The sequence below is a fragment of the Cryptomeria japonica genome, chromosome 2 (assembly GCF_030272615.1).
Source record: "Cryptomeria japonica chromosome 2, Sugi_1.0, whole genome shotgun sequence".
NCBI lineage: Eukaryota > Viridiplantae > Streptophyta > Pinopsida > Cupressales > Cupressaceae > Cryptomeria > Cryptomeria japonica.
The window spans coordinates 143,906,192-143,978,280 of NC_081406.1; the positions used below are offsets into that span (position 1 = coordinate 143,906,192).

A 72,089-nucleotide genomic window follows, 5' to 3' on the forward strand; every position below is an offset into this window, starting at 1 on the left:
GATAGCTCATAAAATTGAGGTACTTCCTTTGTAAATTGGCCTTGCCAAGTGCAAACTATATCGCTCCATACAGAAAATATTAAAATAACATAACATATGAGCTTATATGGCCATAAAATTAAAAATGGGGGCATTTGAGACCAGAATATTAGGTGGGTTGTCTTTAGATTAAAAGAAATTTACAACTTTTTCTAGATGCATTTTTAGGCTTGTGAATCAGTGATGTCAAAAAATCGAAAATTTTTGAAAGTTAGACATTTTCATTTGTTTAGAACCATTGTCAGCAAGTTGGTCATTTTCATAACTTTAGAACCATTGTCGGCAAGTCGGTCAGTTTCATAACTTTAGAACCATTGTCAGCAAGTCGGGAATTTTTGGAAGTTTAGAACTTAAAAACTTGAAAAAGGTCAACTATGAACTAGGACTTAAAAGTTTAAATTTGGCCAAGTTCAAAAATGGACTAACAACAGACTTTGATTGAGGACAAGGACTGTGAAGGATGAAACAAGGGACTTAGAATCTCAAGAAAGACCAGTGCATTATCCATTGGGTGACACGGCAGAGGATAGGGAGTTGCCTGGCAAATGGGTGGAGGGGAACTGGGCACATTGAAAACCAGGAAGCCAAAATTGAAAACGGAACTCAAACCAAAAACCGCCTAAATATGTACACGGTCACTAAGACCCTACCTTGGATCATGCTCACCACTGACTAAGTGAAACCATTGACGGGTTAGGAAAAATATCTGCCAGCACGAAAAAGTGGCTGGTAAGCAAAAAGCATCATTTTAATCTGCCAACGCGGAAAAGTGGCTGGTAAGCAAAAAGTATCATTTTAATCTGCCAGCTCGTGACTATTATGAAGAATATTATGAAAAAAGATCCAGCGATAATGCTCTGCAAAAAATTTTCAAGTAAAATATTGAATCCAAAGAATCACTCTGCATCATAAAGTTCTCAAACCAACTATAATGTGTTTACACCATGTTGTGTAGGCTAGTCTGAATCTACTTTGAGAATCGTAGCATCCTTTGTGTAATTCTTTGAACAATAAATCAGACCTCTAATAGGACAGCCTTCATAAAGAATGTAAGGTTGATGTGTAGGGCCATTTTTATCCAAGTTCAAACTTGGATCCTTTGAATGTTTGCTCTCAAGGAATGCATCATCAAATTCATTTTCAAAACAAAAAGATACCAATATGCGATGACTGCTAAATTCTTTAGGCATGGCTTGTCTTTGCAGATTCCATCACCAAATTTGAATGCCTCAAAATTTGGTTGCATGTGGAATATTTCATCATTGGTGAATTATTCATTGCCCCTAACTTGTTTTCCGACATTTTCATACTTTCCCAAACAATCAGCATGTAGGAATTGGAATGATTCATAATCAGTTTGCATATTAGCACAAGAGATATCTCTTGGTTGTTCTTAATTTCACATTTCTTCTTCATGTTGATTTCTCTTGCTTGCCTAATTAAAATAGTTTGTTGGAATTGCATCAAAAATATCAAATGTGAAAGATTCAAAATCTAAAGAAAAAGAATTTTCTAACAAGTTTTTGTTCAATTCTTGATCATGCATGTTGTCAAAATTTTGTTCTATAGTATTTGAAGCTAAACAAGTCACCAATTCCTCTGGTTGTGTAACACAGTCATCTACACCTCTAGAGGAATCACTTTCATCAATATAAAAATAATAAACTCTTGCAGCATCAAAAGTGCCAGCTTCAGTTACAAGAGACACCTGAAAATCTTTTTCATTAAACACCATTACGTTTTGCCAAGAAGAAATAGGTGTCTCTGACTTTGCTCCTTTGGTAACCAAATTCTTTTGCAAAGGCTCCTTTTTTAAATAAAAGTTCTAATTATGAAAAAGCAATTCAGATTCTGAGACTTTTATTGTTCATTTATTTATGCATTCCATTCTAGTTATAATCATGTCGTCTTCTATTTCAGTAGCTTCTTTATGTGCATCTTCTAGATTTTGCACCTTCTTATGCTTTAACAAAAATTTAATTTCAGGAGGTAATGTAGCAATGAACACACAGAACCGATTATTTTCAGTCAGTTGATACTCTTGAGGAATCTTTTCAAAACACTGATTAAATCTTTCAACAAAATTTCTAATAGGTTCATCCTCTTTCTTTTGTATTTGAAAGAATTTAAGCAATAGTTCATATGCATCAACCATAGGTTTAAATCTTTCAAGAAACTTTACCTTTAAATCATCCCAGTCGGTAATACATCCATATTCCAAATTTTGAAACCATTTTGCAACGTTTTCAATGAGGCTTTCAAAGAACAATCACACGAATACGTCTTCTTCTTGAACTCCAAGAATCCCACAGGAAACCATGAATGTTTTGATATGATCATCAAGATCTTGTGTCTTATCTCTAGCAAACTTTGGAAAATGTTTTCTTGATCTTTCAGGCAAAGCTAAGTATTGAGGCAAAGCCAAGGGTCCAATCTGAGCTCTCCATGGCTGAGTTGCAACCAAAGCCATAACATACACTGAAGTTCTTCTACCAATAGATTTATAAATAAAATACAGAGTCGCCAAGATCCATCCTTAGGGAGGCACCTTCAAATTTCTAGGAGAACAAAGCACCAACCTTTCGTTTCCCCGGTAAGAGTCGCCAAATGGTTAACAGATTTGTCACTTCTATTTTATACTCTTTTGCCCATGTCAATAACAATTTGACTAACAATTGAGTCGCTTGCAATGGTATTTGCAAGTGCTCTTTTCTTATTTTACAAGGTGCAGCTACCTTCAAATGATATGCAATAAATGAAAACACGGGGTATGCTTTTCACCGGAAAGCAAAAAAAGCAAACTAGCACCTACCCATAACCATGAAAGTAGATGCAAAAGATTGTTTTTAGAATGAAGTGAACATAGAAAAACAACACAAAGTTTACTTATCCCACACTCACAAATGATATAAATCATCTTAAAATGTTTTAAATTATCATATATAAACTATAGAGAAATTAAGTTTCTCCTGTAACTGCTTTTAAGTAAATTCAGTACGGGTTAACCAGGCATCCTGGGGCCATGAAAGTTTGTGAGTAGTTATGATAATTAAAATAAAACATGGGTTTTTAACCATTTTTTAACAGCTCACAAAATTGAAGTACTTTATTTGTAAATTGGTCTTGCCAACTATATCACTCCATAGAAAAAATATTAAAATAACATATCATATGAGCTTGTGTGGCCATAAAATTAAAACTAGGGGCATTTGAGACCAAAACATTAGGTGGGTTGCCTTTAGATTTAAGAAATTTACAACTTTTTTCAAATGCATTTTTAGGGCTTGGTAATCAGTGATGTTGGGAAATCAAAAAAATTTTAAAGTTTGAATGTTGGTCATTTTCATAATTTTAGAACCATTGTCGGCAAGTTGGCCATTTTCATAACTTTAGAACCATTGTTGGCAAGTAAGAAATTTTTGGAACTTTAGAACTTAAAAACTTGAAAAAGGTCGGCCAACTATGAACTAGGACTTTAAAGTTTAAATTTGACCAAGTTCAAAAATAGACTAACATTATTCATTTTCTCCTCTTAATTAACTTATGGGAATTAAATAAGCTAAGGCACTTTTTCCTAAGAAGGGAACATTACAACACCTCCCACTCAATGGAAAATACCCTTGGATGTTGGTTTCCACCAATAATTTTTCCATATGATAAAACTATGTCTTCAAATATAAGTTTGATGCAATATCCGCCTTATATCGCCACTCACAATATCAAAATACCTAAACTTACAAAATGCCTCCCATGCCTTTAACTAACTAGCTTCAAGCAACTGGGTAGAGTTATAGAAGATGATTTAGAAAAATGAAAAAAGAGGAAATGATGTTGTATCCAAGTAGCAGTGAATACACACTAAATTTCAAAATAATCATGACAAGCTCCTTGCATCCTTTGTGTACCTTTTTAACTTATTAATGCATAACTTATCCTTTTGCCTATGAAAACTAAAGGTTTTTTCAATTCTAAATCCTACAGCCTTCATAAACTTTAAATAATATGAAAAACACATATACTTGAAAAAATTCATACATGTTCAACCACCAAGTTACACTATTTAGTTATTTCAATTGCTTGAAAGCCATAGAGATGTAATTATTGTATGTGACGGTTACCATGAACTTCACACTATATTAAATACAATTACTTCACACTATCAATCTATACATTCAATTTGAATCCTCCCATAGTAAACACGAACTTCAATGAGTAAGAATCTAACTTGCTCTGTGTTGCTTGGATATACAAGAATCTGTGGCAATATTATTGTCTATGCTCAACAAACTTAATCTTTCTAGATCTCTCTTTGAAGGTTGTGGAGTCTATTAATGTTGATGCAGGTTAGATGACTGCAAAACAAACCTGACATAGACATGACAATCCAAGTCTGCAATAATAGATGCCGACACTTCCAACAATGGCATTGACAATACAAAACAAAATCAAGCAATGCTTTGTTAATACCACAACGTTTGATCAAGGCAAGCTAATGCCTACAAAAAAAATGCCTTTTACTCAAAACATTTTTGGTAACACCAATGATATCTAAAATTGAAATGCAAATATGAATGTATACATTTTTTTCTAGTTATGGGTATGAAAAACTATGAACAAAATGAAGTGAAAAAAGTGATACGGTAAACAAGATGGAAAGAGAAGTGAAGTGCATATGGATTATGAATGTCACATATTTGCAACTAGGCTGCACTGCACAACTATTAACAAAATGCAAGAATGGTGGACAAGCAAAACAATGGTTGTTGCACATGGTTTGCACTACATAATCATTGTGTTAACCACTTAGATGCAAACACAATCGAATGGAAGGCAAACAAAGAGTTCTAACAAGAAAAATTCTCTAATATCAATGTGGGAATTACTCAATATTGAAGAAGAGCCAAAGGATCAAACACATTAATCAGTTAATCAACCTCAAACTTATACAATAATATGAGTTACATATATGTAGGACCTTTATAACTACTCACTCACTTACAACCTACTAACCTCTTCTAATGTGATTATTATTCACATACTCATAATAATTAATTAATTATTTGTATTATTCTCTCCACATATTAATTACATACATGCTAATTAACAAATAATAGTGTGGAGTACACACTAACACTCACATGTGAGGCCGAGCCCAGATGGATACACAATGGAATTTTGTCAAAAATGTTGGGGATTCATGGGGAATGACATTCTCTGAATTGTGGAAGATTTCAGAAAATGGGGGAAGTTTGTCAAGGAGATCAATCACACCAATATAGCTTTGATCCCTAAAAAGACTTCAGGCCTATATCTCTATGTAATTCCCTTTACAAAATCATCTCCAAGGCAATGGTCAACAGGCTCAAACCTATTTTGAAGAAAATAATTTCGCCGGAGCAGCATGGATTCACCCCGGGGTGCGAAATTATGGACAACATTATTATGGCAGCTGAAACTATCCATTCAATGCATTCATCCAAATTCCAAGGTATGATCGTTAAACTAGATGTATCCAAGGCTTACAATCGAGTAGCGTGGAGTTTCTTAATGGAGGTTCTTAGGAAATTCGGCTTTGATAAAAAATGGTTGAGATGCATAATTCACTATATTTCATCTGTAAATTTCTCAATAATTGTTAATGGCTCCGCATGTGGATTCTTCCAAGCTACTAATGGGCTACGACAAGGAGATCCTTTGTCGCCCTTCCGGTTTGTTCTTATGGCATAAGTGCTTGGTAGGCAGATTAAAAGAAAGGTCGGGCAAGGTCTTTGGAAAGGTTTCTCCATTCACAAAAGACTGAATCCAGTATCCCATTTGCAATTTGCAAACGACACTATTCTCTTCGGTGCAACATCAAAAAGAGAAGCTCATGTCATCCGGAGTGTACTAGAAGAGTATGAAAAGGATTTGGGGCAGAGTATGAATAAGCAAAAGTCAAGGATTTATTTCCTTAACACTAACAAGAGAACTCTAGAAAAGATAGAAAGATTGTTGCAATTCGGCCAAGGTAGCTTTCAAATTCAATACCTCGGGGTCCCTCTGTTTGCAAGCAAATTGGACAACAGACTTTGGGAAGAAGTAGTCAACAAATGCAAAGTCAAAACAGCCTTATGGAGCAACAAGTGGCTTTCGCAGGCAGGGTAGATCCAGATGATTAAATCGGTTTTATCTGCTATTCCAATTTATTACATGTCATGTTACAGGGCTCCAAATAAGGCTTTGACAACAATGGATGGTTTGTTAAAAAGATTTATTTGGGAAGGATCGTAGGAGGAAAGAAAGATTTCGTTGATCAACTAGGAAACTGCTTGCATGCTCAAGGTGGAAGGCGGGGCTAGCCTTAGGAAGATGAATTTGCAGAATTTGGCATTGGGAGCGAAACTGGCGTGGAAGATGTACAATTGTCCAAAAAAAGGCTGGTGCAAGGTAATGTCTTATAAATACTTGGATTCGAATGAGCCAGAAAGAATATTCCCCATGGCTAATTCGATTGGAGGTTCACCAATTTGGAAGTTCATTTGGGAGAGCAGGAGGATCATAACAGATCACCTGACATGGAAAATAGGTGATGGTCGCAAGGCTAAGTTCTAGAGGGACTCATGGAACAAAGACAAAGCGTTAGTTGATGAGATTGATGACCAAGACTCGATAAATGGAATGGAAGTAACTATGGGCGCTATGGTGGTAGATTATGTTCAAGAAGATTGCAGCCTGAATTCTCCAATAAGTTGGAAAACGATCGATGATATGGAGAATGCAAATAGTGTAAAGGTGGCCAATATCCTCAAAAGGAGAATTATCTACATGATAGCTGAAACAGATACCCTTATTTGGAATGTTGCTAAATCAAGGAATTATAAGGTTAGTTTGGGTTATGAATTACAAAGAAAGAGGCAGAAAGATGGTAATTGGCCTACCGCCTTATGTTGGAACAAATGGGTGTTACCCAAAGCAGGGGCATTTCTTTGGATCACCTTGCATGGAAGAATCCTTACAAGTGACAGACTGAAATTAATAGGTATAGAGGGGCCTAATAGATGTTGCCTTTGCAAAAATGAGGAAGAATCGGCAGATCATTTATTGTACAATTGATCTTTTTCTAGGAAGTGTTGGGATTGGCTGCAGCTGCAACTCCAAAACTATATGGTTTATAACTGTTCTTTCAAAGATTTCATCTTTGCTTGGCCAACGGGGGGCAAGCATTCAAAATGGGGAAGCTTGTGGATCTCTAGCCCATCATTGGTGGTCTAGCACGTGCGGAAGGAGAGAAATAGAAGGATTTTCAGGGAGGAAGAGTTGCAGGTCAATATTTTGATCAATAAAATTCAAGTGGCTATAGAAGAAACAATCAATGGTAAGATCTTCGGCAGCAAATTTAAATACTATTCTAAGTGGGATATGGAGATGGAGCAAGTATGGAAGCTTAAACAAAGCATTAGCCACACCCAAGGAGTCAAATCAATAGAGCGAAGAAAGGTTGAGTGGAAGCCTCCCCCTATCGGATGGAAAAAATGAACTTTGATGGAGCTAGCAAGGGAAACTCGGGATTATCTGGCTTTGGAGCGGTCATCAGAGATGAGGAGGGAAACTTAGTTGGGGAAATATGTGGCCAAGCGGGATTTGTCTCCAATAATATTGCAGAAATCACCACTTTAGAGGAAGGACTTAAATGGGTGACTGCTAATGGTATCACGAAGGTGGTGATTGAAGGGGACTCAAAAGTCATTCTAAGCGGGATCGTCAATCAACGTTTCATGAATTAGTGGTTAAACGCTTGGCTCCCAAGAATTTATGGACATTTACAAAAATTCACGGACTACCACATTCAACATACCTTCCACAAAGGTAATCGAGTAGCGGACGTCCTTGCTAATCACAGGTTAGCTAAGACTCTGCTAGCAGTCTTGTCGCCTGCGCGTTCAGGAAACAGAGATCTTCAGCAAAGATTGTTCGAGGACAATGCTCATATTCCAAGGTCAGGAATAGGATAAAATTTATGCCTTTTTTGTTCTTAGGATGAGAGGGATACGCTCTTATCTGTTTTGTTCACGCGGGGTGACAGAAGAAGCTTCAGCATTCACATTCTGGTTTTGAAATCTCGTGAGAGGAAGAAGAAGGTAGTGGAAAGGGACTGGAGGGTTCTAGAAGTTCTAGAGCTTTTTATAGCAAAGAGAAGCCAAAGCGGAGTGCGATGTTCTAAATAAGCAAGATGGTGCATAGGTTCGGTCTAAGTTGCCTCTGTCGTGAGGAGACCCTGGAAGCCCAATGTGAACACCTATTTCACATAGACATCGAAGGCCAAAAAGCCATTCAGGGATTGCTCGATGACGCATTCAGTGAGGAGAGGCACTGGTGCAACGGCTATATTTACGAGATTATCTTGTGCCTATTGGTTGATGTTCTATCGTCGAAGGAAGCTTGTGTGGAGAAACTGGAGGGTTTCGTGAGGGAAGAAGATGTGGAAGCCGTGGGGGGAGCGGTGTTGGAGGTGGAGGAGGAATGGGCCAGCATACTTGGCCCTTATTTCAACCCCGCGACCATTCTTTCTGATGCGGAGTGTCCCGACCCAGAGGATGAAATCCAGCTTGCTGTTGAAGCTCTCAAAATGAGGAAGGTCAAATTTATGGCTGAAGCGTGGGAGGTTTTCAGAGTTGGAGTTGGGAATGAAGATGTGGGTCCGTTTAGAAGGATGATGCTGAAATAAGACGGATGGTTGTCGGAAGGGAGTATTGACAAGGTGGTGATCATAGGCATGTGTGTGGCCACCATTTTAAGGCTTATGTAATTGGTTTTTTAGTTTGTTTTGGTTTGAACAGTCAACTACTACATGTAAGATTTTTTCTGATAAATATAGGGCGCTATCCCCACCTTGATAGCACTTGATGATAAAAAAAAACACTCACATGTGAGGACTAATTCCTAACAATTTGCAATATGATAAAATCATAATTGACCACTAGCTTCTATATATGCCATACTTATGCCTTGGATGCCACCCAAGACGAAATAGCTAACCGTATAAGACTTCATTAATTATCATATAACTTTATTAAGAGTTGAGGTAGCCATAACCTGACTACTCATAACCTACATTATAGGATTAAGAGCGTAGCAATCACTTGGTTGAAGAATGTAGATTAAGGGTCAGTAATTGCTTGAGATTGGTCTAAGACAATAACAAGTTATGGTATTTCTTAGCCTATACTGCAATGTCCCCATTTTTGGAGAAGAATTGATTAATTAATTTAATTAGTTAAGTTGTCCAAATAATTATTATTTTTCATGGATAACTTAATTAATTATTTTAATTAATAATATTAAGTTAATAATTTATAAATTTATCAAATAAATTAAAAAATAAAAGATGACTTTATATTTAAATAATTTAATAAAGTGACTAATTATATATTATTTCATAAAGTCACTTCTAGAAGCTTCTGGATATTGGAGTGAAAAAGTATTAAAAGAGATCAAGTTGAGCTTCAAGGCAGCCAAGAGTTGATAATTGAATTGATTGGGTTTTGTAGAACCAGGAGTTTTCTGCAGAATAGTGTCTTTGGGAACGAAAACTCCCATAGATAGCATAACTGAGGGAGTCAAAGACCTTCTAAGGGTTTGTAGTTGAGAATGGGAGACAAATCAGTCTTCCATATTGAGCTTATTGAGTCACCACATTATCATGGTGGTTGGGGTTCATGAAGTCTTCAGACTATCTTATTGGAGGTCCTAATTACTACGATTTTCATTAAAGGAGAAAGGTGATTTGATTGAAGATAGTTTGGAGGACAAATTTGGGAAGATGCTGATCAAAATGTAAGTCTGAGATGAATTGGGGTTCATTAACAAAACCCACGATTTTGCTCTTAGTCCATCATTGAAGCTTCATATTGACGGTTGGAGATCAGCGCTAGCATCAAGGAGGAAAAGCGATTCTTTTGAAGCAATTTTGGAGGGACGAGGAGAAGTAATCAGTAGCCAATCAATTCTGAAGACAATTTTGTATCAGACCTCCATTCCTTGCAAATTGGTTCATAACTCCCCATCTTGGCATCAATTTTCACCAAAGAAGGAAGCGCTACATTAGGGGAAATTAGGTGATCATTTTAGGAGAGAAGGAGAGGAGTTTAGCACTGGAAATCAATAATGATCAGACTCTAATACCAGCAGTAGGGGCGATTTGGAGAAGAGGTCGATTTGATTCATTGAAGGCTTCAAAATTCATGGTATTGCTTGCTTCTTCAGCAACTAAGGATGGCGATTCATAATCAGGTTCATTAGCTAATATTTCTTGCACGTATCTTTCATATAGTTGTAATGCCAAGGGCTGCCATGAGTCCTCAGAATCTTCTGAGTACTTAGTGAATAAGAATTGATCATTAGCATTGCATTGTAATGTCCCATTTGAGTATCAATTTGAAATAAAGAAAGGAAGGGTTGAGGTGGCATCTTGATACTTGATTTTCTAAGGTTGTATGCCAACTGTTCGATTAAATGTCACCTCGTCGTAGGTGCATGATTTGTGTGTCAAATTTGGTAAAGAACACTATCAATTAATTATATATGCACTCTTGGCAACCATTCTATCATTAGGAGCCATTTGTAGCTATTCATTAATGGGAAATATGTGGTTGACAACTCCTACACTAGTCTGAAATTTTTGAGACAACAAACAACATAACACACAAATCTCTTGAAATCGCATAACAAGCAGTTTGGACAATCAGCATTAGCAAATATTCCTTGCTTTTACAATCAAACCACTAAAAAAGATATTTCAATGGTATCAGAGCTATCATCCTACCACCATGTTGGGGAAGTCTTTTACAATCAGAATTAAGGGAAAGAGACCCCTGTAAAACAATTCAAACTATGGCAAACAAAGACAAGGATGCACGGATTGAAAAAAGGTTTGACACCATGCTTGATATGATGTCTCGCTTATTGGCAAAGATGGATCAACAAGCAAATAATAACCTCCAACACCATCACGCAGTTGAACATAGTGGAAACAATGAAGTGAATAGGAATGTTGATGGGGAAAGGTCAATACACTGAGCTTCTACAACTAGAGGATCAACCTCTAGACCTTTCTTTCCCACTTTTATACGAAGAAAAGAACAACCACAAGTTGTGGCTACAGTACCGTTTGGTGATGATGCGAGGCAAGCTTACATAGAGTATAATACTCTTCCTTTCAATCTTAGAGAACAATGAACTTTTGATCATTTCATGAATCATAGGAGTAGGAGGAATGGTGGACGGTATGATCAACATGCTCTAGTAAGGAAGGATTATCAGCAAGCTCTTGATGGAAGTAGGGTATGCAAAAAATTATATGATGAATTTGATAGACATGCTGATTTGAATCAAGAGATCATTAGGACAGCCTTGGGTGATGGTTGCATGGTGAATATGTTCCCTAGCACTTCTAATTTTTATGACAGCAGTTATGATACCTTGCATCCGCATGGGTCAACAGCATCTACACATAAGCAAGGATCTATTCTTGAGTTGTCACATGATAGCACTCAAGAATTGGGTACTAATGACGCATGGAATGATGAGGATTCATGTCACGATGAGTCTGATTTTTCAAATCAGACCTTAGAAAATAAGTTTGAAGATTTACTTATTGACATGGAGTCCTAGGATCACGAGTTAGATGGACATGCAGATACATTGGAGGTACAAGTAGGTGAATGTACTGTCATACCAACAACTTTTACTTTGCCAATTGAGTCATTAGTTGAGATACATAGCAGCAGCACCTTGGATGTTGATGTATGCATGGATGACAACACATATGGTGATTTTCATGTGATGGGTGATGCTGATTCAGACTTATTTCACAACGCAAAATTTGAGTCATAGAGCTTGTTTGAGAGTAGTCATCATCAATTGATTGGGCAGCTTGAGGAGGATGTGGAAGTTGATCCTCTACTTCTTGTCCTCATTTTTGGATTCTCAAAAATGTGACAACCCCTACAAATTTTTGCCTAAAAAGTGTCATTTTTGTCTCCAAGGCATGTTTTACGAGGTACAAAACTCACATTTGATAGTGTCAAATCATTAGGAGTTGTCCTTGCCATCATTATCCAAGTTTTGGTGAGTTTTGGTCTTCCTTTTCCTAGCTTTCTGTGCAATTTTGGGTTTCAAAACAATCACTGCATGTTGAAGATTTTACTCTATGGCACGCTTCTCGAGGTAAAATTTTGCCTAATCCTTGAACTGGCTTAATCCTCAATCCATTCTCGAAATGAGTTTCGAATTTCGTCACATTCTGGATTCATTTGCTATGTCTTTCCTTCAATTTCGAGTTTTTTCTCCCTGACTACAAGTGGAGAATTTTCCTTGAACTGCAAGTTTTAATGATTTCCATTGTTTTGGTCTTTGTAGGGAAATTTTTAGTTTATTACATGTGCACTTTATTGAAAAATAAAAACTTATTATTTGCTTTTTATTTCCCTTTTGTTGTTTTTGTTGTTTTTTGGCTTTTTCAGTTAAAATAGGGATTTTTTGGTTAAGTTACAAGTAAACTTGTAATTCTTTTCAAAAACCCCTACTTTAATGTATTTTACATGTAATAGGGATTTTAAACCCCTATTACATGTGTGCAAGTAAATTATAACATGTTATAGGGTTTTTATTTCCCCTTTACAAGTGATTTTAAACTTGCATCTCTCTCAAAAAATCCTCATTTTGCTTTGAAAATGAAAAAGACACAATTTTAAACTTGCACTTTGTCTCCAAAAACCCGATTTTTCTTATAAAGTGCATTTTTGACATTTTAAACTTGCTAGTTGGTTCAAAAATCCCGATTTTGCCTAACATGTTGAAAAAGTGAAATTTAAAACTTGTTATATCCTCCAAAAAGCCCGATTTTCATTGTTTTATGCATTTCAAACTTGCACTTTGTTCCAAAAAACCCGAATTGCAAGGAAAAATGTTTTTGAGGATTTTTAGCAAAATTTTGTGGAGAATTTGTTGGAGGAGGAAGGCGTTTAGGATTCCTTCCTATTTCCATGCATTTTTAGACACCTTTCACGCCACATGGAGGTTAAGATTGTTGGTTTCTTGGTTTATAACAGCAAACACGTTTTTGCCAAAAACCTCGTTTTTCTTCTTTAAAGATGCCACGAATCAGCAATCTTATGAATCGTTTTGGCTTGGTATGGTAAGGCGTTGAGGTTAGAAAGAGTCTTGGCCACTTTCCATGCATTTGACACCACGTTTTTATGCAAATGACGTGTTTCAAAAACGTGGCAAGGGTTTGGGATTACGATTTTTGTTTATTTATTGGATTGTCTTCTTCATTCCAAGATTGATTAATCATCTCGTTGAAGAGGCATTTTCAAATTGGAGCAAGGTAAGATTTATTTTCTTCTTGTTTCTTTTTTCTTGTTTTCTTGTTTTCTTGTTTTTCCTTTCTAATTATAATTTTGTAAATATGTCAGTTCTTCCCCAAAAATCGGTTTTGTGAGAGAGATTTTCCCCTTTGCATGCAATTTTTGAATTGCATTGTTCTTCTCCATTTTCCCTCTTTACTTGTATTCGGGATTTTAAATCCCGATTACAAGTTGGCTGGAAATTTTTGTTCTTCCCTTATGATTAAAGAATTTAAGCATTTTTGGTTGAAATTCCAAGTTGAAAAGATGTGAAATACCCCCTCTTTCAAAATCGGGTTTTTAGAACCGAATTACATGTTTGAAGTTCTTCCCATTTTCTTGAAGATGATCTTCGCAAAATCTTTTCATTTTCACTCATATTCATTTCCATCATCCGTACATACCATTTCATCCACTCATTTCACACCTTCATTCATTTTTCCCATTTAAAGTCTACCTGCGATCAGCCATCCAGAACCCGAAATTGGTCCAAAATGCACTCAAAAAACACTTGAAAATGAGTTCTAAAGGTCCAATTACAAGTGCAAACTTGTAGTTACCCATTACACATATGAAGTTGCATGTTTGTTCCCCACAATTGCAAGTTAATGCTCTTTTTTTCCCCACACATGTAATGCAACTTCCGAATTCCGAAATTCACTTGTGAGCCCATTTTTGCATCAATTTATCTCTTCCCTTGTGAGTTTGGTTTGCACACACGATCTACCAAATCAATGGATTAAGGCATGGGCCTTATTTTGCAAGAAGATTTCAAGAATGAAGGATGATGCAAAAAAGAGATACAACAACAATTCATGGTTGAGAGCATAGAATGCTTTCAAGACAAAGATGGTCATGACATGAAAGAGGAAGGCAACCCTTTCCCTCCTGAAAAGATAGTACTGCCCCAAGCAAGAAGACAAGGATGCAAGTTCTTGTTCCAATTCAAGATGTCTTTACCAATCCAGAATACTTCAAGTTATAGCATCCTAAAGCGACATGAAGATCATCACAAACAAAGGATGATGCAGTTAGAGTCATGTCTTTAGACACATGGAATAGTTTTTAGTTATGCATTTGTAATTTCGTTTTGATAAGTTACATGTAAAAAAAAAAAACTTTGTAATTGAAAGTTAACTTATTACTTGCACTTTTGTAATTACATGTAAAGCAACTACAAGTTGTGTTCAATTAGGACTGTACTTGGAATAAGTCTTAGTTAGTTATTGAATAACTCTTGGTGGTTGAGAGAATCTCTCAAGTTAGTTAGGATCCTCCCACCTTTTTCTCAAAGCTCCTCTTCTATAAATACTTGAGGGGTCTATTGTAATTTTTATCTTTTGGGAAGCAAGCAAAAACTCCACCAAATTTACAACAAAGAAGTCTTTGAGCTTTCATGTGTAAATTCAAGAATTGAAAGGAATAGAAGGAAATTGCTCAAGCTTTGAGTCTTTGTGCTACATACTTGAGTTTGTGTTCTATATTATCTTTCTTACAAGTGTTTCTTAAAGAGCTTAATCGCATTTGATTTGCAGTCTTTGTGCTGCAAGTATTTGAGGTTAATATAGATTAAAATAGATATTTTGTTGAGAGGAGTTGTAAGTCTTTGTGCTTTCACTTGTTCTTAAGAGAATTTAGGAGCAAATTTGGTGAGAAATAGTTGTGAGTCTTTGAGCTTATACTACTTCCCATTGTTTTAAGTAGAAAAGAATAAGATATTACAGTCTTTGAGCTACTATAATTTGTTTTTGATAAAATTAGTATAGAAAAGGGTAGATAGGACTTCATATAATCAAGTCTTTGAGTTTGATCTTGTTGTCATGTCCTAAAGGAAGTAACGGAAGTCTTTGAACTTTCAGGAAACTTCATTTTCTTTCTCTCATTTCATTTTGAAAGTTGTTACTGTTGTTTTATATCAATTTGCTATCATTTTTCTGTGAAGAAAAAAAAATATTGTCTTTCTTAAAAGAAGAAGAAAGATTGTTGTCTCATCCTATTGTATTTTCAAAGTTGTAGTTAGATAGGAGGAGTCTTCCCTTAATTAGAAGAGTTTTACTCACGTGTTGTGGTTGAAACCACAATTTTGTATATTTCCCCAAGTGTACAAAATTTTCAACCAACACTACTTAGTGGAGCAGCCACTAGTATTTTGATTACTCGTGATAAAGGTAACACTTTACAATGGCATGATATCATCACATATTTGTTTGATAGCAGCCCTGCATCTATTGATAAATAGGAGGATATCAAGCATATGAAAGTTGGTTTGGTATACTTTGGCATTGAAGAAATAGAGAGGTTCGAAAAGATGAACAAAGAGTGGTTAGTGGCTGCCAATGCAAGACAACATCTTCAGGAAGTCAAAAGAAAGGTCAATCTCATCAACAAAGCAAGGCAAAAAAGGATAGATAGCATTAGAAAAGCCTTATTTCAAAGAGATGGCAATCATGATGGTAATTGTCTCTCCAAGTTAGACAATGCTCACACTCTCGACTTTCTTCCTAAGAAGAACATTGATAGTAGTGTTTGGGATTCCTCCAATGCACGAGAATTCCAAATATGTCTCATAGAGGGAAATTCAGAGGTGTACATAGTGAGGAGTTTATACGGCTTCACATTTGATCCTCATGTTCACAACTTATTTCAGATGCATAGTTAAGGGCTACATGTGATGGATGATTTATTTGATGGCTCACTTTGTGCAACGGTTGGGAGCAAGAATGGTCAATCACTTGACTTGTTTCATTTTGAGACTTATACACCTGTGGCACGTGATGAGGTGATTGAGTGGGTTCAACATATTCAATTGGTGTTACATGAGCTCTTTGGTGATGACAGGGACATTACACATATTTTCCCTTGGGATCTAGGTGGAGTAGAGTTTTTCTTACAGTTAAGATTGCTTGGAGACAAACAATTTCAGGAGGGGCAGATTGTAATGTCTCCATTTTTGGAGAAGAATTGATTAATTAATTTAATTAATTAAGTTGTCCAACTAATTATTATTTTTCATGGATAGCTTAATTAATTATTTTAATTAATAATATTAAGTTAATTATTTATAATGTTATCAAATAAATTAAAAATTAAAAGATGACTTTATATTTGTTGGTTGAAAATTTTGTACACTTGGGAAAATATACAAAATTGTGGTTTCAACCATAGCACACAAATAAAAACTCTCCTAATTAAGGGAAGGCTCCCCCTATCTAACTACAACTGTGAAAATAAAATAGAATGGGACAGCAATCTTTCTTCTTTTTTCAAGAAAGACAATATCATTTTCTCTTCACAGAAAAAGATAGTGATTGAATATGAACATCAGTAACCACTTTCAAGTAAAATGAAAGAAAGGAAATGAAGTTTCCTGAAAGCGCAAAGACTTCTGTCACTTCTTTCGAGACAGGACAGCAATATCAAGCTCAAAGACTTGATTATATGGAGTCCTATCTACCCTTTGATATACTAGATTTTACAATGAATAAAAGACAACAGCTCAAAGACTGGAATAATTTATTCTTTCAACACAAAGACAAGAACTAATGCAATCTCAAAGACTTGCTGCTATTTCTTATCAAACAATAATTTTTCTTCAAGAATAGACACAAGCTCAAAGACTTGCTGCTCCTTCTAGAGATTTTCCTATTTTAATTAATCTTCTCTACTTGCAGCTCAAAGACTTCAAATCAGATTAGACTAAGCTCTTTTAGAAACACTTTGCATGGAAGAAATAAAAAGATTCAAACTCAAACATGTAGATCAAAGACTCAAAACTTGAGTAATCATTCTTTATTATTCTTCAAAAACTTTCAATTCACATACATAAGCTCAAAGACTTCTTGCTATAAATTTGGCAGAGTTTTTGTTTGTTTTCCAAAAGATAAAAGTTACAATAGACCCCCTCAAGTATTTATAGGAAAGGAGTCACGAGAAAAAGGTGGGAGGATCCTAACTAACTTGAGAGATTCTCTCAACTACCAAGACTTATTCAATAACTAACTAAGACTTATTCCAACTACAGTCCTAATTGAACACAACTTGTAGTTGTTTTACATGTAATTACAAAAGTGCAAGTAATGTGTAACTTGCATTTTACAAAAAATATTTTTACATGTAACTTGTCAAAACAAAATTACAACTAAAGATAACTAAAACTATTCCATGTGTCTAAAGACACGACTCTAACTGCATCATTCTTTGTTTGTGATGATCTTCATGTTGCTTCAGGATGCTAGAACTTGAAGTATTTTGGATTGGTAAAGACATCTTGTACCGGAACGAGAACTTGCATCCTTATCTTCTTTCTTGGGGTAGTACTAGCTTTTCAAGAGGGAAAGGGTTGTCTTCCTCTTTTCATGTCATGACCATCTTTGTCTTGAAAGCATTCTATGCTCTCAACCATGAATTGTTGTTGTATCTCTTCTTTTTATTATCCTTCATTCTTGAAATCTTCTTGCAAAATAAGGCCCATGCCTTAATCCATTGATTTGGTAGATCGTGTGTGCAAACCGAACTGACAAGGAAAGAGAGAAATTGATGCAAAAATGGGCTCATAAGTGAATTTCGGGTTTTGGAAGTGAAGTTGCATTACATGTGTGGGGAAAACAAGAGCATTAACTTGCAATTGCGGAGAACAAACATGCAACTTCATATGTGTAATGGGTAACTACAAGTTTGCACTTGTAATTGGACCTTTAAAACTCATTTACAAGTGTTTTTTGAGTGCATTTTGGACCAATTTCGGGTTTTGGATGGCTGACCGCAGGTAGACTTTTAAATGGAGAAAATGAATGAAGGTGTGAAATGAGTGGATGAAATGGTATGTACCGATGATGGGAATGAATATGAAAAGATTTTTGGAAGATCATCTTCAAGAAAATGAGAAGAACTTTCAACATGTAATCCGGTTCTAAAAACCCCATTTTGAAAGAATGGGTATTTCTCATCTTTACAACATGGAATTTCAACAAAAGATGGTTAAATCTTTTATCCATAAGGGAAGAACAATTATTTTCATCCAACTTGTAATCGGGATTTAAAATCCCGAATACAAGTGAAGAGGGAAAATGGGGAAGAACAATGCAATTCTAAAATTGTTTTACAAAGAGGAAAATCTCTCTCACAAAATCTGATTTTTGGGGAAGAACCAACATATTTGAAAACAAGAAAAATGAAACAAGAAGAGAAGAAATCTTACCTTGCTCCAAACTGAAAATGTCTTCTTCAAAAAGATGATCAATCTTTGAAAGAAGGAAGGAGAACTCTTAAAAAGAAATTAACCGCATTCCAAAACCCTAACCACGTTTTTGAAAAAATACCCAAAACTGAAAAACGTGGCAGCAAATGCATGAGAAATGGCCAAGACTCTTTCTAACCTCAACGCCTTAGCATACCAAGCCAAAACGATCCATAACATTGCTGATTCGTAGCATTCCAAATGGCAAAAAAACGTGGTTTTTTTTTAAAACGTGGCTGCTGTTATAAAGCTAAAAACCAGCAATCTTAACCTCCGTGTGGCGTGAAAGGTGTTTGAAAATGCATAAAAATAGAGAGGAATCCAAAACGCCTTCTATCTCCCAAAAAATCTCCACAAAAATTTGCCTAAAATCCTCAAAAAAAACGTTTTTCCTTGCGATTCGGATTTTTTGGAACAAATAGCAAGTTTAAAATGCATGAAACAATGAAAATCGGGTTTTTTGGAAGATATAACAAGTTTAAAATTTCACTTTTTCAACATGTTAGGCAAAATCGAGATTTTTTGGCCAAATAGCAAGTTTAAAATATCAAAAATGCACTTTACAAGCAAAATCGGGTTTTTTAGACCAAAGTGCAAGTTTTAAATTGTCACTTTTTCACTACCAAGGCAAAATCGAGATTTTGAAGAGAGATGCAAGTTTTATGCACTTGTAAAAGGGAAATAAAACCCCTACAACAAATTATAACTTACTTGCACATATGTAATAGGGGTTTAAAATCCCTATTACATGTAAAAACCATTAAAGTAGGGGTTTTTGGAGAGAACTACAAGTTTACTTGTAATTTAGCCAAAAAAATCTCTATTTTAACTAAACAAGTCAAAAAACAATAAAAATAATAAAAACAACAAAGGGAAAATTTAAACAAATTACAAGTATTCATTTTTTAATAAAAGTGCACATGTAATAAGCTGAAAATTCCCCTACAAAAACCAAAACAATGGACATTGTTGGTGTTGGAAATAAGCCACGCCCTGACCAACGATGGACTAGTCCAAGAAGGGCCAGTAGCTCAGTGGTAGAGCACTCCAGCAGCGTATGGAAGGTCCTAGGTTTGAGTCCTAGCTGGTCCATGTCTCAACATGGTATCAGAGCCAGGTCCAGGCTAGGAGCCCCCCAAGCACACAAGAGGTGTGGCTTAAGGGGGGGTGTTGGTGTTGGAAATAAGCCACACCCGAACCGATGATGGACTGGTCCAAGAGGGGCCAATAGCTCAGTGGTAGAGCACTCCAACAGCGTGTGGAAGGTCCTAGGTTCGAGTCCTAGCTGGTCCATGTCTCAACATGGTATCAGAGCCAGGTCCAGGCTAGGATCCCCAAGCACACGAGAGGTGTGGCTTAAGGGGGGGTGTTGGTGTTGGAAATAAGCCACACCTGGACCGACAATGGACTGGTCCAAGAAGGGCCAGTAGCTTAGTGGTAGAGCACTCCAGCAGCGTATGGAAGGTCCTAGGTTCGAGTCCTAGCTAGTCCATGTCTCAACAGACATCATTAAAACTTGCAGTTTGAAGAAAATTCTCCACCTACTATCGGGATTTTAAAACCCGAAATTGAAGGAAAGACATAGCAAACGAATCTAGAATTTGATGAAATTTGAAACATACTTCAAGGATGGACTGAGGATTAAGCCAGTCCAAGGATTAGTCAAAATTTTGTCTCGAGAAGCGTGTCATAGAATTAAAAAAAAAAAAATTTAACAAAAATTTCATGTAATGGTCCTTCATTTTTTAAAACAAAAATGAGGACAACAATATTTAATTAATTTAATTAAGTGACTAATTAAATATTATTTCATAAAGTCACTTCTAGAAGCTTCTGGATGTTGGGGTGAAAAAGTATTAAAAGAGATCAAGTTGAGCTTCAAGGCAGCCAGGAGTTTATAATTGAATTGATTGGGTTTTGTAGAACCAGGAGGTTTCTACAGAATAGTGTCTTTGGGAACGAAAACTCCCATAGATACCATAACTGAGGGAGTGAAATACCTTCCAATCAGTTGCAGCTGAGAGTGGGAGACAAATAAGTCTTCCATATTGAGCTTATTAAGTCACTAAATTATCATGGTGGTTGGGGTTCATGAAGTCTTCAGACTATCTTATTGGAAGTCCTAATTACTACAATTTTCATTGAAGGAGAAAGGCGATTTGATTGAAGATAGTTTGGAGGAAAATTTTGGGAAGATGCTGATCAAAGTGTAGGTCTGAGATGAATTGGGGTTTATTAACAAAACCCACGATTTTGCTCTTAGTCCATCATTGAAGTTTCATATTGAAGGTTTGAGATCAGCCCTAGCATCAAGGAGGAAAAGCGATTCTTTTGAAGCAATTTTGGAGGGACAAGGAGAAGTAATTGGCATCTAATCAGGTCTGAAGACAATTTTGTATCAGACCTCCATTCCTTGCAAATTGGTTCATAACTCCCCATCTTGGCATCAATTTTCACCAAAGAAGGAAGCGCTACATTAGGGGACATTAGGCGATCATTTTAGGAGACAAGGAGAGGAGTTTAGCGCTGGAAATCAATAATGATTAGACTCTAATACCAGCAACAGGGGCGATTTGGAGAAGAGGTTGATTTTGTTCATTGAAGGTTTCAAAATTCATGGTATTGCTTGCTTCTTCAGCAACTAAGGATGGCGATTCATAATCAGGTTCATTAGCTAATATTTCTTGCACTTATCTTTCATATAGTTGTAATGCCAAGGGCTGCCATGAGTCCTCGGAATCTTCTGAGTACTTAGTGAATAAGAATTGATCATTAGCATTCCATTGTAATGTCCCATTTGATTATCAATTTGAAATAAAGAAAGGAAGGGTTAAGGTGGCATCTTGATACTTGATTTTCTGAGGTTTTATGCCAATTGTTCGATTAAATGTCAGCTAGTTGTAGGTGCATGATTTGTGTGTCAAATTTGGTAAAGAATGTAATGTCCCCTTTTTTAGGTGACATGAGATGAGCAGGGGTTGACCTACCATTCAAGTTCCTGTAGGTCAACGACATGGTTAGGGGACTCATTCTTCATTCTGAGGGTCACGGAGCTTTGCAGGGGTTCTGTGAGCCATTTCGGACCTTCAGATGAGGTCTCCTATTTTTTAGGGAGAACTGGCAGTTGACTGAATGACCACCTGGGGGACCAAGGAGTAGAGCAGGATCTTTTTGAGTAGTTATAGGTGTTTGGAGAGAGCTTCCTACTTTTTAGGGAGATTCCCTACTTTTTAGGAGGTTGTGGCAGTTTCCATATTGGAGCTGACAGTGGTGGATAGAGACTCAGTGAGGATATTCAGTGTTTGTGATTTGGTGTTCTAGCAATAGTAGACCAGTTTGGAGCAGTTCCTTAATTTTAGGAGGCAGTTCCTACATTTGTGGAGGCTATTCCTACTATTTAGGAGGTTATGACAGTATCCAGGGTTGGGTTTCTATGAGACTATTCTTTGGTTTTAGTTTCAAAAGATTTGGGTATGTTTCCTAGTTTCTAGGAGCATCCCTAGATTTTAGGGATAAGAATGCCAGTGGATCCATGATTTCCGACTTCAGTCACAGACAGGTGGCAGGTTCCATTTCAGGCTTTTGGAGTCATTTGAGCCTTCTGCAACTATTTGGGTTGTATTTTTAATATATTTAAATATTTCCTAAGTTAGCGTTTAATTAATTAAATAAGGCTATGTTTATAGCCATTTTGGAGTAATAAGGGGTTTTTGGCTTCATCTGGATGCATATGCCCATGTGTTATAGCTCGTTGGAAAGGTCTTGAACTTTTCTAAATGTTTCCCATTTGTCAGGGACCCTTTTGATGAACGGAATTCTTTTATATTAAAAAAGTGGTGTTTTATCTATACTTGGTGACTAAAAAATGAGAAATAAGACTTTATAAGCCTAAGCGCACTTTTCATACACTTTTAGGGTTCGAGCTAGAGGGAAGGAGTTATAAGGAGATGGTAACCTAGTTATCAAGCATCTTTTACACATATTCATCTTTGATTTGGAGAATTTGCTCTGGAGAGTGATTTAGCATCTGGGACGAAAACCCCAGGGTCTTGCTTGTCTGGGACCCCCCAGCATAGTGGTTATTTGGTTCTTGCATTCAGTTTTCAATGCCTTAGAGTTGGTACGACATCTTTTCTGGAGGATTCAGTGGACAAAGTTAGGGTTCAGCGTGGAGATTGGGGTTTCCAGCTTGGCATCACCTAACAACCATACAGTTGTACTTTGCAGCCATTTCTCTTCCCACCTAGAGCTATGTAAGAGCTTTGGACGTTTGCAGCAGCCTCCTTATTTATTACAGTATTCACTCTTCATCCAGGTTAGACTCATTGCTTATTGTAATCTTCCTGGAATTGTTTGGAATCACTATCTGGATAATTATTTGATTTAAATTATCAGAAATCTGCTTGGTACGATTCTGATTTGGTTGTGTATGAACAATTATTTCCAGTACTCTTTTCATGTACTTGTTCTTCAATTATTACTTGGTGAAAAACTATCAAAACATAAAAAGAATTCAACCTTCTGCAACTTCTGTCTATTTCTGGAAGATTATAGTAATAAAGAGGAAATTCGATTAAAAATAATTAAAAGACTTACAGCAGATCAGTGAAGGGATCCATCAGGGATCTTTCAAAGAACACTATCAATTAATTATATATGCACTCTTGGCAATCATTCTATCATTAGGAGCCATTCGTAGCTATTCGTTAATGGGAAATATGTGGTTGACAACTCCTACACTAGTCTGAAATTTCTAAGACAGCAAACAGCATAACACGCAAATTTCTTGAAATTGCATAACACGTAGTTTGGACAGTCAACATTAGCAAATATTCTTTTCTTTTTCAATCAAACCACTGCAGGGGATATTTCATATACACTTGGGACTACTAAGCCTTGGTCCATGCAGGTGCACTCCTTCCATCAATTTCATAGTTTCTACCTTTCATTCATGCGGTATTCACCAACATTGGTGGACGTGAATGGCCTATACACCTGGGACTACTAAGCCTTGGTCCATGCAGGTGCACTCCTTCCATCAATTTAGTTTCTACCTCTCCTTTATGCAGTATTCACCAATGTAGATGGATGTGAATGGGACGCTACAAAATAAGAGAAAAGGGCCTTACATCTAGAGCTCCCAACCCAAACTCATTCTATTACTGCCAAAAGAAATGCTTCCAAGAAAACTAAATGCTTCAAATGAAAGTATCATAGTAGCATCAAATAAAATTTCTCAAATATTTACTTACGAGATTCCGAAGAAAGCACAGCTTCCCAAAGATTGAAGTTTCTTGCCATTGCATTGAAGTCTTATGCATTATTACCACCTAGATAAGACCAAGATACATAATTTATTGTGCTCTCTATTTGCTTAAACTTGTTGAATACGAAGTTTCAAAGAGTTTTTTCTTTTTTTCAATACATTCACAAGTGATTTATGATTTCAATTGCAAGAAAAGCAACCCACCATATACTTTATTCAACAATTATTCGCATTACCGTAGTTGATCTTTGATAGATGGTCTAGACAAGGGTGTATTTGTCCTCTTGCTCATAAGTTTACAAAGCATCCCCAGACTGAACCAAAAACTCATCTCAACCCTTTCGCACATGCCTGAAATGTGCAGTGATAATCATGTCAGTGAAGTTATTATTGTATATGGAGAGAAAACAAATGACCAGGGCACCATCTTCAATTCTAAATCTTTCAAGGTGAATTTACTCAATTTCATCTGAGCAAGACTGTACACTTCCAAGTTTCAGATTATCTTCACCTCAATCTTGCTAAGAATGTATATATAAAACATGGCTTAAATATATTGTTGCATTTCATGCACAATGCTTATATGTCATAGCCTAGGTTCAATAGTTGATTTCCATTTTTAGTCACAAATGTATTTCAGAAATTAATTTTATACTCACACGTGGAAATCACAAACTAAGCACCTATATGAGGACATGCTAGCATATACATTGTAACCAATGCATGCTCCTGTCATCGTATCAACACTGTATGGATTTTCTCATCCAAATGCACATACCATATCCACATATACGTCGAACTGACAACAATTGATCCTCCATCAATTTTTATTTTATACTATAGGGCAAATAATCAACATTTGTATTAAAATCATCAGGTTTTATAACTAAATTTTCTACAAATTAGATTTTTACTGTCATGGCATATCTATAGGTGGATTTGCACGGTTAGGCTTACTCCAAAACTTGATCAGGAGGTCAAAACCAAATGATACAAAAATTGCAAAATACAAGATAAATGGATTTACTAAGGGTGTCTACCATTGTCTGGCTGTAACCTAAACATTTACCTTTATCGACAACAACTCACAATACCTTCTGAGTACACAATGAGACCACTGATAGTGATTAAACCAAGAAAAATCTATGTATGGCACTTAATATTATAATCAAACTTTTCTAAACTGCTATCAACTTATGCAATTCACTATAGCATCACTCAAACCTGAAAATAATGAAGAGAAGATAAAGGAGTTAAAAGTTGTGGCAGCTCGACATTCAGGAACAACCACTTACACAGTAAAGGCATATCCTCCAGATCAGAAATCCAACCCAACTCATAAAATTAAACAAGGCTTCAGTTGCATACAGAATGAAATTATGAATACAATGGGAAGCTACCAGCCCTCAAGAAATAAAAAAAATGCCACAATTGTAGACTCAAACATCAAGATTAATGCCTGCAAGGTGCCATACAGGTAAAAGAATGAGACAAACTGAGGAGGTGCAACAGGGTGTCTCACTGCACAAGCCCCTTTAGCAATCAAAAAACTGTATAGCCAAAAGTTGCAAGCAAAGCCTGCTTTCTCTATTGACCCAAAACCTTAAATTTTTGCTGTAGTTGAGGTCCAAAAGATGAAAGTTTGCAAGTACAAGAACATCTACGAATGTAGATTTAGAGGAGACACAAAAACAGAAAATCCACTGCACTCTTACAATACCATATTGTGGTAAATAAGAGTAACAATGAGCATAACAAAACAAGAAAGAATTTCTCCCCTTTTGAATTATAAATCATTTAGCAACAAGTCTTTGTTACATCATACAACATAAGAGAAATACAAGGCAGGTTAGAGATTTACTCAAGTCCCAATGCCACAACAGAACAATCGTTACAGTCCCTTGGTGCCACAGGACAGCAAGAACACACATTCTTACATCCAAATAATTCAATTCAGTTATTACTTCTATTCAACTCGAGTGAGTTGTCTTTTCAGAGAAAGTTGTAAATGAGAATGATAAAGCTTTGGTTCAGCTTCAAAACAATATCTGGAACTCATTGTTGCAGGTTAGAGTTGTTTCACTTAAACATAAAATTGAGCAAGCAGAGGTCCAACTGCAAATGATTCTCAAATCCAATATCACACATTGGCTAAAAGTAGGCTACATGCATTCTAAGCAATTTTTTCACACTTAAGGCTAACCATTCAAACAAGCTTATCAAGGATATGAATAACTTATTGCATTGCAGGATAAGCACAAGCCTTTGTTGAAAATGACAAGCTTGGATTTCATTCACATTAGCTTTACAATGCCTCCCAATGAACATGAATTTTCAAGTCACAAGGAGCTCAATGATCCAGATTCTTCTCTTCTCTGCTCTGCTTCACATTCTTCTAATTGCTTTTTCTAAATGAGAGCCGTAATTAACATATTGGTTGAGTCCATTACAACCTGCACAGCTAAACAGGCTGTTCTTAACCTCCAGTATATATTAGATTAGCTAAATTCAAAAAACTGACTATTTTCCCAAACCAAAATAAATACATGGATAAATTACAAGCAAGGATTTTGTAGGGGGCACTAACGATAATCCAACATAGAGCTGCATATAAGACAATTAAGGCAAGGCAGAAGTGCACTCATTCTCGGAAGTAATACCCATACATTGATCAGTGATTAAAATTTAAAACATGATATAATATGAAATCTGTCTCCAAGCATACTCTTTAGAGAAACAATGGTTTGCAATCAATCATTCTACCGTCAAGGCTCAGAGTGAAAAGAACCAAGCTAAGATTCTCAAGTCTGGTGTCGATTCACTTGCCTTCCCATGTCAGAACAATTTTATGAGGTCATTTGTTTGAGGCTTTCCTCCTTTTTATAATATTTTAAGATTGGACAACTGAACTTGTTACTGCAGAAAAGAACGGTGGTGCCTTGCAAAAAGTTCTCTAAAGTTGTAAGTAGTTAGACCAGATGAACCATTCAAAATACAAAAGGCCAGATCCTTTGGTACTTGTGATATTTTAGCCCGCTTTTTCTCTGGCAGTCCCTTGGATATTAGGTACCATTGGCATAGCAATCACTTATTGATCCCCAGCTAGAACTTCACTTCCACCAGAAATCATCCTCAGGGTCCAACTTTTCAATAATGCCCTCAATACTAAGCACTTTTTGTCAGTCATACACTGAGGGTCCACTGCTAACCATTGTCCCTTCGAACCACAGATTGAAGATAGAACCATAGATAGCCACTTTCAAAAGCTTAAACTTTATTATGTTTATCTGATCCAGGCCACATGGCTCTCATCTGACCTGTTTAAATCTAGAGAAGGATATCATATGTTTGGATTGGCCAAAAATTATTTTTGTTGAGCCATTGTCAAAGGCCATTCAAGCTGTTGGCATTAGTAAGAAGAGTTGGCACTGAGCGTATAATTTTTAAAACTGGGCATGCAACTTCAGCACCAGAACCCAATTTCGGAATAGGATGAGGAATAGCCCAGGATAATTTGACAGTGGTAGTTCAATTAATGGAAGGAAAATTCAAACTGGCAATGGAAATTCACATTAGGCATAGGTATGACAGCTTTTGGTGATTACATTTCTACAGGCATGCTTGTCCCAAATTGTAATGAGTGCATTTAGGTATGTAAGTTTCAAGTTGAGTGTATAGCACAAGCATTAAGCAGCACCATTGTGGCAGACCTTGTAGAATTTTCTTTTGGTCACAATGGGGTTCTTTTTCTATGATGTGATTCGTTTGGGTAGTTGAAGACTGGGTTACGTAGAAACTGGCTTGTTGCAGATGTCGATAATTACACTTGAAAGATAGCTACAGAACAAACAATCTTCAATGCTAACATGATTTCCCTGATAGGGTTGTGTTGTGACCATTTCACACATCACCCCATCACAAATGGGGACCCCCCTCTTTTGCTTTCGATTTTAGGTTTTGTTAAGTTAGTTTGTTAGAGAGCGATCCATTTTGAGTGTTTGAGCTTGAGATTGATGACACATCCACCGATTTGAGCGTGTGTGATTCACATCCTTCAATAGGAATCAAGTGCGAATTTTACCTTGACATGGTGATTGCTTAGATCCGATTTCCCTTGATTGACTAGAAGGGCGACTTATGACATTTCAAACATTTCCTTCCATTGCATAGGATACCTCTTCCAGACAGTCCATTCCCTTTGATGAACAAAATCAGCGAGTTAAGAGAATTGAATTCTCAATCAAGTTTTAGGAAAGTCTGATTTCATTTCTTTGGAGTCTAAAGGTGCAATCTAACAACCTTGGGTGACTTCCTTTGCCCAGCAATCTAAGGCATCTCCCTCCCTTGTCAATGGATACCAGCAACTTTACCCTTGGAGGACCTTCCTTGGCAATGAAAAAATCCTTCCTTTGCCTAAGGATATTGGCGACATAAGGTTTCTCATACATCCTTTGACTAAGGATATCAGCGACTTAAGGAATTGAACCCGTCCTAGGCATTGACAATCAGTGACTTAAGGAATGAATACAACCTTTGCCTACGGATATTAGCGACTTAAGGATTTTGGACCTCCCTTAACAAAAGCAAGATGTGTCTTAGGCAATGCTCCCATGACATCCGATTTGATGAATGAAAAGATATATTTGATGTAAGCGCCCCCTTTGATTGGACCCCACCACGATGCAAGATAAATGTTTTTATTTAAATTCTGAATTAGTCAGCTATGAGATGAATTGCAAAACATTTAATAATGGCTACAAGTTGGTTTTGTGAAAGGCGCGATTTTCCTCCAAGGAACTATAAATTGTGTTTGATCATTTCATTCGATCAAAACACAAAATCAATATTGCATCTATCAAGTTTCAACGACTCCAATCAAATCTGATTCAAGGCGAATTCATTCCTATTGACAGCAATTTTCAACTAGCAGGCAAAAGGCAATCATTGAAGGAGGCAAAGTTGATAATTACCTACAGCGAGTTGATCTTTTCCATAGCGAATTGATCCTTTCCGCAGCGAATTGGAAAGGACTATCGGATCTACACCCACAGCTTGACAAAATCCAGCAATTGGCCAAGGGTGTATTCATTTAAGGAGGGCAATTTTGTCAAAGGAGTAATCAAATTGATATAATCAGTCTGTTTTGAAACCATTTACAGGTCTGAAATAAGCTTATTTGATCATTTTTATATAAAATCAGACCCTATTTGAAGACTGATCCAGCTCCTTATTTATTATTTCCATGAGGTTTTTGTATGGGAGGCTCTAATTAACACAGTTTAATCATCTAAGAGCACTTCCAAAGCACAATTTATTGGCATGAATGGCTAGAGTTTTGATTTCTAATTTATTCAATTAGAAATCAAATTTGCAAGCTAGGGTTTTGATCTAGACACCTAGGGTTTTAAGCAATATTGAAATATTTTGATAAAATATCATTCTAGGGTAGAGATGCTTAATCTAGGCGATTGATTTTCACTTGCAAGCATCGATATCATATCATAAGACTAACTCAAACAACTCTTACAGGTAGAACATGGCAGGAGCACGGCAAGCCCTCATCAAGGAGGACTCAAAAAGCGATATGATGGAGTCCAAGTTTCATCATTTTGGGGCAATGTAGGAGATATCAACCTCAGCAAAATCAACATGAAGAAGTTCCAAGGGTCGTTATACACCACCAAGCTTTCCAGATACTTAAGTATTTTAGATGAGTGAAAGATGCATGTGCATGATCGAAAGTGAAGCTTCTTGTTCATACTAATAGTACTCCATCGATGGTGAAGTATCTTGTGTAGTCAACTGAACTCATCTCAGCCAAAGCTTAACTTCAATTGTTATTCAACCATTGATATGCTTCATCTTGAAGGTGTCTACATTTGTGATAGTAATTCGAAAATCATCAAGCTACCCCTAGAAGATTGCACTAGAGTTGTGGAGATGTTTATAACATATCAAAGCAAAGCTTAGTTGAGCTCACTTGAAGTTGTCCATTGTCTTGCATTCGTAGTCTTAGTGTAGCATTCCTAAATCTTGCTCCTTTTTCATTTTTTTAAATCAAAGATCAGTAGTAGTAGAAGAAAGCGATATTGCAACATCATTCAAAGAACGTCATTTCATTGAACTTGAATTGAATCTAGCATATAACAACTACGTAAGTACCCTAGCAAGTACAACAAAAGACATCATACCATTGAAGCTATCTAACACATCAAGACCTAACATTGAGAACCTTGGGGTCGTCTCAAGTGATCCTTTTTGCAAATTTTCAACATTTGAGAAGTCTTTGTTCAAGAGAGGATAGAGTATTCAATACTTTATTCTTTGTTCGATTGTGCATAAAAACACCATCAACAGGTTGTATTTGCAATTTCAATAGCAGGCCAAATCGTGTGAGAAATGTGACCCTTGGTGTAAGAATTTCATGGTTTGTAGCAACATTTCCTCCATGGAAATTAATAAACTTATTCAAATATTAAGGTTTCACATAAGTTATGGTCGCACAGAGCTTTCTAAAGGAATTGCACTTTTACATGAGAGATCTTTGAACTTCAAATATTGAAATATTAATATACATGAATTCACAAGTTCTTAAAACTAAAAGAGTAGATAATGAAATGTGCATTCTTAGGACTTATAACCTTTCTTCTTGCAAGGAATGACCACAGGAGGAAACTGTCAATTAGTTTGGAGTGGACACAACCATGTAGTTCAAAGACAGTGGTCCAGTGGATTGTAAATCCATTGTGTGCCATTAAAATAGCCAGCTTTAATTTTTTGTCTGTTTGGTACCATGGGATTTCTAACAATTTCTATGAAATCAAATGATGAGAGGTTGAAAGTACAATTGTCACTAAAAATATAGAGGAAGAAAATTGAGATGGAGATAGAGACAATTTTCTAATAAATTAAAAAAAAGGGAAAGAAAACAGTTTCTGATCGAATGAAAAATCAGAATCTTTTCAAAACCATTTGCAGTTATATAAGGTAATTGTCTCTTGATGAATCATAGGACTTGATCTTGATGAGGCTTTCCCCTAACTAGCTACACCATTATAATTGATCATACATTTTCCAGACCTTATGCAACAGTTCTAGACATGAAGCTCTCTAAGTATTTGGAGTATAAGAACCCTGCTGGTTCTAACTTCTCTGAAATGCTAATTCTGATTTTGTTTTTTGTTTTTCAAGAGTTTTGAATAATTTAAAGTAAAAAATGACAAGTTTTCCACACAAGAATTGCACATAAAACTGAATGGAAACGGAATTGAGAGCAACTACAACTATATTATGAATAAGATATCTGCTACAATTAATTCTACTACTAATTGCATACCCGTAGGTCCTTAGCTTATTTTAAAAGAAGAATTATGGTGTTTGCCAACCAAAACTGGGAAACTGACCAAAATGGACGTACAAGTTTGAAATACAATTTCTCCAGGCTAGAAAGTAGATGAATCAACCTATCAGAGCTAGGCGTTGAGGAATGTGTCACCAAACTGCAAGGGAGGCGTTTCAGCCTCCAATCAAAAATGCCCTATCTGGGACCCCACGTGCCAAGCTGAAATGGTATGGCCAGCAAGAAGACTTGTACAGCTGGTTATTGAATTGATAAAATGCTACTAATGAGGTGTCTAACCTGAATTGCCTCCTTTCTTATTCAATTTATGCAAATAACTGTCACAATTAACCTCTAGTGAAGCACATAAACACTTCTGAATGAAGCCCTCTCAGTTTACAATAATTCAGCTAATCTTTCATAGCCTCAAAATCACAGATCCATGAAGAATGAACGTTCTTCAATAGAAAACCCTCTAAAAACCTTGTCTCATAAAATCCACAGAGAAAAATCAAGCAATGTCAAATAATCAATAATAGAGTTTGAATTGCTTTCATTTTCCTTATAACCCCCAAATGGCATGATTTTCAAGAATTACGCCCAAATGCATTTTAAATACATTAAAATGTAGTTATTTAACTTTGCATAGTTTCATAATCAACTTGGGCACCTAAATTCACTTAAGAGATTTTTTAATTTAATAAAGTCACTTTATGACTTTATAATAACCATATAAGTTAATTAAATAACTTAAACACTAAAATATTAATATCTCCTTCATTATTCAGTCTTTTGTGTTGTCTGAAGCTAGAATCAACACTGAATAACCCCCAGTGTTGTCTGAACCTAGAATCAACACTGAATAACCCCCATGTGTCCAGGTGCCCTGACTAAAAATAGCACAACTGCCCCCTCAACTAAGCCCACACACTGATTGTAGGCTCTAGAACTGAACCCAAGACTGAACTAAAGAAGTAGAACTTCCACTAAGACTCTATCCAAAACATTAGCCTACGAGAGTTCAAAATAATAGGCTAACCCATCAGTCACTGAAAATGACTAGAGTGGGGACATTACAGTCCACCCTCCCTGAATTTGCTTGTCCTCGAGCAAACTCAATGTTGGATGTTGTAAAATGCTCACTTTCCCAAGTAGCATCCTCTATCGACAGATCTCTCCACTTAACTATAATTTCCCTGATGACGCTCTCTAGTATCTATGACGGCCTCGGGTACTAAAATCAACTTCCCCTCATCATCCAAGGGTGGTAAGTCTGAGGAAGGAGCTATATGTTGTCCCAATGCCTTCTTGAGGCAAGAAACATGGAACACAGTATGAACCTTACTATTTGTCGGTAAATCTAACTCATAAGCCACCTCGCCAACTCGCCTGATAATCCTCAATGGCCCATAATAACGTGGCTTGAGTTTCTCTAAGCCCTTCTTCCTAAGAGAGGACTGTATATAGGGCTTAAGCATCAAATACACCATATCCCCAATCTCAAAAGATCACTCAACCCTCTTCTAATCAGCATATTGCTTTTACTGATTCTGAGCCTTCTGAATATTCTCGCAAAGAGCTCTCATGATATCCTGGTTCTCTTGTAACAAGTCCCCAGCACTCATTACTCTGCAATCGCTTATCAATAAATCCAGAAAACTAAGAACATCATAGCCATACAAAGCTCTGAAAGGTGTCATCTAGATAGTGTTGTGACCACATCACACATCGCCCCATCAAGATGGGGACCCCCCTTTTTTTTAGGTTTTGCCCTCTCTAGGAGTCTCTCTCTATGCTCTTTTCTAGTGAGTGGAATAGAATAGATTATCAAGCATTAGGATTCAAAGACTGAGCAAGTCAAGCAAAGTTAGGTGAAAGAGTCAAGTGAAGAGTCATCCATAAGGTTGCCTACCTTGCCCCAATTTGTGAACAAAGCTTTCATCAAAAACCGTCATTGGACTGAAATTTGCTTAAATGCATTGACCCGTACCTTGCTCAAGTCCTAGAGAATGATTTTGTTTTAGGTCCCATCCTTCCTATTGTGCGTCTATACGCCCCCTGTTTTAGGGGACCCCCATTGCCCTGGTGGAGTGGAGATAAAGTCGTCATGGTTGGGCTTGTCAAACCCTTCCATGGCCAGTTATGCGTCGAGTGTGGGTCATGTACGCCAAAAGTTTGACATTTTCCTCATTTTGAAGGGAGTAAATCCAAAATTGGAGAAACTCGGCATTTTCATGAGTTTTGTGAGGTGCCTTTTTGACTCAGATAGCCTGAAGTCATCATTTTACCATTACGTCTATCATCAAGCCTTCAAAGGCCACAAGAGTCTAGATTCACAATTTTGCTTCAGGGGTCGAAGTCTCCATTCTAGCCGAAAACCATGACTTTCAAAATGGCTCAAAGAGCCGAAAAATAGCAAAATATAAAATCGCGCACCTTAGGTAAGATACCCGAAATTGCAAAGGAGGCTGAGATGCGAGCAAAATATGGAAGAAGGAAAATCGCGCGATTACAGTGAAATGGCCGAAGGGCGAAGAGCCAAGCCTAAAATCGCACATAATGGCCAAAAAACCAAGTCGCACATTTCGGGTCAATGGGCCGAAAAATGATAAAGGCACATATTCATTTGAAAATTGAGTCGCGTAAAATATCATTTTAGGCCAAAAAAGTGAAAATGGGAGGTAAATCGCCTAAGTTTGCAAAAGGGGCTTTTAGCCCGAAAATGGAGAATAAGAAAAAGGCGTTAACTTAAAAACTTTTCAAACCCCCCTTTTAGGCCGATTTCCGAAAATCGCGAAAAGAGGGAGAATGTTTAACTTTTTAACTTTTCAAAATGCCTCCCTCAGTCGAAAATGCATAAGTGGGAAAAGCCTAAAACTTAAAAAACTTTTCAAAAGGCCTCTTTAGGCCGAAAATCGCACAATGAAAGGAAAGGCGTTATTTTTATAAAGTTTGAAAAAGGTGCTAAGTTAGCCGAAATTGTTGAATAACTTTAAAAATCGCACAATAAGCTATTTTTTGGCCGAAAATCAACAAAGGATAGGGGTGCGTCAAAATAACATAAAGTTTGGTGTGCATTTCGTAAAAGAAGTCGAGTTTCAAAAATCTTTCAAAAGGCCGAAACCCACTCAAAACTCTCAAATCGGTGAAGTAGGCCGAAAAACATTTAAAAACTCGCAAAATCGTGACTTAGGCCGAGAATGACGTATAAGGTGAAAATCGCGTGATTTTCCCCCAAGCCGACAATGATTAATAGATAAAAAGTTGCGCGATTTGTTTATTGCAGAGGGCAAAAGGGTTTGGCGAAATGAGTCTCTTAAAACACACACACTACCCGAAAATGGTGAAAGACGTCAGTTCGCAAGATAACTTTATCAGCCGAAAGTTCTAAAGAGCCCAATCAACCCGAAAATCATTAAGTAGTGAGGGGCAAAGTCATTATCACCATAGTTCATACTTGCCAACGCCATATTAAAGTTCGGCTTTATTCCAAAGAATTCAAATCACGACATCCGTAGGCCCGAGTTTGACAAAGAGACCTACGTTGTGAAAAGGAGAGCTTAAACCCGAAAATCAAAAAGCTTTCAAATTCAGCTTATAGGCAGAAAAGGGGTAAATGCTTTAAAATTGGCAAACACCAAGAAGAGCCAAATAAAATCGCACATTCAGTTTCTTTTGGCCGAAAGGAAGTGAAAGTCAAATCTCCCAAAATTGCACATTTTGTGCAAGCAGCTCGAAGTTTTTGTAAAACTTAAGATCATCTCACCTCTATCAAGCGAAAAACATTTAAAGATACATCTCACAAAGAGCTTCTCGAGCCAGACGTTAAAAATTTTTAATGTTTGATTAATTAAATTAATTAATTTTTCAAATTGATTTATTAAAGTGAGATTGATTGTTCGCAGGACGTCATCGCAGAGAACCAAGAGAAAAGCCTGTAACACAAATCGAAGAAGGATCACATTCAAGGTCAGGCACTGGAAGCTGGAAAAGAAGAAGATGCAGGAATGCACTGCAGGAGCGCAAGATCAAAACTGAGCATTGGGAAGCGTGTCGTTGTGCCACTAGACCACAAAGCTGAATTCCACCACCGAGACCAAAGACCGAAGAACACTCAGATGCAGCAAGTCTATGCATTCTCGAGAAATACATAGCTGGATTTAATTCCAAAAGTTCAGTTTCTGAAAACTGAAACTGTTTTATTGTAAAACTGCCAATGGGCCCCACTCAAATATTTTGAAAGAAAGGGGAAACAAGTCAGTTGTGGACAGTTATGTCCAACTACCGGATAGACTCAAATTAATGCCAAACAGTTGTGGGTAGTTGGGATAGTGGTTGGATAGATGACAGAGAGTTTAATAGGCATGTGTTAAGGCTGCCAGCTTCTGGAAGGTAGATTGGGACCCTTGGATGCAGTCCATCCTAGCCTATGATTCATATTGTAAAATCTATAAAAGGAAGAGGCCTTTCTTTTGTAAAGGGGAGATTGTTAGATAGTTAGATTTTAGAGTTAGAATAGGTTAGATTAGAGGAATAGCATAGAGAGGTTGCAGAAATTGTTGTAATGGCAGCTGAAGCAAATATATGAACATTGAAATATGGTGTTTATTGTCTTTGTTTTAGTCTATTTGCACGGTTTCTTTCAGCTGGTTTATTTTAGAGTGCAAGAATTTTAATAGTGAAGTGTGGAGGGGTATTTGATGCATTTTTGGTTCATACCATTGGGGATCTGCTAATTGTAGGTCACCGTGCATAGTTAGTCTGAACCCAAACTGTGCTTAGTTCAACTGCAGGTATTCGTCTTAGGCCGCGCCAGAATTGGGTGCCTAAATGAGTGTCTCCAGTCTGAAAATCCTTCATCCCTTGGAGCTTGCACTGTTCTTGTTTAGTTGTGAGGGTGTCTCTGGCAAAACAAGAACTAGTTTATCGAAATCTGTCTACCCACAACATCAGTTGTTATCATCCTTGTCCTTAGGCTTCCCAAAACCCTTACCTTTTGCTTTTATTTCGCAGTCCCAAAATCACAGCAGACCAGCTTGTTGCAAAACATAAGACCCCTTGTGCTCCTAGCAAATCACATCGACCGTTGAGCTATCCTGCAATCAAGACCTGACAATCGAAACCTTGAGGTCATCCCCATTGATCAAATTGAAACAACATTAGGGATTTCCTTATCTCAAGAGAGGATAGGATACTTGGCGAGTACATTCTATTCTACGTTGGCTGGATGGAGTCGTAGTTCTGCGATTTTAGCCACGTCAACACTTCTGAAGGTCACAGAGCAAATTTCCTCTATAGGTGTTCTTAGGGGCCAAATTGATGATGCTTTCATGTGAAGAAATTGGAAAGATTAAGACTCAAATCGATGAGGTAAAAGGAAGTGGTGAGTTTTAAGTCATGTCCTTGTGAAGATCTTAAGGTAAACTAGTAAGTCTTGTCATATAGGTCTGTCCTTGGAAAGGACATAGAGCAAAATACATACCTTGAACTTGTCCTTCCAAAGGACGGTGAGCGAATTATGTTTTGAGTCTTGTCCTTACCAAGGTCATAGAGCGAAATTCTCATCAAGGACATTGAGCGAACTTCTTCACTTAACCATGTATCTTGCATCAACTTGGAATGAATCTGTTAGACCTTGTCCTTGGATAAAGCATGAAACGAGTTTTGTTATAGGGCTTGTCCTTCCAAAGGGCACATAGAGCAAATTCCATTTTTAGACCTTGTCCTTGAGAAGGTCTTCGAGCGAAAATTGCTATATAGGTCCTGTTCTTCCGAAGGACATTGGGCGAAATTATCACCCCAACCTTGTCCTTGCTAAGGGTCCAGAGTGAACTACTTGCCTTGTCCTTGCTGAGGGTCTAGAGCGAACTATTTGCCTTGTCCCTATTGATGGTCTAGAGCGAACTTGAATGTGTCTTAAAGCAAAATTTGTTTAGAATCATGCCTTGTCCTTACCATGGTCCAAGAGCGAACTTTATCGTTTGAAGTTGTCCTTAGAAGGGTCATAGAGCGAAAATAGCATTATAGGTCCTGTCCCTACCAAGGACAGAGAGCAAACTACATTATGAGTCTTGTCCTTATCAAGGACATAGAGAAAAAATATCATATAGGGCCTGTCCTTGGAAAGGACATGGAGCGAAACACCTGCCTTGACCTTGACCACCCAAAGGACATAAAGCGAGTTGATTTGAAGATAGCGTACCTTGCAAAGGTCATCTAGCGGAATTTTGATTTAGGTTTTGTCCTTGTCAAGGACATAGAGCGAAAACTTCATTTAGGTCTTGTCCTTCCAAAGGACAAAGAGCAAATGGCATTACAGGTCCTATACTTGGAAAGGTCATAGAGAGAAATCACCATCTAGAGCGAATTGTATGTACCTTGCATGAGACCTAAAGCGAAATTCAACAAGACAAGCGTTTTGGAGTTATGATCAATTCAAAATTCGAACTGGTAGAAGGGAAAATAATGATCTGCCAAGTCGACCAACATCAAGGAAGATAATTTACATTTTTTGTTTACATTAAACCAAGTCAGCCTTGTATCCTAAAAGACACATCCCTACCCTAAGTCGCATATATAAGAGAGGTTGAAAGATCATTTTTACATCAAATCAAAACTCAGTTCCTCTCTATCAGCGAAATTTAACAGCAGGTCGGCGAATTTCTTCAATTAGACAACGAACTTCATCAAACATTAGCGAATTTCAATCAGTACACAAGGCGAACTTCACCATTAATTGCAGGGTTAGTCATTTGGAGAAGGCGAATTCTGTCATTTGAAGAAGCGAATTTGCTCAAGAAACAAGCCTATCACACAGCGAATTCACCTTGGACAGCCCAGATTTGTATTAGGGATCAGACTTGCATTTTGAATAGTGATTTCATTAAGTAGTCTCAGTCATTCAATTGATAAGAAATCATCAAAATCAGCGGTAAGGACTACATTTTAAGACTAAAATCAGGTCTGATTAAAGGCAGAAAAATCACAATTCATTCAAGTTAGGATGCATGTGTAGGATTAGGACAGTCTTATGAAGCATTCAATTAGAATCATTATAATGTAGGACTGGTTTAAATCAGTACTTCATTTTCATTTATGAGGTTTTGCAAGCTCAAAGTTGTTAATTTTTATAACCTTGTCAAGACCCTAACTTGACCATCTCTCATAGGTAAACAATGGCAGCGCCTAAGACAAGCGGATCATCCTCAAGGCAGGCTCTCATCAAAGAAGATTAGAAGAGCGATGACTTGGAGACCAAGATTACATCTCGGTGGAGCAACATTGGAGATACAAATCTTGGGAACTTCAATGTGAAGAAGTTTCGTGAGGCATCATACATTGGCAAACCATCACCTATAGCCAAGAGGATAATAGAGAGCGGCCTCATCAAAGCAGCCGGCTTCCCTCCTGCAGTTAGATGTCATGAATTGATGATTGAATGCGCCAAGCACTATGATTCACACTCGAGGACAATTGTGGTCGAGGATGGAACCGTTCTTGCCTACCTATCAAAAAGGGCCATAAGTGAAGCCTTTCACCTACCAGAACAGAGGGACATGATCTATAGAAGTTTACAAGGAGCCAAATCAATTTATGAAGATGATCCTGATGCATGCCTATCAATCATCAATAGGGATTGGTTGCAAAAGAGTAGACCCCGTATAAACAAGATACCGAATGGGCCACACCGAATTGACTTTCAAGAGGAGTTTAGGGATTTAATCACCTTGCTTGGCCGAGTTATAGGTGCTCCTCAAGCCTTTTGTTTTGACAAATGGATGTTCTTCTTCATTCAAATAATTATTCAAGGGAAACGGATAGTTAATTGGGCAAGAATCATTAGTAATTGCCGAGATGTACAATTGAGAAGGTTGATTCCTACCAAGTCATTCCACATGATCTCATATATCATATATTATCTAGCAAGGAGTTATGAATATGCGGGGCTACCACACAGAGGTAGAGTTGGAAGAGGGCTCGGAGAGATAAGGGTTTGTGATTCTTATGAAATATTGCACCATCCACCTAAACAACATTATAGAACAATCAATGATACTTTCACAATGCACATCACCAAGACTCTACAAGGTGGGATCCATCAAAGATTGTCTCTGGAGGCACAAGAACTAGTCAAACAATATGGTGTGTGGCTTATTCAATTTCCCAAATTCACATATATAAGGATCCAAGGATATCCTTCTCCTCCTTATATGTTGCCACGTTATCCCACAGACAGGATAGTAGTTCTCGAAGTGACAAGACAATTATTAGCATGTACCAAATCCTTGAGGCACAAACATGGAGCTGTTATCACTAATTCCATTTCACTTGGGAATTCAATAGAAGTTTGCCCTTCCCTTCAAATAGCTGAAAGTGGCGAGCCAGAGTTATCTCTCTATTTGTTTACACCATTTGCTTCTAGAGATAATTTTGATCCCTATGGTAATGTAGAAGAAATGGCTGGGATTTTTGGATGAATGCACAAGATGACTTTGAGATAAAGAAGAAGATGCACTCCCAGATGCCTCTTGATCTCATCAGGAAATGGAAGATCTATAGAGTGGCTGATCAAGCACAAGATAGTGGTTGATATATCCAATCTACCTATGAGAAGGAAGCTAAAGAAATAAAGATTGATTGGGATGAAAAGGAAGTCACACATATGAGGGAATTAATGAATCAAGTTTTAACTTGCACACGAAGATGGGTAGATATTCAACATCAGAAATTGAAAGAGAAAGATGTGACAATGACATTCAATTTGGAGACAAGGACAAAAGAAGAAGAAAGGGCAAGTGTCAGTGAAAACACCTCTCATTCCAAATGATCAAAAAGGAAGAATAAACAAGGAAAGAAAGAAGCATCCAAGAAGAAGCAAAAGACAAATTCTGATCAGCCTCCTAGCGCTTCTTCTAGATATGAGAAAGAAAATCAAGGCAAAGATCAAAGAATAGATGAAGGCATGGTCCACGAAGTAGATGAATCGATAGAGTCTACAATACAAAATGACAAGAATGATAGGCAAGATAAAGGAAAAATGCTACAAGAATCATCAAATCCAGCCCTTCATATCTAAATTTGTGATGATGAAGAGCAAGGAGACAATAATGAAGTAACTTCCCCTCCCAGGAATGAACTATTGCTCGAAGAAGTGCAAGTAAAAGAAGGAAGATCCTCTATTCCCGAATGGCTCAAAGAGAGGCTTACCAAAGAAGTAATAGAAGAAGAACAACAACAAACATTTGATTTAGAAAGTCTTCTAAGCGGACCTCAAGAAGTCATTGAGAGAAAGAAAACTCCGAAGATGTCTAAAATAATAAGAGATGATGCAGGCTCCAAAAAGATACAGATTGCTACTCCGGCGGTAGATAAATATGAAGATGAGATTATGGCAAAAGAATATGATTTGGAGACTGTTGACTGAGGTCCACTCACTTCTAAGCAAGCCATGGAGGAAGCAACCGACTCAGTGAAGGCGGTCAATGAGAAGCCAAAGGCCAAAATAGAGAAGAACAAAAGGTTAGAAAAGGAGGTGAATGCATGGAGGAACTATGTTCAACAATTTCAGCAACCATTGACACATCAAAGTCCAAAAGCCACACCACCTCCCTTGCTTCCCGCAGAGTCAATTGATCATATGGAGAAAATGAGGAAGTCAGCACAACTTCTAGAGGCATGGATCAGCAAATCATTCACAATGGCTAATGAGTTTGTAAGAAATATGATGAAAATACTTGGTAGAGCCATTCGAGTTCTTGAGATAGTTCATAACCTCATGGTGACAGTTGATGCCTTCACTCATGCTAAGAACGTCACCATTCCAATATTGCAAGCAATAAGGAAAGCACCTAGACAGATACTGGCACAAGAGGGGGCAATCAGAAAAGAATCAACTCCTAATCTGTTACAATGGTCGACCTTGCTTCAAATGAAGAAACTCCTTTTTCAAGATGTGAGTAACAGATGTAGTCAAGTTGAAGATACCATCAATCCTATTCATGACAAGATAATTTAGGTGATATGCATCGTTCTTGACAAAAGGGCGGAAATTGAAAGAGATGTGGACATTCATGAATTGGAGGGCAGGATAAAAGTTATCTTTCAAGGAGAAGGTGGACCGATCACAAAAAAGAAGTTAGATCTTATGCAAGCCACTATGTTCCTTGTTGATAAGACAAAAGAACTTGAGCATGGATGGGAGGTCACACTTCTTGCAGCCTTTGATGAAGTAATCCACCTAGAAGAACGTATGAAGAATCTACTTGAAATTCCAATTTTTGAAGTTGAAAGTAAGATGTCCAGGTTCATTCAATATGCCACAAAGGGGAAGGAGAAAGGAAACAAAATTCTAGAAGAAAGTTTGTTATGAGTCCACTTGGCATTTCATTTCCCTATTGGAGGATGCTTCCTCGATTTTTGTGTCAGCACATGTTGTCTTCTCATTGGTTGATTCATGATGATGATTATCTTGATAGGGTTTTCAATTGTATTAAACCCTAATTAGGGTTTAGGTGGCAAGATCTTGGCCCTTGATCTTCATTCAATCTTGGCCCTTCATAGTATTTGGAAGTCCTATATAAGCTCCACTCATTTCATTTGAATAGGTTAATAGCAATGTTAATGATGTTAGTAATAGCAATAGAGTAGAAGAGAGAGTAATAGTGCTAGAATATTGGCAAGAGAAAGACTTGAAGAATTGTTGTTGTTTGGCTATTGGATTAATGAAACATTGACCTTATGGTGTTTTTGCTCAATCCTTGAAGCTTATTGCATGGTTCTTTTGTCATCTCACGTCAATCTTTTATGTTAGTTTTATTGTTTAGATTAAATGATGGAATATTGCATTTGATATATTGTGAAGCTCGTTATCCATACCACTAGCTTTCTTGTTGATTGTAAGCGAGCCTTGTGCGGTCAACTGGAACATTTGAAAGTGTTAAGTTCGATTATTGCTTAATCATTGATATGCATTCAATTGATGGTGTCTATGGTTAGTAGTGATTTGAAAATCTTCAAACATCCTTAGAAGATTGCACTAGTTCTAATGGAGTTGTTCAAGCTATGGCGATGCTATAACTAGTTGAGTTTCACTTGTGTCATTTCTTCATTCATTCATTTTAGAATAGCTTAGAATTCCTCTAAACCCTCATCTTTTGCCATTTTTTGGGTAATCATTTAGTAGTTTTAGGAGAAAATCCCATTGCATACCATCTGCCAATCACGTCATGAAATCTTTTCGAACCATAAATGCCCCTTAATGAAACAGCAATCACAAAGACCAACTAAGCTTATCCACACGTAGTGATCCTACATATATGAACCTTGGAGTCTTTTTGGATGATCCTTAAGCTATTCTTCAACATCCAAGAGATTTTATTCAAGAGAGGATAAGATACTTATGGTATTTTATTCTGTATTCGCATGTGCCTAAGCAACACATCAACAGATAGTCATGTGGTGAGTGGAATTATAACAATACTCACAAATATGCAACCACTTCACCCAAGCCTTCTACTACCCAGAAATGTAATTCCGTAGGTATCCCTCCACCCATTTATTGACAATCTCATTCTGCCCATCAGTCTAAGGGTGGTAGCTAGTACTCGGAGTGAGCTTTGTCCTGCATAGTCTGAATAACTTCTGCTAGAAGTTACTCATGAACCTACTATCTCTATCACTGACAATACTTCGAGGTAACCCATGCAATCTAAATACCTCACGAAAGAAAAGATTTGCCACTTGTGCAGCTAAATAAGTAGTCGTGATCAGGAAGAAATGTGCATACTTAGTCAACCGATCAACTACCACATAAATGTTGTCTCTCCCTTGAGCTTTCGACAAGCCCGTAATAAAGTTCATAGACACGCATTCCCACTTCCTCTCAGGAATAGGAAGTGGCTGAAGTAACCCAACAGGGTAAGTATGCTCTTGCTTGTTTTGCTGACAAACAGAGCACTCACTGACATGCTAAAGAACATCAGATTTAAGGCCCTTCCAAGTAAATCTCTCCTATACCTACCTATAGGTCTTAAAGTATCCAGGATGACCAGCCATAGGTGAATCGTGTAAAGATCTCAATACCTTGTTCCTCATATATGAATCTAGAACTAAAAAAATTCTCTCCTTGTAAATGATAAGATCATTCACAAGAGAGTACTTGATGTCATGTACTATCCCATCAATAATGCCAGAAGCCCACAGATTCTTGGCATACTCTGCTATGATCAAGTGTTTCCAATCCTCAGAAACCTCTGCCGTGGAGCTCAAATGGGGATGGCGAGATAAGGCAACAGCAACAATGTCCTGAGTCCCTTTGACACAGGAGATGTCAAAACCATAAGACTGTAACTTGCTGACCCACTTCTGTTGACGCTCATTTAGATCCTACTGTTCAAGGAAATGCTTCAAGCTGTTATGATCAGTTTTGACACAAAACTTGCTGCCAACTAAGTACTGCCTGAACTTGGCCATTGCATGCATGATGGCCAACATTTCCTTGTCATAAATACTATAGCTCCTCTCAGGACCCCTTAGCTTCTTGCTCTCGAAGGCTATAGGATGACAATCCTACATAATTATTGCACCAATATCCTCTCCACATGCATCACAATGAAGCTCAAAAGGTTTGGTGAAATCTGGTAAGGCTAGAACTGGACATGTAGTCATCAACTATTGGCTAAGTCACAAGGTTCGAATTCGAATTCAAAATCGACAGCCATGAAATTCATATGAAATTCGACAAGTGAAAAATTCGAAAAAAAAATCGGATAAAATTCGCCTTATATAATTTTGTTTATTTTTTAAATATATGTATACTTCTAATAAATTATCAAAATAGCTTAACATTGCTAAATAGATTTGAAGTCATTATAAAAAGATGGCACATTTATAAAATATAAACCATAAGAAACATGTGAAATCACGATTGCGAAGATGTTTTCTTTTCAAAAAGTTACAATAAAAAGTTAAGACTTCAAAAAAGCTCTAAGTCATCAAGAGTACTTGGCTCAGATGGTGTAGCATCATCATCTGTATCACTATCCAATTCCTCATCAAGAAAGTCAAGCTCATCTGCAACTGGCACTTCTATGTCTTGTGGAATGTGTTGTTGTGAAGAAGAAGTGGAGTCACTTGCTGATTTGTTCATGAGCAATTTCAAATTGCTGCGAACGTAGACAAGATCTCCCAACTTTCCAGACAACAATTTGTTCCTCTTCTTGGAATGGATGTGGTCAAAGCAACTCCAATTTCTCTCACGAGCTAATGAACTTGCTCCCTGACTCAGTATTCTAATGGCAAAGCGCTGAAATTCAGGAGTTTGTGCTCCATAGCTCATCCACCATCTATAACTAGGTACCGCATCTCATTTCATATCATATTCGGCTCCTGCTACTCCAAACAACCCTTCTGCTCTCTTGTATAGCCAACTTTGGTCTCTGATTAGACTTGCAATTGCTGGATCTAGTTCAAATTTGCTAATGGCTTCATAAAACCCTGCCATAATTTCAAAATCAGCTTGTCGATCAATATGAAATAGCTTAGGCTCCAAATAACAAGCTGCTGCATGTAAAGGTGTGTGCATCATTTTCCATCTAGAATCAACTGCTGCCCATATCTCCATGTACTCTGCATCTACATTATTTAGTGCTCTCTGAATAGCTTCCTTACAACGATCCATGCTTTCATAAAGCATGCCAAGGCAAGGTTTGTCACCATCAACCATGCGAAGCACATCAACAATTGGCTCACATATACTCAAAACCTTTGTTCCACTTTCCCAAAAACTGCTATTTAAAACAATTTGCTCTATGTTCTTGCCCTTGGCACTTTTCGAAAGCACTGAATTTTCCCACTCATTGGAACAAACAACAGATCTCAAAGCTGCTTTCTCTTCAACAACTCTCTTCAAAGTGATATAAAATGAAGCAAATCTTGTGTCACAAGGCCGCAACAACTCCCTAGATGCATGTTGCCTATAAAGACTCAATGTGAGACGATGATTTCTTATGAAGTTTGCAAGTGCTCTCCCTCTATGAATTGCTTCATATATCCATGGAAACTTAGCCAAATCATGAAGCAGCAAATCCAAACAATGTGTTGCACATGGACTCCAATATATTTGAGGGTATTTCTCAACAATCAGTTTTCCAGCTCCCACACAATTTGCTGCACTATCAGTGACCACTTGAACCACATTTTCCACCCCTACTTCAAGAATGGCTTCCTCTAATATTTGAAATATGTATTCAGAAGTTTTCTTGTGGTTCATGGTGTCAATCACTTTCAAGAATGCAACACCTTCAGGACAAGCCACCAAAACATTGATCAATGGCCTTTGACATATATCTGACCATCCATCACTCAATATGGTGCAACCTGTTACCTTCCAAGAGGCTTTGACCTCAGCTAGTTTCTCAGTCACTCTTTCTTTTGACCTCTCCAAAAGACTTGTCCTGAAAGCCTCAGAAGTGGGAGGTGTGTACCCTTTGCCAAACTCTGCAACTTTTTGAATTGCATTGTGAAAATGCGGATTTCTAGCTACATTGAACGGAATAGCACTTGTGTAAAACAAATCTGCTAGTGCATCATCCACCTGTTGTTTCTCTACTGGTTTCCAAAGACTCTTCAAAGTTCCACTCTCTTTGGATGTCCCTGTGGCCTTGGGTAGACTCGAAGAGGAAGACATAATAGATGTGGATCTAGACAGATCCTCTTCAATTCTCTGTTTCTTTTGTGCCACCTGCATCTTTCCTGCAATCGAAGAGGCTTGCTCTTTCTCTAAAATAGCTCTAATTTCTTTGGACACATTTGGACATGCAGTAACACCTCCACCTTAACCCCCTGAAATACCAAGCAAGTGGTCCTTTATCCTTGTTAAAGTTTCGGTATAAACTTTCGGGCACAAGTTACAATGAAGATAAGTACCATTGCGGGTCACATGTTTCCATCCCTCTGAAGTTGATTTGTTGGGAGCCATTACAATCTGTACAATTTAGAAGAAAAACGATTTTTAATATTTAAAACAAAGATTAAATTTTATTTAAAAACATTAAAACAAAATATACGTAAGATGTGAATTTTATCTCTAAAAATCAAAATAATTCAATAAGTTTAAAACTTTATTTAAATATAATATTTGTTATATTTAGCTCTAAAAAGCAAAATATATAATAAATCACTGTAATAAAATAACTTATATGTTTTAAAATATAATGGTGTCTTGAAATATTTATTATAATATGTTTAATATTTATAATAAAATCACTGTAGAAAAATCAGCTATGAATGGTAATAGAATTACTATTATAAAATCACAGTAATAAAATAAGCTATGAATGGTAATAAATTATAAAATTACTATTATAAAAATAGTAATAAAATAAAATCAATGTAGCATTATAATATAATATAAATTATAAAATTACTATTATAAAATCACCGTAATAAAATAAAATCAATGTAGCATTATAATATAATATATGAATAATATTTATTGACAACAATGATATTATTAAAATATATGACAACAGTGATAATAAAATATTAACTAGGAAATAAAATACAGTATAACTATGACTTTAGGGTGCCTACCTCAACCTGAACACGGGAGAAAATGCGAAGGCAGGGCAGGAGAAAATGCCAAGGCAAGAAATCCGATGGCAACCCGCGAAAATCCGACGGCAACGCTTGTTGCAAACACCCACAAAATCCGATGGCAACCCGTGAAAATCTGATGGCGACACCCACGACACCCGCGATACCCACAAAATTCCGATGCAAACCTAGTTGCAGTTGCAGTCACCTGTGACCCAGTAGAAGATACCCGCGACAAAGATTCGAGAATACCCGCAAGCCGAGTTGTTTGTTTAGAGGCGGATAGGAGCGATTTATAGAAAAAATCCGCCGAAAGTCTTTAAAAAAACCTAAACGCTTTTTAGAAACCCTAAGAAAACGCTTTTTAAATTTTCACTTTAATAAAAAAAAATGACGTCCATGAAAATCGCCGAATTTGAACGATTTTTTAGTCTTGGTTTGAAGTTCGATTAAATTCGAACCTCACCTTTGAAAATCGCTGTATTCTGTGACACAGACTGTTGGAACTTCTCAAAACACTCCTATGTTAGAGTTGTCCAAACAAATGCACCCTTCTTTGTCAAATTAGTAATTGGTGCAACATGCCATGAAAAACTACTAACAAACCGACGATAGAAGGCACATAAACCAACAAATCCCCTGAGCTGAGTCAAGGTCTCAGGTGTAGGCCAATCAATAATGGCACGAACCTTATCAGGATCCATGTGAACTCCCTCTTTGCTGATTATGTGACTCAAATATAAAAGTTTTGCCATGCCCAATGCACACTTGGACTCCTTGGCATACAAGGACTCCCTGTCGAGTGTGCCTAAAACAGTATCCAAGTGATCCAGGTGCTCCTCCCAAGTTCTACTGTAAACCAAGATGTCGTCAAAGAATACTAGAACAAATCTCCTCAACTGAGATTGGAAAACCTTGTTCATAGTGGACTGAAAAGTAGTTGGTGTGTTGTTAAACCAAAGGGCATAACCAAAAACTCAGTGTCCACATTGACATCTGAATGCGGTCTTCTCAATACCTTGCTCTCTAACACTGATTTGATGATAACTTGTCCTCAAGTCAATCTTAGAGAAATAACAAGCTTTGTGAAGCTCATCTATCAACTCATCGATGTGAGGGATGGGATACCTGTTCTTTATTGTCCTTTTATTCAACATCCGATAATCAATGCACATTCTAAGTGTACCATCTTTCTTCTTCACCAAAACTACTGATGAAACGAAAGGAGACTTACTCGGCCTTATGTGACCCATAGCTAAAACTTCTTTGATGGTTTTCTCGATTTCATCCTTCAAACGCTTGGGGTGTCGATAAGGTGTAATCATGATCGGCTTGGTGCCCTCTTCAAGCTCATTGATGTGCTCTATGCCTCTATCAGGAGGTCTACCAGGTGGTATGTCACTGAACACCTTTGTATGCTTAACTCTAAGCTCCTGAACATCTGGATGATAAGGAGTTTTATGCTGCTCCACATAAGTCGGCATTAATTTACACTCTACTGCCCACTCCACCATGTCATGTTTGACAAGTCTCTCCATTCTTTTGAGAGTGATTAACTTCAAGTTGCTGGCCTTGATAGCTTTAAGAACATGATTAGTTCCATCAACCCTGAATTTCATCTCCATATCTCTAAGGTTGAGTGTAAATTCACCTATCGCATGAAGCCACCTCATGCCAAGGACCACATCCATGTTTCCCATGTTAACCACATAAAAGTCAGCTTTGAATTCATAGTTATTGAGTTTCATAGGTAAATTTGAAATCACTCTATCACAAGTGAGAGTGTTACCATAAGCAACTTTCACCCTTATACCTTCAAACTCTTGAGTTTGAATTCCATGCTTCTCCACCAACCGTGCATCTATGAAATTATGAGTTGCACCTGTATCAAGTAAAGAAATGACTCTTTGACCAGCCAAGAGTCCACGCAACCTAAAGGAGCCTTCTCTCTACATGCTAGACATATGAACTTCCTGTAGATCAAATTCCCCTTCATTTTCAACTCCTTTTTCTGAATTTTTAGTCTCTGAATCATCTTGATCAACTTGCTGGTCTGTGTTATCAATCATGTTTTCTCCCTCATGAAACCACTCCATATGCCTATTTTGACCCTTAGGCTTGAGGGGACAATCATGATTTTGGCCCTTGCAATAAAAACATAGTTTCCTTCTATGCAGATTATTAATTGTTTCTCTATCCAAAGGTGCTACAAACTTCTTCTTTTGGTCCACATTTTCTGATTTCTTTGGATCAGATTTGCTGTCATTAAATGATGAGGATGGTTTTGAATAGTTTGTGTTGAACTTACTGTTGACATGTTTTTTATGACTACCTCGAACACAGAATAAAGTTGCCTAACGGTCACTTCACTGTCTCTTGATCAAAGTGCGATTGCATGCTAAGATTGCAAGAAGTTCAAACAATCGACTCCAAGGTTCCTTTATGCTACGGACGTGACTCAGTTGACTGATGTGATTGTTGGTAATCCAAGGGGCCTTACGTTTGTATCATTCTTTCACTTCTTTGTTGTGGCTAGAACTCCATCATCGGATATGGCAATTCTGCGATGCTGCTACTTCAAACAGACTAAAATGAACTGAAAATAAAGGGGAAAAAAGTTTAGAAGGATCTAAATCTACTCCTAAGGGCAGTGATATCAACAATTAATGCTTCAGTGGACAAATTCCAAATAAACCAAGCTCTGCTTCGCCAAGTTTAACTACAACTCTGCAAGAACCGGTGCAATCTTTTGAGGATGATGAAGGATTTTCATATTGAGAAGATGCATTTGAATACCCAACATGGCACAATCCAAACGACTATTCACAATCGAACTTAGCACAAATTTGGTGGCTCAGGCTAACTTTACACTGCAACTTACAATCAGCAAGATGCAAAAAGTATGAAAAATGGAAATTCATCAAACACCATTACATTCTCCATTGAAAACAAAGCACTTTATCTAACAACTGAGAAAATAAAATTCTACTCTGAGGAAGGTGAAACCATGCAAGTTTTGAAAAAATAACTTAAGTGGACACCATCAGAGAACAATGTTTCATTGTTATTTTCTCAAAAACTTATTGCAACAATTTCATACAAAGTCTCTCTCTTGTTACAAATGAGAGGGGTCACCCCTTTATATAGGCCTCAAGCCACGATAACATGCAAACCCTAATTAGGGTTTCTCCTTGAAAGATTCTCCACACATGATGCAACAAGGTGGGAATCAACAATAAATTCCCATTATGCCCATATACAATTAATTACAATCCTGCCAAAAATGGCACCCATAAAGCATTAAGTAACCATTACATTCAAAAAGTGTCCACTATGCAATGAATGTACCCTCATGCAAAAAAATCGCCCATGATGCCATAAATGCACCATCATCTCCTAAACGTGACGACTGCATGCAGAAGGAATCTGCCATAATGCCATAAATGTGAAGACTGCATGCAAAGAGATGCTTCATTAATTCAGCATGCGTTGACTTGGTTGCCACTTGGCGAGAAAACCTTGGACAGAGAAAACTTCAGGAGAGAAGAATTTGATCCATGAAGAATTTTCTTAAAGTTTCTCGAACTTTCCTTGCTCTGGAGGAGATTTTTAATGATTTTCCACGATCTCCTATGTTTTAGGAACTTTCCAAAAATAGGGTTCTAGGTTCCAGGAGAGAGAAATTTCTCCCATGAATCCAAATCTGAAAGAATTTTGAGATTTGGATGTGATTTGATGCCCAAAAATGGATTTTTGAAAAAATTTCTCAAGGGGAATTTTCTCGTTCTATTCATCTTCGATTCCTTTCTTGCCTTGGAATTTTCATCTTCTTCCTTGGGCAGAATTTTCATGTCATGGAGGAATTTCATCTTGGAAGGAAAATTCCTTCCCTACCTTCATTTGGCACCCATTCCTTTCCCGGAGCGCATTTTCTCCATGGTGAAGGAATTTTGATGTGGAGGAAAAATTCCTCATTAACCTCATTTTGACCTTGATTCTACTTTACCCCTTGAGGAAGGAATTCCTTCATGCCTTAGCCAAATTTCACATTTTCCAAGAATTTTGCCCTAAAGGAAGGAATTTCCAACACTTGGTCAATTTTTACTTTCTTGGAATTTTGTCTTGAAGGAAGGAATTTCCAACACTTAGTCAATTTTTCCACTTTCTAGAATTCTTCACCTTGGGTGCATTTCTTCCTCGAGGAAAGAATTTTTTGAATTCTTGAAGTTTCCTTTCTGAACCTCGATTTTCACGTTCTGCTTCCAACCTTAGGCACACTTCAGAATTGGAGAAGAAAATCTGGAAATTTGTTCCTTGAGGATGGAATTTTTGTGCTCTTTGAATTCATCATGTCTGCAGGGATCTTTTTCATCAATTTGCCACATTTCCTATTGTTTAGGAATATAAGATTTGGTGTCTAAAATTGGAAATTTCAAAAAATTTCTCGAGGGGATTTCTGCATTTCCTTCCTCCTTGACCTTTGGATTTTCATGCCTTAGACAATTTTTTTAATTTTCCAACTTAGGCGTGTAATTCACTTTGTGAAAGAATTCATCATTTCATCCTTGGCCATTTGATTCTTGGAATCCTTCTTCTAGCATGGATGGAATTTTGACTCAGAGGAGGAATTCATCAAATTTCTTCACCTTCCTTGACTCCTTCCATTTGGCGCCCTCCATTACTCATAGGCGCAATTCTTCATTGAAGGAGGAATTTTGAACCTTTTCCATTCTTCCCTGACTCCCTCTATTTGGCGCCCTCCTCAGGAGTAGGGTGGAATTTTGTGCTTGCGAAGGATTCAATGCATTTCAATGAATTCCAAGGTCACCTCATTCTAGCACCCTATGACCTTCTTGGATAGATTTTTGCCCTTGTCATGGAATTCACAATATTTTCCATTTTCCACGTTGACCTTTCTTTGGGGCCATGCAAATGTCTTGGGCGGATTTTCGCTAGGAGGAAGGAATTTTGACCATGGAGGAATCTTCCTTTATCAAAATATATATATGAAATATAACATTTAAGTATAAGTGGTTATATTTCATATCTATTGGCAAGATGACTGAAAGTGGTTTCAGGTCCCTAGGAATTATAATGCAAATTCTAGATTTTAGAAGATCTTTCAAATTTCAGGCCATTTCCGGATCAGGATGACATTGGTGGATTGATGTGAATTTCCACACTTTATGATTTTGCATGCTTTCCTCTTCTAGAATAGGAGTTCCATAACCATTTTTTTAATCCAACTTGTTTGCCTTCTGACTTTTCCGGATTTAGAAATGATCTTCAGGAACATTTAGTCTTCAGCGTCTTCAGGGATATTCAGTTTTCAGTGTTTTCCCAAATAGTAAGTGTTTCAAAATGTTAGGGTTTGGACAAAATAGGTCAAGAAAGTACTTACTAAAAATACTAAGTTTGATTTTTGGCAAAATGACGACATTCCGGAACTCAACAAAATCCCTAAGAAATAGAAAATAGAAAGTTGCTCGCTCAAATTTTACTAGGAGGCTCCTTGAAGGATCCTAATTCCAGTTATATGTTCAGTTTTTTTCAAAACCCTAACAGAAACCCCTAAAATCTAGGACTAAAGGTAGAAACCCTAAAATCAACAAAACAAGCCCTAAACTTCATCAAATTCACTCAAAAGAAAAGTAAACTTAATCAATGCAACCCCGAACACTTGCAGAGTAGAGGGACTGACGAGATTGCCACCAAAACCCACAAAAACCAAAACAAAAGACCAAGTGGGCCTAAAAAGTAGGGGGGTCCCCATTTGCAATAGGGCGATGTGTGAAAACGTCACAACACTTACCACGGGGAGCTGTAAGTTCCATGCTACGAGCTTTCCTCATAGCCTCTTGCAAGTTAGGGGGATCAAAAGCCTTAAACCATCCCTTCATAGGCTCATAAAGACCTTCAACAAAAAGAATGACCAGCCTCCTCTCTGAAATATTTGTTACCATGACCGAGAGCTTTTGAAACTCACTAATATAAGATTCCAAGCTACCCATTTGTTTTGCCTGAGCTAAATCTCTTAAATACAACTCTGGATCTCTTTTGTCAAAACGCTCAGCCAATCTATCAGTGAATTCTTGGTATGTAGTAATAAGGTCATGATGCAAGGTAACCATCCCATGGTGCCACCAATCATGGGCTACCCCATCCAAATGCAAAGCTACAAACTTAATGGCATCTTTCTTTTGAAATAGGACGTAAGGTCAAGAAAGTATCCAACTTGCTAATCCAAGCTCTGGCTCTGACTCTACCGCTGCCATCAAAAGTAGAAAGTGCAAGCTTGTTGATTGCATATTTGAGATCATTAGTTTTATTCCAAGGTTTCCTGTCATTCCAATTCCACTTCTTGCTATGTTCCCTCTTCTGACTCATGAACCTGTCAAAGTTTTGATGTTTCTTAACTCTTGGTGGTAATGCATCCCATTCATCATGAAGTGTCATCACGTTATCTGTAAAGGCCACCTCATTTTCCTCCTCAGCTACGTCCTCTTCTTCAGGTTCATTCTTCACAAAAGTTGGGCGTGTAGGCCTATCATAGGTGTGTGTGGGTGTCACTTTTGCGCTTAGGCGACTAGCAACACTTCCATTTTCTTCCTCATTTTGGTTATGTCCCCTTGCAATAGTGATCTGTTGTATGGTTGTAGTCAACTGCTGCAACACATCTACCACCTATTGCTGCCCAATTACTAGACCCCTCATAATAATTTCGGCTTCTTGGTCGTCATTGTTAACAGGCTCTCTATGTGGCTCACCATAATTCCTATCCCCCATAATTTCTAATGGTATCTCTTCAATTTGATCCATTTTCCCTTGTAAACCAGGTCTTGTGCGTATATATAATAACCTGTGAGGCCCAAACTAATGTTAATGCATAAGAACTTCTAACCCTTCAGGAAGGCAAGAACCTGGCTCTAATACCACTGAAAGAACCCTGCTGGTTTGTTGACGTGGATGAAATCGCATCGCTGCAAATTCCATACGGCCAACGCAGAATAGAATAAACTCACTGAGTATCCTACCCTCTCTTGAAATAAGGGAATCCCTAATGCTATTTTCTACGTTTTGATCAATGGGGATAACCTCAAGGTTTCTTTTGTCAGGTCTTGACTGCGGGATCTCTCAGTGGCTTGATGTGTTTTTGCTGGAAACACAAGGGGGCTTACATTTGATTGGCAATTCCATATACGAATTCCCAGGGACCTCTTACGGTTTTCTTTCAGGTGATGTTGGTTAATTTGAAGCTGATTTAGCAGGACTGCAGATTTCAAAAAAGGGGATAAAATTGGGAGGAAAGAAAGGAAGGGTAGGGAGAAAGACAACTGTAAATGTTAACTAGGACAACAGATTTACCCAAGCAGACAGACACCTCCAGGAAACCAAATTAAGCATCATCAGTCATTCAGACACAATGTTTGCATAAACTTAGTGCAATCTTCAAAGGAGAAACCAGATTTTCATATTACCAAATACAATATTAGAACTTCTACATTCATGATATGTATACATTTGATAATCGAACTGAATCATAAAATAGCCCAGATTAACCATGCAGAAAGGAAAAAAAGCAATCAGCTATCCTCTAATGGTATGGACTGTGAAGGTTCTACCAGATGCTTGGTAAGAACTGCTGTACAAAATGAACAGACATAATTTAAAAACTTTCTAATTTAAATGAAGAAGGAGACTATGCACTCACAAGGAAACTTGAAGGTAATTTTAATCCATTGTATTAATTCCTGCAAAATTTCTTCAGAGCTTTCGCAACAATTCAAGAACTTCCTCCTTTATGAGGGAAAACCAGTCCCCTTAAATAGGTTTCCAAAAATGGATGAATGGCCAAGATCTAATCTAGACAAGTGGCCCAGATTCATCCTTACAAAAAGAGGGACCCACACTCATAAATAGGGGGATAAATATCTACAACTACCCCAAAAGGAGCAATAACTACCAAAGGATAATTACAACTTTGAAATAATCCAAAAAAAGGGAGGTGCACAAAAACTTTACAATATGTTGACCAAAAGTCAACTGTCACCTTTTTGGGACAAAAGTGCACCTTTTAAGACTTGGAGGGAAAAAGGCATTTTTGAGAAACTATTTTCTCTATTCTGGTTTCACATTCCTTTTGCAGAAACTGGTGCTCGCCATGCAGGTATTCTCGCCATAAATCGCGACCTGCTGCTCGTTCCTCGCGGACATATCCCTGAAACTTGATGCATAATTGGAAGAGGGGATTAAAAGGTGGCATGGGAGGGTGGCGAATTTTGTACTGCATGCCTTCGAGATACTGGTCCACGTGCCTTAAACCGTCCTTCCAGCTGGAGCGATTACGCTCGAAGCACAATATGTCTGAATGGAACTGACCAGCAAAACTCAAGTCTTCAATGGAATAAGAAACCTTATCTGCTCCCAACCTTTCCTCCCAATCCGGCCGGATTACACTGTCGGACAGGTCATTTATCCACCCCGAAACCATTGATCGGAGGATGGTCTTGCCTAGTTCTTGCATGTTCCCCAGAATTGCCTCACATGCGTCATTTTCTTTGTCAATAATTTCCTGGGCGTCGTTCTTCATGGTGACGGTCCAGTACCATTCCTTGAGAACACTGATGCTATGGGGATCCAGGATGTCAGGCAGTGTGGGAATTTGTGTATGTGTCCAGAAAAGAGCTCTTAGGAGGGGAAGGGTAGAGGCCGCTACTTCATGCATGTGAAGGGATTCCCTCTTTACTTCCAACAGCCTGACTAGAGTGAGCTCTCGATGGAGAGCCATTTCCTTTACTTCTTTGAGGATCTGTTCTCCCTTTTTCTTGATGTCCTGCACCCATTCCTTAACGGCCTTTGCGGTATCCCGGATTCCTTCAAATTCAGTTGTGGTCCTTTGTGCTAATGCCATTGGGGGAATATGGGATTCAGAGGGGTTGTGTAGTGGCCGTAGGAGCTTATCGATGTATCCCTCGGCTTGTTCAGCACGGGCCCGATACATATCCTTTTCAGCCGTGATTTCCTCGAGCTGTCTGAGTATGTTCTGCACTGAGTCCTTAAATTCCTCCTTTTCTTGCTCTTTTGTAGCTCGTCCGATGGGGACAGTCGTAATGCTATAATCTGCCAGTGTTATTTGATCTGCTGGCTTGTTTACGGGCGGGGTAGCAATATGAAGAGTGTGGTTCCTTTGCTCATCCTTGGTTATCTTAGAGTATGTTCTTGGTTTCTTCTTCCCTTTTGCTTTTGCTTGATCCATTCGTGAGAAGATGTCCTCTAGATCGATGGGCACCTTGGTGGCGGCCCTGCGCTGAGCTCTAGCGATCAGCCACTCTTGAGGCACTGTCTGGGTTGAGGATAGGGTTAAGTTAGCACCTTGTTCTCCCATGCTTTCAACTGGCTGATCACAAATTAACAGCTGTCCCGCCATCGGAGGGGTGGAAGAAGGAGGAAGCTCCTTGTTTGCATCTGAGTTCTCCCCTATCTCACTGAATAATTGTCTGACATCTTCCTGTGATGGTGGCTCCTTGGTTCCCTCGAGCTCATGGATCTCGTATGTTCTTTGTTCCCCTTCGACAGTTGAGTCGTCCTTGGCTGCATGGAGGAGTAGCAATTCGTGGCGGCTCTGCTGGGTAGGTTCATGCACTTCGATCCCCTGGGTGGATGGGATTTCTCCTTCCTCTATTTGGTCACCCGGCTTAGTCGGATTGGGGCCCTTTTGCTTGGTGTCCGGCAGATCTGGAGCAGGAGGATCATTGGCTTGGAATGCCTCTATGTCGCTCTGGGAAGGCGGAGCAAGTATGCAATCCAAATCTATGGCGTCGTCGGACGAACTGGGATCCCTTGAGGATGAAGTGGTCTCTGGCCTTCTTATGGGAATCTTCTCCCTCCTTGTTCTCTTGGATGCCCGAGTCCCTCTGCAAGCCTTAGCTTTCTTCCTTTTCTCTAGGTTTTCAGCTGATGTCCTTTCATCTTCGGAAGACTGAGAGTCGAAACTGCCCATCAGATGGTAAGTAAACTGGACCCCTTCATGGACTAGCCTCTCGATCTGGTGTTGTAACCATTGATCTGTGTATCTTGCCGGGGCTGCCATGACTGCTTCGAAATCCGTGATTGGGTCTTGAGACCAATCAACGCCTAGCAAGAGATGCCTTACTGCTTCGAATTCCCGGACTTGGAGACAGTTCCCCGAGTCTGTGAGCTGATCCGGGACCCGACGGTACTCAAAGAGTCGCATTTGCTGCACACTCAATCTAGAATATTCCCGTCGCCTGACTTCGTAGTCATTGGAGCAATTTTTCCAGTAATCTTCAATTGACTCCTTTGCTCTGTAGCGCCTACCGTAAGCTCTCTTTGCCAAATTGTCATGATCAAAACATTTTCTTGGGAAATGTTCCTGTAGGCCATAAGAGGCTAGCTCTGCAAGGGACTCTTCTGCTAGGGTGGGAGTTCTCAATTGGACATCATGGTTGCCTATGATCATTGGAAATGCGAATCCAGCCTGCTTGCTTTCTCGTAATAATATGCCGGCAGGGCGTGATTGTCTTGCCACCTCCATGAGGACTACTTTATCGGTTGGGTACCGCGGAAGTCGAAGGGGGGCACCTTCAAAGCCAGCAATTCGGATGTAGGAGAATCTTGGGAACTGAATAAACCAGGCCCCATACCTCTGCACTAAAATGGTAGCTTGCTCCGAGAGCCTTATGTGTAACCCTCCCTGCATTAGCCTGACTAGGCGCATTGTGAAGGCGTCGTTGACACGTTCGTACTATCCGACCGCGTAAGCCGAGCTGCTCTTTTCCCTTTGAGCTATATCCTGGTAGTGCAGCTGCGGGTAGCAATCATAAACCTTTACCTGACCAGGCCCATTCCCGATCTCACCTTTCATTATTAATCCTGGCAGTGGCTGATTCTTTGCGAACATATAGACCAAATAGGAGGTCATGGTGAAATACTTCTTTGTCTCAAGCTCAATCAGCTGAGCGTGGATGTTATCACTTATGATCTGGGCCCAGTCAAACTTAGACTTTCCGGCAAAGACCTGTTCTGTAAAATAGAACATCCATTCTTCAAAGTAGTTGGACTTAGGAAGTCCCATGACTCGGCTAAGTAAGGTGACCATATCGCCATGTTCATTATGAAAGTCACTTCTGGGGGTCTTTTTCACAATCCTGGTGCTTGAAGGCCTTTTCTCTTTGAACCATTCTTCGTTAATCAATGCCCTGCATCGGGCTGGGTTCATATCATACGCCCCCTGTGCCTCGTCCATTGTTGTAGCTATGGGATTATTTGGAAAGGGGATATCAAATGCATCACCGATAGCCTCAGGGGAGAAGTCGGCAATAGTGATATCTTCCAGAAGCACTAATCTGGACTTTGGCTCGTAATGCCGAGCAGCTTCCACTACTAATTCATAGTTCTGGATTGTTGGAGGAAAACCTGCTGCTTGGGCGATGCCACTTTCCAGCATTTGCCTAGGCCTGCCATATGCATTGGGTGAGAAGACCCGATCCCTGAAATCCTGAATATCAATGTGGCCAAGGTCGGTGTCACCAATGTTGTCCCAGATGCTCTGGACCTTTGACTCTCTTAACCCTCCCCTCTGATACTGATACTTCATTCTTTCAACTTTCCGTGGGATGTCTGATTTGGATGCTCGTGAGGTTTCTGCTGCAGCGGGTGTTTTTGATGATTCTGCCGCTGATTTAGGCATTTATCCTGATTGGAGCGAATGATGGGTGATTGCCCGACCTTGTCGCGCGGGGCGAGCGGATGACCCTGCAAAATTTGAATCCCAACGGTTATCCTTCCTGTTTAAATTTTCGCGGTTTGGAAGATGAAAGAGGATTTATCAATTTCACATGGTTCTGTGCTTAGCAACCTGAATTTTAAATGGTTGATGGGAGGATGATGCAGTGTCTTACCTCCTTGTTTTCGGATTTGAGAGTTCTTTCAAATTTTGAATTGTATTCTTTAAATTTTGACAAATTGGAGGTTTTCGGATCTAACCTTCGCGGGTTTGCTCGCCCTGGCCTCCGCGTTACAAACTGTGCCTTCTGCGTTAAATTTTTGCTTGCTTTTTTGGACTTCGTTTTCTGCGTTAAAGCTTTGCTCGGAGCTTTTTGGACTTCGCTTTTAAAATTTCACCTTGGAATTTCGGACGCTTAGGGTCCGAAAACATTTTTTGCCCTATCACTTTGTTGAAGTTCGGACGCGGGGGTCCGAAATGGGTGTATCGCACTCTGTTTTAAAACTTAACTTGCCTTTGTTGAAGTTCGGACGCGGGGGTCCGAAATGAGTGTATCGCACTATGTTTTAAAACCTAACTTTCGCCTTTTGAAGTTTGGACGCGGGGGTCCGAAATGAGTGTATCGCACTATGTTTTAAAACCTAACTTTCGCCTTTTGAAGTTCGGACGCGGGGGTCCGAAATGGACGTTTTTTAACTTTTAAACTTTCCCTATTGAAGTTCGGACACGGGGGGTCCGAAACGGATGTTTTAAACTTTTAAACTTTCCCTTTTGAAGTTCGGACGCGGGGGTCCGAAGTGGGCATTGTTTGTACCGCGTTAAAACTTAACTTCGCCTTGTTGAAGTTCGGACGCGGGGGTCCGAAATGGGCGTTGTTTAACTTTTAAACTCTCCCTTTTGTCATTTCGGGGCTTAGGGTCCGAAAACGGCATTCACCCGATGTTTTGGCTTTGCCTTTTGCTTTGTTGAAGTTCGGACGCGGGGGTCCGAAATGCGCGTTGTGTTATGCTTAAAAACCTAACTTTTGCCTTGGTTTAAGTTCGGACGCGGGGGTCCGAAATGGACGTTTTGTTATGTTTTAACTTAACTTTCACTTTTCGGGACCTAGGGTCCAAAAACGGCATTCGCCTTATGTTTTTAAAACTCAACTTTTGGAAATTTCGGACCTGGGGTCCGAAATGCGATTGCCACCTTATGCTTTTAAATTTTGAATTTTCACTCTCGGACGCTTGAATCCAAAAGGGGGAGCGCATAACGTTTCCTTTTTACCTCAACTTGACTTTCGCCAAGTTCGGACCTGGGGTCCGAAAAGGAGATGCATCATGTTAAACTTTGAAATTTTGGAACAAACTTTCGGTATTTACGCCCGAAAGCCAGATCAGTCAAGAGGACTCATTGGTTCATTATTCCAACGTCGATCAGCTTACGAACTGATCACGAACTCGCTCGAGGAGACACGAGAAACTCTGCTTCGATTCTCGGGATGACGATCAAAAAACTCAAAACCGAAAAGGGGGACCCTGTCGGCGACAGGGGGCGTGTGCAACGCACAACATGGTTCTAAATTCTTTGAAATGCTAATTCTGATTTTGTTTTGTGTTTTTCAAGAGTTTTGAATAATTTAAACTAAAAAATGACAAGTTTGTCAGGCAAGAATTGCACAAAACTAAATGGAAACGGAATTGAGAGCAACTACAACTATATTATGAATAAGATAATTGCTAAAATTAATTCTACTGCTAATTGCACACCCGTAGGTCCTTAGCTTATTTTAAATGAAGAATTCTAGTGTTTGCCAACCAAAACTGAGAAACTGACCAAAATGGACATACATGTCTGGAATACAATTTCTTCAGTCCAGAAAGTAGATGAATCAACCTGTTAGAGCTAGGCATTGAGGAATGTGTCACAAACTGCAAGGGAGGCATTTCAGCCTCCAGACAAAAACGCCCTATCTAGGAACCCACGTGCCAGGCTGAAATGGTACAGCCAGCAAGAAGACTTGTACGACTGGTTATTGAATTGATAAAATGCTGCTAATGAGGCGTCTAACCTGAATTGCCTCCTTCCTTATTCAATTTCTGCAAATAAATGTCACAATTAACCTCTGGTGAAGCACATAAAGACTTCTGAATGAAGCCCTCTTAGTTTGCAATAATTTCCCTGATCTTTCACAGCCTCAAAATCACAGATCCATGAAGATTGAACATTCTTCAATAGCAAACCTTCTAAAAACCTTGTCTCAGAAAATCCACAGAGCAAAATCAAGCAATGTCAAATAATCAATAATAGAGTTTGAATTGCCTTCATTTTCCATATAACCCCCAAATGGCACGATTTTCAAGAAGTACGCCCAAATGCATTTTAAATACATTAAAATTTATTTAATTAACTTTGCTTGGGCACCCAAATTCACTTAAGTGATTTAATAAAAATCACTTTATAATATTAAGTGGCTTTTAATTTAGTAAAGTCACTTTATGACTTTATAATAACCATATAATTTAATTAAATAACTTAACCACTAAAATATTAATATCTCCTTCATTATTTAGCCTTTTAACGTGTCGTTTGAAGCTGGAGTCAACACTGAATAACGCCCATGTGTCCAGGTGCCCTGACTAATAATAGCACAACTGCCAGATTGACTTACTATAAATAGTAAGTCCCTCAACTAAGCCCACACACTAACTGCTAAGGCCCTGGAACTAAACCCAAGACTGAACTAAAGAAGTGGAACTGCCACTGAGACTCTCTATCCAAAACATTAGCCTACGAGAGTCCAATATAATAGGCTAACCCATCAATCACTGAAACTGACTAGAGTGGGGACATTACATGGAGAGTGGTAATCACAACATACAGTAATAGTCAGGCTTCAAAACAAACTTCCAGACTATTAATCACATTTTTACATTTTAGGCTTTCAGGCTATTATCGTGGAGGCTTGTTGGTAGTCTTCCATAACTTCACCTGCTTTGTAAAATTTGGAAGACCTTTCACTTTCTTTGGAAATTTTTGTTTTTCCACAAGTTATATGGCATTGGTCTTTCTTGTTCTGCCAATAGTGTACATTAAATTATGTTTTGATTGTTGTATTTATTGTCTTAACAATGTCCTCACCCAATTGATATAGACAGCTTAATGCTCTTAAATGATTTGGCAACCTTTGCGAGCTTCATTAACTTGGTAAAATTTCACCACATCCAAGGATGCTCTCTCAAGTTTCAAATTTAACTACTAAGGAAAACTTGTGGAGATCAAACCCACTTATACTTACCTAAGAGTTTAATATTTTTGTACCTACTTTTAGTTTAAAGCTTGGCTCTTAGTTACATCCTTGGAATGGGTATGCCTCACTTTTTATTTTGGAGAACCAACATTCTTATATACATTTCCAGGATATCCCTTTGAAAATGTGCATTTTCAATGGTATCATCAAATATACATGTCTTTTTGGTTTGAGATTTGGACCCGATTCGGGATCTATTGACTGAGCTCATATTGAGAGGGTCCAAACTCTCAAGCTTCAAGATATGATTTGGTGCAATTAGACAACTCCTTGATGCTTTGTCCAAGCTGAGTTTGCCGCCCAACCACTTCACCTTGAAGTTGAAGTTTTTTAAAGCTCCCTCATTCCGCTGAAATTAGGGTAAATCGCATGAGAAAGGGATCGCATGAGGGTTAAAGAGAAATACGGAGCCAATTTAGCATAATTTGCATCCAAAGTAAAATGCTGACATAAACCATTCCAAACATTCAAGTTCAAATTGCCATTTCGCCTAAGGTAAAAAATCGCTTAGTCTAAAACTCAACATTGCAAATTCCTTTCAAACCACAGCCACGAAAATTTGAATTAGAGAGATAACCGTTGGAATTCAAAATTTGCAGAACTATCCATTCATCTTTACGCAGCAAGTCGGGCAATTTCTCGCCATCCATTTTCATCAAGTAAGTACGCTTTGTCTCTCTTGATTGTCTGAAATATTTACAAATTGGATGCATGCGTGTGCAAAATTGATGTGCTTAAGTCTTCAAAATTCGCATTTTTTTCTGATTATTAAAGCATCATTCAAAGCAGTCAAAGATTAGAATTTGCTCCTAAGTTTTAACCAGAAATTGCATTTTTTTTTAAACTTGGGAGAATTTTTCGAGCTTTGTCCCTTTTGAAAATTAATCCAGAAAGTGCTTAAATATAACTTCGTGATCGAAAGCTTCATGAATAAATGTTTTACTCGATCAAGCTCTCAGCTAGCAATATCGCTCTGTTTCCGATCTAAATTTTGAATTAATCCTTGAATGTTGGAGTATTCTCTATCTAACCCGCCTTACTTCTTTTGTATCACCTCGTAATCCGCATCCGACTGTGCAGGATAAATGCCTAAATCGGCGGTAGAATCATCAAAGATGCCCGCTACAGCCGAGACATCACGAGCATCCAAATCAAATATCCCACGCAAAGTTGAAAGGATGAAGTATCAGTATCAAAGAGGGGGATTGAGGGAGTCAAAAGTTCATAGCGTTTGGGACAATATCGATGATACCGACCTAGGCCATATTGACATCCAGGACTTCAGGAATCGGGTCTTCTCCCCTAACGCATATGGCAAGCCTAGACAGATGGTAGAAAGTGGCATCGCCCAAGCGGCGGGATTTCCTCCAGTTTTACAAAACTATGAGTTAGTGGTAGAGGTTGCCCGACATTATCAACCAGGTTCCAGATTGGTGCTCCTCGAGAATATGACTCTCGCCTACTTCACTCCTGAGGCCATTGGCGATGCATTCGACATTCCCTTCCCAAACAACCCCATGGCCACGACTATAGATGAAGCACAGGGGGCATATGATATGAATCCGACCAGATGCAGAACATTGATCAACGAAGAGTGGTACAAGGAGAGAAGGCTTCCAAGCGCCAGAATTGGGAAAAAGACCCCAAGAAGTGACTTTCATAATGAGCATGGAGATATGGTCACATTACTCAGCCAAGTTATGGGACTTCCTAAATCCAACTACTTTGAAGAGTGGATGTTTTATTTCACAGAGCAAGTCTTCGCTGGGAAGTCTAAGTTTGACTGGGCCCATATTATAAGCGACAACATCCACGCTCAACTAATTGAACTCGAGAGCAAAAAGTACTTCACTATGACCTCTTACTTGGTCTACATGTTCGCCAAGAACCAACCGTTGCCAGGTTTGATAATGAAAGGTGAAATTGGGAATGGGCTTGGTCAGGTAAAGGTCTATGATTGTTACCCACAGCTGCACTACCAAGATATAGCTCAAAGAGAAAAGAACAGCCCGGCTTATGCAGTTGGCCAGCATGAGCGTGTCAATGACGCCTTCACAATGCGCCTGGTCAGGCTAATGCAGGGAGGATTACACATAAGGCTCTCAGAGCAAGCTACTATTCTAGTATAGAGATACGGAGCCTGGTTCATCCAGTTCCCAAGGTTCTCCTATATCCAAATAGCGGGCTTTGATGGTGCCCCTCTCTGACTTCCACGATACCCAACCGACAAGATAGTTCTTATGGAGGTCGCAAGGCAGTCACGTCCGGCTGGCATCTTACTCAGAGAGAGCAAGCAGGCTGGATTCGCATTCCCCATGATTATAGGCAACCAGGATGTCCATCTGAAGACCCCCACCCTAGCAGAGGAATCTTTCGCAGAGCTAGCCTCTTATGGCCTACAAGAGCATTTTCCGAGGAAATATTTCGATCACGATAATCTGGCAAAGAGAGTCTACGGCAGGCGGTACAGAGCAAAGGAATCAGTTGAAGACTATTGGAAAAATTGCTCTGATGACTACGAGGTCCGGAGACATGAATATTCTAGGCTGAGTGTGCAACAAATGCGACTCTTTGAATACCGCCGGGTCCCAGATCAACTCGCAGATTCAGGGAATTGCCTCCAGGTCCGGGAATTTGAGGCAATGAGGCATCTTTTGCCAGGCATTGATTGGTCCCAGGACCCTATCACTGATTTTGAGGCAGTCATGGCAGCCCCAGCAAGATATACAGACCAATGGTTGCATTAGCAGATTGAGAGACTAATTCATGAAGGAGTCCAGTTCACCTACCACCTAATGGGTAGCCTCAATTCTCAATCCTCCGAAGATGAGGGAACTTCCAGTGCACCCAGAGAAGAAATTGAGAAACTTGAGAAGAGAAAGAAGGCTAAGGCTTGTAGAGGGACTCGGACGTCCAAGAGAGAAAGAAGGGAGAAGATTCCTATAAGGAGACCAGAGGTCACTTCATAGTCAAAGGACCCCAATTCGTCCGACGATGTAGTAGAATTAGATTATATACCTGCTCCGCCTTCCCAAAGTGACATTGATGCGTTTGAAGCTGATGATCCTCCCGCGCCCGACATGCTAGAAGTTGAGCTAAGAGCCATTGAATCAACCGAACCGGCTAACCAAATAGAGGAAGGAGAGATTCCATCCATTCAAGGGATCGAAGTGCATGAACCCATGCAATAGAGCCACCACGAGTTGCTGCTCCATAATACAACCACAGATGACTCTACCGTTGAAGGAGAGCAAAGGACAGAGGAGACCCGCAAGCTCGAAAGAACTGAAGAGCAACCATCGCACGAAGGCACCAGACAATTGTTCAGTGAAGTGGGAGAAAATTCAGCTGCAAGCAAGGAACTTGGCACCTCCTCCACCCCTTCGGTAGCAGAACAGTTGCGAATCTGTGATGAGTCGGCTGAAAACATCAAAGAACAAAATGCAGACTTAACCATATCATCAACCCAGACAGTACCTCAAGAATGGTTGATTGCCAGAGCCCAGTGCAAGGCCGCCACCAAACCACCTGTTGATTTGGAGGACATCTTCTCGCGCATAGACCAAGCTAAAGCTAAGGGGAAGAAAAAGCCCAAAGCATATTGTAGAATGACTAAAGATGATCAAAGGAACCACATTCTTCACATTGCCACCCCGCCTGTAGACAAGCCAACAGATCAGATTACACTGGAAGATTATAGCATCACGACTATCCCCATTGGATGAGCCACTAAGGAGCAAGAAAAAGAAGAATTCAAGGATTTAGTGCAGAACATACTCAGGCAGCTTAAAGAGATAACAGCTTAAAAGAACATGTATCGGGCTCGTGCTGAGCAGGCCGAGGGATACATCAATCAGCTCCTGAGACCATTACACAACGCTTCTGAATCCCATATTCCCTCGATGGCATTGGCACAGAGAACCACAACAGAATTTGAAGGAGTATGGGACACTGCAAGGGCTGTCAAGGAATGGATTCGAAGTCTCAAGGCGAAGGGGGAGCTAATTATTAAGGATGTAAAGGAAATGGCCCACCACCGAGAAACCGTTTTGGTCAAATTATACGAGATTAAGCGGGAATGCCTCATAATTCACGAAGCAGTTACTACCACTCTTCCCCTCATGACGGCTCTCTTCTGGACCCATCCGCAAATTCCTACATTGTCTAACATCTTGGGCCCCCACGACGTCAACATTTTCAAGGAATGGTACTGGACTATCAGCATGAGGAATGACACAAAGGCCACCATTAACAAAGAGCAAGAGACATGCGAAGAAATTCTGAGAAACACCAGGGACCTTGGTGGAGTAATCCTCCAATCCATATTTTTCGGTTGGCAAAACAATCTGTCCGATCCCGTAATCCATCCAGACTGGGAGGACAGATTAAAAATAGACAAGGTCGCCTACTCTACAGAGGACCTAGATTTTGCTAGTAAATTACACTCTGATATCTTGAGTTTTGAGGCTAATCGGTCCAGCTGGTAAGACGGTTTGAAGCACATAGATCATTATCTAGGGAGCATGCAGTACAAAATTCATCATCCCCCTATGCCTCCATTCAGTTTGCTATTTCAATTATGAATCAGGTTCCAGGTGTATGTTCGCAAGGAACATGCAGTAGGTCAGGACCTTTGGCAGGAATATTTGCATGGAGAGGATCAATTCTTGGTGAAGGTGTATGAAACTGGAAAAGAAAAAGTGATTTCTTAAAGTGCTTTTTTCCCTTTAAATCTTGAAAAGTGCACTTTTGCACCAAAAGGTCATGTTTGACTTCCAAGTCAACTAAAATGTAAAACATTATGTATGCACCTTTTTGTATTATTTCTGAATTTGTTATAATTACCTTTTTGGGTAGTTATTGCTCCCTTTGGGGTGGTTGTTGATATTTGCGCCCCATTTATGGGTATGGGCAGCCATGTTTTTGGATGAATCTGGGCCACTTGTTTAGATTAGATCTGAGCCATTCATCCATTTTTGAAGCCTATTTAAGGGACTAGTTTTCCCTCATTTTGTAAGAAGTTATTGGATTGTTGCTGAAGCTCTGGCAAAATTTACAAGATTTAATTCAAAGTTAAGACTGTTTCCAAATTTCCTTGTGAGTGCATGGTCTCCTTTTTCACTAATTTAGAAATTTTTCAGTTATGTTTATTTCCTTTATATAGCATTTTCAAGCAAACATCCGACAGAATCCTCGCAGTTCACACCATTAGGGAATGGCTGATCGCCTTTCTCTCTGCATGGTTAATCTGAACCTTTCATATGCTTAATTCGGTTATTGAATGCTCACTATGAATGTAAAAGTTCTAATGTTGTAGTTGATAACATGAAAATCCTATTTTCCTTTGAAGATTGCACTAGATTTATGCAAGTATTGTGCTTGAATAGCTAGTGATGCTTAGTCTAGTTATTTGGAGGTGTCCATCTGTTTACTGAATCTGCTATCTTAGTTAAAATTTATATTTCATGTATCTCTCTCTCCCTATCCTTCCCTCCTTTTCCCCTTTTTTTATCAAGAGAATCCGCAGTCCCATTGAAAACAATATCAACTCAACTGAAATCATTTGATAAGAAAGATCATAAAGGTTCCAGGGAACTCATCTATCAATCGCCTATCTCACCGTAAGTCCCCCTTGTGTTTCCAGCATAAACACATCAAACCCCTAAGCAGTCCCGCAACCAAGACCTGACAAACAAAACCTTGAGGTTGTCCCCTTTGATCAAACGTAAAAAAAAATAGCATTAGGGACTTCCTTATCTCAAGGGAGGATAGGATACTCAGCAGGTTTATTCTATTCTACGTTGGCCGTATGGAGTTTGCAGCAATGCGATTTCAGACACGTCAACACATCCTTGATGAGCATTCATCCTTGCTACAAGAAGAAGAATTAAAGTAAGAACTTTCAAGCGTCGTTGAAGGTGAACCAATGGAGCTAGAGAGCGAAAGACACCTAGAGGTGGTGTTTTTAACAATGTCAACATTTAAGCACCACTAGAGGAAATTTTTGAAGATCAATCACTCAAGGAGACTCATTTTTGAAGATATGCTTATGGAATTTCACAAGGGTGCATGGTTTATGCAAGATATTGAACAAGTTGTCACCATGGAAGAAAAGAATCTTCGGCTATTTGAAGGGGCGCTAAGTTTATTTCAAGAAGAACCAGCAAGTGAGAATTTGCATGTCATGGATGCTCGTGGAATGGCACATCACCAATGGCGACCTCCTAAAGCAGCTAAAGATATCTCTTCTTATGATGCGAAGGTGGAAAGCACGCAAGAGTTTCTATTGGAGCCCGAAACACGCCAGGTTGTCTCTCTCCCTGCTCTTAATTTTGAATGCTATGAATTTGATTATGGGGGTTTTGGGAAAACAACTTGCGTTTGAATTGACAATGGACCTAATAAACTACCTCAATTGATCATCTTGCATGATGTTTTGCCCAAGCATGAGAGTTGCATTATGCTAACCTACTTCTCCATGTTTAAGGATGAGTTTGCCCAACTCCGAACCATCACTTTTGTCATGCTCCTCTTGCACATCCTGAGGAATCATGTAAAGTCATGTACATGTGTTGCTCTTTTGAGCCGTGTCCATCTTAAGATTCTTGTATATTGTTGAGAGTAGGTTTCCTTTTGTTAGTTTTAGTTTAGGGTCAGATGCTGTTTTGAGCCAAGTAATTGGTTTGCCTTGAGTCATTTGACTCATGATTTTGAGCGGCTCAAGTAATTTAGTTGTTTGCTTATTTTACGTGTCTTAAGTGGGAGCATTCAATTGTGAGAAAGGCGTTTGTGTTGTTTTCTCACACACTGGCACATTTTGGATCTTATGTTTGGTCCATTTCTTAGATATCTATTTATGAAGTGCTTTTGAATCCAAGGTTGTTCCTCTCCGACTTTATCATTGGTTAGGACTTGTACTTGACTCGGAAAGGAATTGCCTATTGTGTCTTCGTACCAACATCCTTCGATTACTATATTTTTACACACTCAATCAAATTTCTCTCTGTCATTGTGGTTTTTAGGTGAAGTTGTGGCTATTGCAAAATCTAAAGTCCTACTTCAGTGCCACTATAATTCTCAAATCCTAGTGAGCTTCATTGCTTACGAGCCAAATTGTCGTGTCGAAATACATGAAAAGAAAGAAAGCGGTATCAAAAGAAAGAGAAAAATGAGAAAGAAAAAGAAAAGGAAAGTGAATGAAATGAAATATCAAAGTATTTGTCTTTGGGAATACGCGAATAACTCCATCAGGGCTATGGACGTCTGGCTGGCAATGAAGCAATATTCGTGAGATTACAGCAATAACCTCATCAAGGCTATAGATCGCTGGCAACGAGGCTCTATCCAGGATGCTTATGAAGTTTGGACAAACTATGTAGCTAGTCCCGGTGGATTCTAACGGTCGCAATGTTCTTGTGAGACGGAATAAATACATTTGCACACACATGGGTAATCAAAGACTAAGTGCCTTGATCCAGTTCAAGATTCTTCTTCCATTTTGAGTAGACATCTTAACTACTTGATAGGTTGGGTTGAAAAGTTCTAAGTGTAGATTGGGTCTTTATCTTTGAAATGTTCAGGAACATTTATTTGAGGTGGCACTAGACGTTTTCACACATTGGCCCATTGCAAATGGGGACCCCTACTTTTCTGCTTTCGACTTAGGGTTTTAGTGTTGTTGTCTTGGCTTAGTGTCAATCTCTTAGTACTTTGCCTTTGCTTGTGAAGAGGAGGTTGGTTCTATTGGGTTGAGACTTTCATGATTAAGTTGTGTTAGGTGATCAAGTCATCAGGATCTCATTTGCAAGCATGAGTGGGTCTTAGGGTTTTTGGATGTCAAAGACTAGGTTCAGAGAATGGTTGTTAGAATCGCTTCCAATGATGAAGAATATCTAAATGATGAAGTGAGAAAACATCGGGCTTACCAAAATTTTGAAGGAGAAAAATTGACTAAGAATCTTGCTCAAGGCATGGTCCTTGCACTGGCTTGCTCATCAAGCAGCACTTGTGTGAATGGTTGTTAGAATCGCTTCTAATGATGAAGAATATCTAAATGATGAAGTGAGAAAACATCAGGCTTACCAAAATTTTGAAGGAGAAAAATTGACTAAGAATCTTGCTCAAGGCATGGTCCTTGCACTGGCATGCTCATCAAGCAGCACTTGTGCGAATGGACCTTAGAAATGCACCCATGAATCAGACTTGCAGATATCAAGATCATAACCTTAAAACATGGGAGCAGAATTAAGTGCAGATCTGGCTGTGCTCTAAAGAGCAGAAAATTGTGTAAATCAAAGGCAATTCAGACTGAGTTTTGAGGCATTTTTTACTCGAAAACATAAGTTGCAGAGGCAGGATCAGATTGGACTAGTTAATTTTTATCGATTATGATGCCTTATCATGTATTCTACATTTTATTCACAATATGTTTACTTTACTTTCTTTTCAGGTTTTGATACATGGAAGGTGAGCTCATAGGGGAAGGCTGAAAGCTTGAAGCCAGGAAGAGATGGAGAGTATCACAATATCAACACACTCGGGCCAAGTCAACAAGGAGATCCACACAAAGGTTGCAATCAGCTCACTAAGGAATGGAATCGTAATTAAGAACTCCAATGATCCACAAGGTTGATTAAGGCAAGATAGGTAAGCAAGGGTGAAGGATTGACTCGACCAAGGTGACGCTTCCCATTATCATCACACCAAGCTTAGAGATGTTGAATATCAAGTGATGTTGCTCAACTACATATGCACATGATGAGGGATCAATTCTACAACGCAAGCTAAAGTGGCATCCTTGTCATCACCAACCAATCAAAGGGCTCCACATTAACGTGTCTAGATGCAATGTACCTAACTCGCCCATGGAGGCACAAACTTTGACATACCTAACCTCATATTTCAGTGGTTCACATTCAATGTGTGACATGTGTTCAATCTAAATGTAATTTTCTCATTGGTCAAAAAGGTAGTTGTTGTAACAAACCCTAATTAGGGTTTCCATCTTGTAATCTCAGCCATCGATTGGAAAATCAATCTGAGCCATTGAATTGTATTGAGAGCATTATAAAAGGCTCAAACCTCTCATTTGTAAGGGTTGATGTTAGAATAGTAGAAGAATAGAGAATAGATAACAGTCAGACAATTAGGAATGAGAAAGTTAAAGTAGAAGTTAGGATAGGAGAAGGCAAAGATTGTTGCCGAGATCTTGTTGCAAGAGACATTTTGTTTTCATTGAAGTTAAGGTGAATTCTCTAGGTTAATTCAACATGTTGCATGGTCTCTACTTCTCATTTTTTTTAAAGTTGGTTAGATGAATGGAAGATATCATTGTTGAGGAATGGTGTACCTAATGTTCATACTACTTGTAATTTGTTGATTGCAAATTGCAGTGTGTAGTCAACTAAACTTGTGTGAAAGCTTAACTTCTATTACTTCATGCTCATTGTTCCTGTGGTTGATGTGCATTGCTGATATGAAAATCATTCGTTTATCCTTAGAAGATTTGTGTAGTTGATCCTTGATGACGAAACAAAGCTTGGTTTTAGTCTTCCTAAACCCTTTCTCCTTTTGTCCTTTTTTTAATTCATGTTAGTTTAGGAGAAAAAGCATTACAAAATTGCAATATCAAGTAGATCCCATGTTTCAACAACATTCAAGCAAAGTTCATGTTTAACGTAACTCCCCCATGTGATTCCAGCAATATCACATCAACCATTGAGCTATCCACAAGTCAAGACTTGACAATAGAAACCTTGGAGTTGTCTCAGTTGATTACATAATTTAGCATCCAAGGAGATTTGATCAATAGAGGATAGAGTGTTGTTGGTATTTTATTCTATATTGCATTGTGCATAAAAAACACATCAACAAGTATGCCATCTGTGTTGTCCTCATTTTTGTTTTCAAAAATGATGGACCATTACATAAAAAATTTGTCAAAAATTGAAAATTTTACTCTATGGCACGCTTCCCGAGGCAAATTTCGCCTTACCCCTGGACTGGACTAATCCTCAATCCATCCTCAAACCACGTTTAAAATATCATCACATTCTAGGTTCGTTTGCTATGTTTTTCCTTCAATTTCAGGTTTTTTCTCCTTGACTGCATGTGGAAAATTTTCCTTAAGTTGCAAGTTTTATGTTTTCCTTTGTTTTAGTGTTTGTAGGGAAATTTTAAGTTAATTACAAGT

At 38.5% G+C, this 72,089-nt stretch overlaps 2 protein-coding genes across 2 annotated transcripts; one reads left to right on the forward strand and one right to left on the reverse strand.

Annotated features, from left to right (window-relative positions):
* Positions 1 to 7,550: 7,550 nt before the first annotated feature.
* Positions 7,551 to 8,243, forward strand: LOC131071386 (uncharacterized). Its single transcript, XM_058007202.2, has 2 exons — positions 7,551 to 7,736; positions 8,055 to 8,243. The coding sequence occupies exons 1-2, from the start codon at positions 7,551 to 7,553 to the stop codon at positions 8,241 to 8,243; spliced, it is 375 nt and encodes a 124-aa protein (XP_057863185.2).
* A 36,385-nt stretch (positions 8,244 to 44,628) lies between these two features.
* LOC131859518 (uncharacterized) lies at positions 44,629 to 46,011 on the reverse strand. The gene is made up of 2 exons (XM_059213368.1): positions 45,642 to 46,011; positions 44,629 to 45,470 (listed from the first exon to the last, which is right to left on the reverse strand). Exons 1-2 carry the CDS (start codon positions 46,009 to 46,011, stop codon positions 44,629 to 44,631), a joined length of 1,212 nt encoding a protein of 403 aa, XP_059069351.1.
* Between the last annotated feature and the right edge of the window lie 26,078 nt (positions 46,012 to 72,089).

Coding starts and splice junctions, on each gene's coding strand:
- LOC131071386 (XM_058007202.2), top strand. CDS start 7,551: ATGAACTTTGATGGAGCTAGCAAGGGAAACTCGGGATTATCTGGCTTT. Junction 7,737..8,054: donor CTGCTAATGGTATCACGAAG/GTGGTGATTGAA, acceptor TTTTGTTCTTAG/GATGAGAGGGATACGCTCTT.
- LOC131859518 (XM_059213368.1), bottom strand. CDS start 46,011: ATGCAGGTGGCACAAAAGAAACAGAGAATTGAAGAGGATCTGTCTAGA. Junction 45,471..45,641: donor AGCCTCTTGGAAGGTAACAG/GTTGCACCATAT, acceptor TTCTTGAAGTAG/GGGTGGAAAATGTGGTTCAA.